Source organism: Pongo abelii, chromosome 6 (genome assembly GCF_028885655.2).
Source record: "Pongo abelii isolate AG06213 chromosome 6, NHGRI_mPonAbe1-v2.0_pri, whole genome shotgun sequence".
NCBI classification, from domain to species: domain Eukaryota; kingdom Metazoa; phylum Chordata; class Mammalia; order Primates; family Hominidae; genus Pongo; species Pongo abelii.
In genome coordinates this window covers 68,369,312-68,441,400 of record NC_071991.2, presented here as the reverse complement: position 1 = coordinate 68,441,400, position 72,089 = coordinate 68,369,312, and the positions used below count along the sequence as shown (strand labels likewise).

The window sequence follows — 72,089 nt, the reverse complement described above, 5'->3', positions numbered from 1 at the left end:
ATTTTGCACGTGGGAGGAATAAACTTTCTATTACAGCATAGTCTACCATATCTGACTAATACAGAGCCTAACCCAGACCTAGGAGTTAGAACGACCGAGAGTGAAAAGAATATCAGAGAATTAAAAATAGTTTAGTGTGACTGGATCAAAGAGTGCTTGAAGGTCAGTAAGAAGAATTAGGTTGAAAGATAGATAAGGTCCAGGCTTTGAAAAACTTTGTAAACTATGTTAAGGAATCTTTAAAATGGCAAAGAGCCGTTAACGATTTTAAGCTAGAGTGACAATCAGGTCAAATTTGTTTTTTAGAATGATTTCTTTTGTTGAAGGGTAGAGAATAGATGGAAGCAACTAAAGTCTGAGATAAGAAGACTACTTATAGACGCTATAGTAGCATGTCAGAAGAAAGCGATCCTGAAATAGTCAGGAACTGAGGGTGGAGAACAGGAAAGAATTAAAAGATTATAAATAGATCTCTTCCAAGGCCTTGGGAGGGATTCTGGGAATGTGTTCACATAGTCCTATCTTTTTGTAAAATTTGCAAACTTAAGATATTTAAATTTCAAACCATTAAGGCTGTTGACTCTGTCTACCACGACTTCACCTCTGCCAGGTGGCTTTATAGAGGCCATCAACATATTGAGATTTAGTTAGGGGTAAGTTGAGTTAGGGATATATTTAGATTGGACTTAGTACAATGTAGTTATATAGCCTGCAGTCACTTCCATATATAGTTAAGTTATTGCTGGTTCCATGTATGAAGTTACTTCCACTGTGTCAGTTCATGCAGTGAAACACAATGGTGCAGTGCCAGAGATGGAAAAGAGATTTGTTAGGGTGTGGTAACTAGCCTCAAAGATGGCCCCCAATGCTTCCTGGTATTAATGTTGTCGTGTAGTCTTCTCCTCTTGAATCTTGGCTGGCCGTATTACTTTATTTTGACCCAAAAACTGTGGTAGAAGGATTGGGTGACTTCTGAGACTAAGCCCTAAAAAAGTCTTAGAGCTTCTGCCTGGATCTCTTGAAATATGTAGGGGAGGCAAGACATCATGTAAGAAGTTCAACTACCCTGAGATTGTCATGCTATGAGGAAGCTTAAGCCAATTATGTAGAGAAGGCCAGTATACCCCAGCTATTTCAGCCATCCCAGCTGAGTCTCCAGAGAAGTGGTGAGGAGGCCATCTTCTATGTCCAGCCCACTAGAGCCTTCAGAGGACTCTAACCCCAGCCTCCAACTAACTGAGCAGAATGAGGAACCTCAAGTGAGAAACACTGAGCTGAGTCTAGGCAATCTACAAACTTGTGAAAGATGTTAATAAATTGTAGTTTTAAGATTCTGTGCTTTGAGGGTAGTTTGCTAGGTAGCAGTAGATAACCGCAACTGAATCACTGGCCACAAAACCTTTGCTACAACTCCTACCAAGAGGTTGAGTCTGTTTCCTCTCTCCTTGGACCTGTGCTGGCCTGTGATTGCTTTGCCCAAAAGAGTACATCAGAAGTGACCCAATGCCAGTGCTGAGGCCTGTCTTTAAGAGTACTGGCAGCTTCCACTTTGTCTCAGCACAGAGAGCCACTGTGTAAGAAGTCCAACAACCTTGCTGGAGAAACCACATGGAGAGGTCCTGAGGCTGTAAGGAGGGGGAGAACATCCCTGTTGAACCCCAGCATGTGAGGCTGGACCCTCCAGACCAGACTGAGTGTCACCTGAATAGCACAGAGTGACCCTGTTGACACCATAGGGGGATAATTGGCCCCCCAAGCCCTGCTCAAATTCCTTACCTACAAAATTGCAAGGTATAATAATGTGGTTAGCATTTTAAGCTGCTAAATTTGGGGGTAATGTATTATGTAATAATAAATAATTGAGACAAGGAATTTCCCCAAATTTATATAGTATCACTAATAATGAATTGTGACTATAAGTTGTGAAGAAGAAAATAGTTAACATAAATTATTGATAATGAATAGCTTTAATTAACCATGCTAGAGGAAAGTCTTAATTATTTTTCTATTCTCTCTGGAAAATATTACAAAACTATTGTCATATGAAGAAGATATGAAAAAGTAAGCAGCCAAAAAAGTAGGAAATGCTGGGTGTGGTGGCTCATGCATGTAATCCCAGCACTTTGGGGGCTGAGGAAGGTGGGTTGCTTAAGCCCAGGAGTTCGAGACCAACCTGGGCAACGTGGTGAGCAGCCTGGGCAAAATTTCTGCAAAAAAATAAAAAAATTACCTGGCATTGTGGAACATACCTGTAGTTCCACTACTCAAGAGGCTGAGCTGGGAGGGTCACCTAAGTCCAGGAGGTTGAGGTTGCAGTGAGCCGTGACCATGATCTTGTCACTCCAGCCTGGGAGACAGAGTTAGACCCTGTCTCAGAAAGAAAAAAAAGAAAAAAAAAAGGTAGGAAAAAATGTATTATAGAGCTATTTGCATGTTATAAGGCAGTTAATTAGTACAAACTATATAATATTTTTCAGGATTTTGTGAAGGAGGCTTGTGGTATATATCACCATATCATTTGTTTTGAAAATTTATAATTTGTATAATTTGCTGTTTTTTAAATGTAAATATTCACCTTTGTACCAAATTTTGTATTTTGTACTTTGTATTCTTTTTCTGAAAGAGCTTGAGCAAATTTTCAGAGCTCTGCAATCGAAGTCAAGATTCTACAAACTTCCAAAGGGAAAGAAAAAATAAAATAAAACCAAATCCGAATCACTACAAACAAAGAATCAAAATGGCTTTGGACCTTTCTATACCACTGGAAGATAAAATTTAATAGCCAACAGCCCTCAAACTTCTAGCAAGAAATAATTTCCAACAGTGTAGAATTTAATACACTGTGAAACCCTTTATCAAAAGAGAGAGAATAAAAGTATTTTCTGACTGGTGTATAGGGCTTTAAACATTTCTACCATTCACCTTATTTTGGGAAAGTACTAAACAATGTGTTCCAGTGTATTTGCACTTGTGTAAACAGGATATGACTTAACTCTGACACACTTTTATTTCCAAAAACTCTGTGTCTTTGCCGTAGGTTGTATCTAGTAGACTTTGTCAGAAATATCACGAACACACAATTGGTAAATTTTGGCAGTAACAGCCAATATGCAAAGTCCTCTGAAGTGAAATGAGAAAGGTGACTTCACCATCTGCATTCTCTAATAAACAGCTATGGTTCTAAAGAAAATGTGTGTAAGAAATTAAGTTTGAAAAAATACACAGATGGTTTTACCATTTTTTTCTATGATAACATTGTTTATATAATCTAAAACTCAGATTACTGGCACATTAGGCTATAAGTATTTATCTTACCTCCACTGGTCTCTTTTATAGCTTAATCATAAAGTATCATCTGGGTATGTTATCAACATGCAGGGGTTCAGACCCTGTGGTCCTTTCCAATCACTATTTTCCCACCCCTGAACCCCCAAAATGCATGACTCCCCTGACTTCTATGATTATCAAGCCCTCACTTTTATTCATAATTTCACTCTTTAACATTCATCCCTAAACACTGTAAGTTTATATGTTTTTGTTCTATAAAGAGAATCATACAATATATATTTTTGTATTTCTGGTTTCTTTTACTCAACTCTGTCTCTGTAAGACACATTCATATTGTTGCCGTAGCTGTATTTTTTTGTTTGTTTGTTTCTAGTATTGGATAGGTTTCTGTTATGTGAATGCACCATGATTTAGATATCCATTTCTATTGTTGAATATTTGAGTTGTTTCCAGTTTGGAGGATTACCAGTACACCAGGAGCTGCATTAGACTGATCAATCTGACTTTTAGGACTCACAAATTCTTCATAGATAAGAGACAGAAAGATGTTTTTATAAAATTTAAGAACATTTAATCACCCTTATAAATGCCAGGGTTACTTCCATTTTCTTAAACACAATGACAGCTTATTTAAATAAACTCAGCTGGCCACTTTAATTGCACTTTCCCCTGTTCATTCTTACCTATTACTCTCTGATTTATGTGTATTAATTGAGGCAGTATTGATGCAGGATTTTTCTCAGCCACTTTGCCAACCAGGGACCTCCACAACTTTTGATACCCCTCTCCCCTCACCTGGGCCTTGCTCAGGCCCAGGCCTGCCACTGGAGGCACTCCACCCACTTGGCCCACCTGTGCTATAGCTTGTACCCATTTTCAGTGGCTCCCGAGCACTTGCCTCACGTCCAAGAAGAATGAGGATACACTGACAATTGAAGGGTGAGGGTGAGCAGAGAAGAATTTTATTGAGCAATGGAACATCTCTCAGTGGAGAGGGGAAGTGGTGGGGGAGGTGGTCCCCCACCCCCACAGTCGGGTGGTTTCTCTCCCAGTGTGGCTGAGGCCAGGACTTCTATGGCCTCAGAATAAGGGAGTGTGTACTGATTGGTTTGTGAGTGAGTATGTAGAGAAAGCCTAAAGCAAAGGCACTACTCAAAGGTGGGCACAGCAGGGGAGAAGACCAATTCGGAAAGGGTAGGTATATGTAAAATAGGTGAAGGGTGGAGATCAATCAGAGGAAAGCATGCCAAATAGGAAGATAGGTTCTCGATCTGGACTGTGGATTTACCCTGCACTTGTAGCTGGGCTTTAAACTGTCTTTGGCTTGAAGGTTGGGTTTCACCCGGGACCCTCCCCTATCTGCCTAGGCATTTGCTTGCCTCCTGTCACTATCAGCATTATTAGCTTTCAGAGACAAACATGCATCTATTGAAGTGGCCTTTGGACAAATAAACACAACACATTGGCCTCCAATATTCAAAATGGAAACAGATTCATGCCTCAGAATCCAAAAGTGAGTAAAAGACCAGTGGAAAAGGAGGATGCGGAGAATAAAGAGGCAAAGAGTAGGTGGATTATTCAGTCATTAAAGCTGATTGTCTCCCTCACTGAAGGCAGGTTGTCAGTGGCCAGGCTGGATTTGTCTGGTTGTCGAGCTGGATTTGCTCTTTAGGCTCTGGAATTATATGTAATACCGTAGTAGCTAAATATACCACTCAAAATATTCACTTCTAGAAATTTAGAATTGGGATGTTAGTGCTAATATAATCTAACCAGATAGTCAAATAGATAGGTATGTTTTATTCTTGCTGGCATCATATGAAGGAAAAAGAAAAAAAGAATTTACATCCAATATCTGGCTGGTAAAAGCCAGAAAAAAACTTCATGTTTAATTTGTGGTTGGAAGAAAAACATTTTCTGAAATTGAATTCTGGTTTGAAGTCCTCTGGTGTGAACAGTGACACATCCTGCATAGCAAAAGAGAGACTTAATATTATTGTAGGAGCAATGAATGTGTTGCATTTAATTGCTAATGTTTGGCAATACATTAAAAAGAGTAGGACAACACAGAGAAAATAGAGCAAGGGGTAGACTTAGAAGGAGAGAGACTTCTGTTGTTGATCAGCTTCTTTGTCTCATTGTCAGCCAAGAAGCTCCCTGCCTATGCTTCATTCAATCCCAAAGATTGCAAACCATTACAAAGGAAAGTTTTCAGTTCTTTTCTTTGTTTGCTTAGGAAGCAGAAGAATCAGAGGAAAAATGGAAAAAAGTGTAATAAAAAATCTATTTGTCATTAGAAAAGATTTAACCAAATCAATCCACTTAAAATCATTGACAGATATTTTTTAAATTGTCAATTTATTTAATAATAATATTTGATTGGCTAAGGAAATATTACACTGAAGTTTACAGCAATGTGGACTATAGTTGAAGCAATTTAAAATTAACTATACCACTGATATTTTATGTGGCTATAACTTATCTATGGTAAACAATTAGATAAGCAATTATAAGTTTACCTGATTTCATGTTTATATTTCAGAGAAGTCAAAAAAGTGTTTTGGTAGGGTTGGTAACAGTGCTGTATAACAGTTTAGGAGTAATTTTGCTTAGGATTTGTTGAGGACCATCAGATCCTAGTGTTCAATTATTATTATTTTTTTCCTCCTATGGTCTTGTCTGAAAAGGATTGAATAATGTTTGGGATTTTTTTTTGTTTGTGTGTGTTTGTTTTTTAGAGAAAAGGTCTCCCTATGTTGCCCAGGCTGGACTCTAACTTCTGGTCTCAAGTGATCCTCCCACCTCAGCCCTCTGATTAACCGGGACTACAGGCATGTAGCACTGCACTTGACTGCCATGTTGAATTATTTAAAAATAAATGTTGACCTTAAGTTTGAATAATAAGAATTTCACAAATTCGAGTTAATGTCAAGCTAAACCTTAACCATGAAAAGAGTTTTACAATAAGAATTGTTACAATCTGGCCAGGTGCGATGGCTCATGCCTGTAATCCCAGCACTCTGGGAGGCTGAGGAGGGCCGATCACCTGAGGTCAGGAGTTCGAGACCAGCCTGGCCAAAGTGGTGAAATCTCGTCTCTACTAAAAATACAAAAATTAGCTGAGCGTGGTGGTGCGTGCCTGTAATCCCAACTAGGCAGGAAGATCGCTTGAACCTGGGAGGTGGAAGATGCAGTGAGCCGAGATCGCACCACTGCATTCCAGCCTGGGCGACAAGGCGAGACCCTGTCTCAAAAAAAAAAAAAAGAAGAATTATTAAAATCTGAAATTGATTACCCAGTGAAGTGAGAGAATTTTCTTCCCTGATAAAATGATGAAGACTGCAAAACTGAAAAATGGTTTGAAATGTGACTAGAGAAATCTTTGTAGAATACAGGGAAAAAATGTAATCAGAATTATTTTTCAAGAAAATGTACTTCTCAGATCTATTGTGGGGAGCATAAATGAAGCCAGTCCCATGTTATGCTCTGAAATCCATCACAGCATTTGTGCTGATATTTCCAGCCTGTGACAGCGTGGCAGGAACACTAAGACAGGGTCATTCCAGGAGAGCATGTGGGATTTCTCTAACATCTGGCTTGGACTCCCTGTTGGCCTTGCCAAATCTCCTTAAAACTGCACTGCAGTCATAGACCCTTCCTTCCTTCTTCTCTCTCCCCTTCCTTTCTTCTCTTCCCCTCTTCTCTCTCTCCTTCACAGAAGTCAAACCTGCATTGTGGTCTTTTAGCTCTCCCAGCCTCCAAGAGCTCCCTCCCTATTTTCCCTCATGGACATTTCTCCTAATTAATTGCTTGTACATCTAACCCCGTTTTGGCATCTGCTTCTCAGAAGATCTAGACTAATGCACAAGAATTCTGTTATTGCCCTGACTCAAAAACATGTATACATATTTTTAAAAAGTATATATATATATATATATATATATATATGTATACACACAATTTTTTTTTTTTTTGAGAAGAGTTTTGCTCTTGTCACCCAGGCTGGAGCACAGTGGCACTATCTTGGCTCACTGCAACCTCCACCTCCCGGTTTCAAGTGATTCTCCTGTCTCAGCCTCCCGAGTAGCTGGGATTACAGGTGCCCACCACCACACTCTGCTAATTTTTTGTATTCTTAGTAGAGATGGGGTTTCGCCATGTTGGCCAGGCTGGTCTGGAACCCCTGACCTCAGGTGATCCACCCACCTTGGCCTCCCAAAGTGCAGGGATTACAGGCGTGAATCACCGTGCCCGGCCTCAAAAACATATTAAACAAACAGGAAGAAGAAGGAGAAGGAGGAGGAAGAGGAGGAGGAAGAGGAGGAGGAGGGGAAGAAGAGGAGGAGAAGGGGGAAAGGAGGAAGAGTGGGAAAAGAGGAGGAAGAGGAGGAGAAGGAGGAGGAGGAAGGAAGCGTACTGATCTCTTAAATTGTTAGCAGGTCATTTCACATTAAAGATTTATTCAGAGACTAAGAAAGTATATGTAAAATTGATGTTTGTCTTTGTTATTCCTAGTTGAAAACTGTTAAAAATAGTTTGCTTATGTAGTATATTCTCTATTTTTTTAATTTTCTCTTTTAGACAGAGTCTCACTCTGTCACCAGGCTGTAGTGCAGTGGTGCAATCTTGGCTCACTGCAACCTCCACCTCCCAGGTTCAAGTGATTCTCCTGCCTCAGCCCCTTGAGTAGCTGGGACTATGGGTGCCCGCCACAACACCCGGCTAATTTTTTGTATTTTTAGTAGAGACGGGGTTTCACCAGGTTGGCCAGGATGGTCTTGATCTCTTGACCTGGTGATCCACCCACCTCGGTCTCCCAAAGTGCTGGGATTACAGGCGTGAGCCACTGCACCTGGCTGTAGTATATTCTCATAATTTTATGCTGCCACGGCATACATTTTGAAGTTGGACTCATATCAGAAGCAGGGCTCAGTTTCCAGTTCTACACCTTCCCAGTTCCTCAATGTGGCCAATCCAGACATCTGCCTTATACAACTTCCTCCTGGTGACCACCTCCCAGTGGGATGGCTATTAATCAGTGCAGCCTGCCTGACTGGCCCGCTGAGCCTCACACCCTGCATGGACTGTGCAGACATGCCACAATGACCACCTGTCAGTCACTGTGTGACCTCCTGGAAGTCGTGCCTGCTTGTTATGAACTCACTAATTAAAACTCCCCACGGGAAACCCCCGGAACCAATAAGGGCACTTGCCCACAGACCCGCCTCTCTCCCCCTGCGTAGACCTCTGGATATCTCTGTGTGTGGCCTCCAGGCATGCCAGGTACCCAATAAGTAATAAAACCTTTATTTCCATCTTGTATCTCTTCTAATCATTGGAGGGGTACTCTACATCTTAAAGATCTTAAATTAAAACAGTTTAGAAGACCCAGTTTTTAAGAAATACAATTCAATTATCCATTCTATTGATTTTGTGGATAAAGACAACTTTATTGTATAAAAATAAAACCTTGGCCAGGCCCGGCGTCTCACGCCTATAATCCCAGCACTTTGGGAGGCTGAGGTGGGTGGATCACCTGAGGTCAGGAGTTCCAGACCAGCCTGGCTAACATGGTGAAACCCCGTCTCTACTAAAAATACAAAAAATTAGCAGGGTTTGGTGGCACGCACCTGTAATCCCAGCTACTTGGGAGGCTGAGGCAGGAGAATCGCTTGAACTCGGGAGGTGGAGATTGCAGTGAGCCAAGATAGTGCCATTGCACTCCAGCCTGGGCAACAAGGGTGAAACTCCATCTAAAAATAAATAAAATAAAATAAAATAAATAAAATAAAATAAAATAAATAAAATAAAATAAAATAAATAAAATAAAATAAAATAAAATAAGATAAAATAAAATAAAAGCTCTCCTTCCACTCAGAAATATACGTAATCTCATAGCTTAGTCTCCAATATAACTCTGTGAGAAGAACTGCAGTCCAGTGTCCCATTCTTTTTTTCACTTAAAAAAGGCAGTTTTTCATCAAAGGAACAATATGGAGGCATAATATGAAAGAAGGACATTGCCTATGGCAGATTTTACTTTCTAAAGACAGCACAGTATGTCTCATCACATATGCTCTTCCAAAATGTGGCCTTGCAACCTTGAAGAAAAATAGAGCCTGAAGTAAATAATATTTACCCCCAGAAAATGGCACATCCCTTATTCTGTCAGGCTGCTGGCGTGGGTGCCTAAGTTGGTCTAAACTGTAGTTAAGCTGAATTAGGGTTTGTTATAGGTTTAATAGATTCAGTTCATTATTGGCTTCAAATATTCTTGAAGGCATGATCAAGACTTTCCTTTTACAGAAAGGAGGTCTGCATAGAGATTTCTTTGTGCTTTGTAGCCTAGCCACCAGCAATCTGAGCCTTGGGAGATCTCTGTGCTTTACAGCCTGCTACCTTTTTGTTTGCTGGGAAATAGTCTTTGCTCTCCACTCACATCCTTGGCTTTCTGTATCTTGTGAGATCTCTTGCTATCCTGTGGTTCTGTTCCAGCTATTGGAGGGCTCTTTCTGTATACCATAGAGAGATTTTTCTTTTCTGCTGCTATGTTAGTCCTGGAGTTAAAGAACCAGATTGCTTTGTTGGAATTTTTCTCATTTTTCCTCACTTTACCCCAGCTTTTAGCCACTATCTTGCATTTGGGGAAGGCTTATGCACCTTGAAATAGTTGGAGATGAAGAATATCTATTAGCACTTGACATGGTTTGGCTGTGTCCTCACCCAAATCTCAGCTTGAATTTTATCTTCCAGAATTGCCAGATGTTGTGGGAGGGACCCAGGGGAGGTAATTGAATCACGGGGGCCGGTCTTTCCCCTGCTATTCTCGTGATAGTGAACAAGTCTCATGAGATCTGATGAGTTTATCAAGGGTTTCTGCTTTTACTTCTTCCTCATTTTTCTCTTGCCACCACTATGTAAGAAGTGCCTTTCGTCTCCCACCATGATTCTGAGGCCTCCCCAGCCGTGTGGAAATATCAGTCCAATTAAACCTCTTTTTCGTCCCAGTTTCAGGTATGTCTTTATCAGCAGCATGAAAACGAACTAATGCAGCACTCTTGCCTGACCACAGCCTTTGTAGCTTATATTTCTTGTTTTAAAAGAAGGCCCATGGGTTAGAGCTGGCAAATAGTTGCAGAGTCATTCTGTAGCTGGGGCTCTGGATTATAAACTCTCACATAGTCCAGGTAGGGGCATTAGAAGATGGTTAAATAGTCATTTAGTTTCTCCTCATCCCTCTCAAAGGTAGTGTCTCCCTTCCACAGCCAGTCTATAAGAGATGAAAGTGATTATGAGTTTTTTTCCCCCCTCTAATAATGTCTCATCACTTCTTGGATTTTAGTTCCTTTAGATGCCTTTAGCCCCTCAGTTCTTCGATAGTTTTTTGTTGTAAGTATGATTTTGTAGCTTATCTAGTTTGTTTTTACTTACTTTGGGACAGGGTCTTGGTCTGCACCCAGGCTGGAGTGCTGTGGCGCCATCATAGCTCACTGCAGCCTTGATCTCCTGGGCTTGAGCAATCCTTCCCCCTCAGGCTCCTGAGTAGCTGGGATAGCTGGGACTACAGGTATGCACTACCACACCCAGCTAATATTTTCAATTTTTAGTAGAAATGGGGTCTCACTGTGTTGTCCAGGCTGCTTGTTCTTATTAGGGTGGGAGCAAATGGTCTTTTGAAAATTTCTATGTCCAAATCAGGAGAAATCGCAACATATCCATTTGTTTTCCTATTTTCAGACGTTGTTTTGTTTCCTCTATCAAAAGCCGTATCTCCTATCAGACAACTCTCCTACAACTATAGCTCTTGCCTGGCTTCTGTAACTGTTCCCTTAAATCACCCCCTTAGTCTTAGGGGCAATTAGAACTTCTGCTCTTACTATCTCTGAGCTGCCTCATCATGCTTTGTTGGTTTCCTTTTTTTTTTTGAGACAGAATTTCACTCTGTCACCCAGGCTGGAGAGCAGTGGCGTGATCTTGGCTCACTGCAACCTCCACCTCCGGGGTTCAAGTGATTCTTCTGCCTCAGCCTCCCAAGTAGCTGGGATTACAGGTGCCCGCTACCACGCCCGGCTAATTTTTGTATTTTTAGTAGAGATGGGGTTTCACCATGTTGGTCAGTCTGATCTCGAACTCCTGACCTCAGGTGATCCACTACCCTCGGCCTCCCAAAGTGCTGGGATTACAGGTGTGAGCCACCACACCCGGCCGGTTTCCTTTAACTTTGTCCACACTTTTGAAAATAGTCCCTTTATGAAATTCTTCTCAATTATGCTATTTGAACGAGTCATCTCCTTTTTGCTGGGATCCTGACTGATAGGTGGTACTTCTCTGGGAAAAGAAAGTGATTCAGCCTATAGGGAGATAGTGAAGAGTATTATGCAGAAGCCAAAGAGAGAGTTGCAATAGTTGGTTGACTAACAGTTGAAGTGGTACTAATGTTGGCGACACCCAGGAATGGGAAGAGAATGAATAGATTTCCCTGCCAATGCCTCATCTTTTGTAAACCTCTGGCTATTAAAAAGGAAAGTTGAACATCATCAAAGCATTGTTTGTGTTTGAGGATCATTTTCCAGGTTAGTTTTTGGAATATTTCTAGCTGTATATAAAAGGTTAATGTGGAATACAAAACCTAACAAATTAATGAGGTCTTGTTGGTATGGTGGGGTCAGGAGAGGGAAGGAGAAGCTGGAAGAGGGAGCAGAGAATTCTAAGAAGACAAATTATTTTAATCAGCTGCAATGTTTAATTTAATTTAATACAATTTAGCATTTGCAATTACATAATTTACTCTGTATGAACCTTTAGGTTAGATATAGTATTGTAAACTTGCAAATCTCTTTATAAAATCTTTTTCTTTGGTAGAAGCTACTATGAAATAAATAAACCTTTATTGCCTTAGCTTAGTGCCTGGAACACAGTAGGCCTTTACAAAATGTTAGATCTATGAATACTAGCTGACATTTATTGAGGCCTTCCCCTGTGCAGCCACTATGCAAAAAGTGCTTGACATACTTCTAAAATCTCAATTTATAGGTGAGGAATTAAGGATACAAGATGCATTTCTATAGTAGAGAAGCAGTAAATGATAATGAATTAATTGAGGTGAAGTCTGAGTTATTTGAAGATTTTCACAGTTATTTTTGTGAAAAAATAAGTTTATTGAAATTCACGACCAGAACACAAAAATAATCTCTCTTGATTCTCTTTTTAAAAAATTTTTAAAAACTTTTGTTGACACATAGTAGATGTATATATTTATGGCGTATATGAGATGTTTTGATACAGGCATGCAATGTGAAATAAGCACATCACGGAGAATAGGGTATCCATCCTCTCAAACATTTATCCTTTGAGTTACAAACAATCCAATTACATTCTTTATTTTAAAATATACAATTAATTTCTTATTAACGATTGTCACTTTATTGTGCTATCAAATAGTAGGTCTTATTCATTCTTTCTATTTTTTTGTACCCATTAACCATCCCTACCTTCTCCCTCTCTTGATTTTCCTTTGCATGCATGTATTCATAAAGTTTATTAGTATTTTGCAAATCTTTGTAGGATAAGTCTGACCTGTCCAGGTCACAATTATAAGGCACATATCTTACTTATTTTCTGAGAGAAGCAGGGATTTTATTTTATTTTTTTTATTGTTTCACTTATTTTCTCCCTTTCATTTCCCTCTACTTCGTTCTCTTTTAAATCTTTCACATGTTTTCATTCATTACTTCCTTCCTGCCTTCCTTCCCTCAAACAAGGCCAGGTGCTTAGTTTTGAAATCTCATTCAAAATGGTGCCACGTCATCTGCCAGGGCCAAGAATCCAGAGGTGCTGTCATATTTCTCCTTGCCAGCGTGGATCTCCTCCGAGCCCCGCCCTCCCTCCTCACCTGCTCCTGGGGAAACTACACCAAAGCCGCCGACACCAGCTCTGGCCTGGGGCTCCCTCCCACAAGGCCTTGGCCCCCTACCACTCGCCCCGGGACCGCTCCGCCCCTCCCGGATTCCGGCCGGCGGAGCGCATTTATTTGCATATTTCTACCTTTGTTCCCTGCCAGCGGCCAATCAGCGCGCGGGGCGAGACGAAGGGGCTGGGCGGGGCTCGGGCTCCAGCTCCGGCTCAGCTGCGGCGGCCGCAGGTTCCAAAGCGGGTCTGAGCCGCCGCGCGCGCGCCGCGCACTGCAGCCCCAGGCCCCGGCCCCCCACCCACGTCCGCGTTGCTGCCCCGCCTGGGCCAGGCCCCAAAGGCAAGGACAAAGCAGCTGTCCGGGAACCTCCGCCGGAGTCGAATTTACGTGCAGCTGCCGGCAACCACAGGTTCCAAGATGGTTTGCGGGGGCTTCGCGTGTTCCAAGAACTGCCTGTGCGCCCTCAACCTGCTTTACACCGTGAGTATCCCTAGTCCGTTCCTGCCCGCTTGGGGGCTTTGCACCTGCTTGGGTGCTCTTTGGCTTCCCTGCCTGGTCAGCGACTCACTCGTTGCATCCCGCGCCCCCTTCCCGGCTTCCCACGCTCTGCGCGCCCCCGGCCTCACCATCCGTCCCCGCCGGGGACCGGGCGCCGGCGCTTGTCGCAGTCTCTTCCTTTCGTTCATTGTGAAGCCGCGGTCTCTCAGGCTCGCTGGCCGCGTCTCTGCCACATTGCTCCACCCTGCCCCCTCACCCACCGCCTTGTTTTTCAAACATTTAACCGGACCTCCCCGCTTTCCCGCCCCGTACCCTTCTGCCGCTCGCTCCTGGCATCCAGACGCATCTGGGCCAGGCGTGGAGGCGCGAGAGCCGTCCAGACTTGCGGACAGTTTTGCGGAATGGTGTGGCCTGAAACTGACGAGGCGGCATATGGCTGGTGTGCCTCTGGGTTAGCTCTACGTACCCTCGGGATTTTAATTGAGGCCGCTGAGTAGGTTCACAGGATGTCCGCTGCTTCCGAAGTTTGTTTCGTGCTCACAGTAAAGGGATGTCTTTTTGTTTTTGTTGTTGTCAGTTTTGCTCGTACTTGGTGCTTTTTCTGTGTGTCTTGCCCATGATCAATACCTAACTCCATTTTAAACCAAGTCCTCCAGGAAATAAGCGAGCCCCCACCCAAATCGTTTCTTTCCCTGCCAACCAGCTTGGGCCTCTTAGTTTTAACGCTGCAGGCTCTCTGTGATTTTTTGAGGCGCAATTCTGGGTGAACAGGAGCATGGGCAGGACAGATCGACGTTTATTGAATGCCTATCACGTCCCAGATTTTCCATACACAGTGTTCGTTCATCATTCTGACAACCTTCTGAGGGAATGGGGCATTATCTACATTTTATACGTAAGGTAACAGACCAAAAAGGTTTTAATAAGTTTACATAGCTGGTAGTTGACGAGTCAGGAGTGGAACCTAGGCTGTGGAATCCAGATCTTTCCATAGGCTGCCTCTACCGGGCGGAAGAAACTTCCTCTTCTGTCATCATCCCTCCATAGTAGTCTTGCTCCCTTCTATAAATATACCTGGCGCTTTGCAGCACCCACCCTGAAAACAAACCCAGCACCCCTGCATTAGTAGAGAGTTAGGCCATCTGTGCAAGCTTAGATTACATCCTTGGAACAGAGAGGCTGCCTTGTGGTCACCAACAGGAGAAGAAGGTTGGGTCATTTTACTATTACTGTTCCTTTGTATGTGAACATGATTGCAAGCTTTGAAGGCAAGACAGAAACAGGCATTGAGTACGCTTTTATGTCTAGTTAGTAAGAATCTAGTCAACATGGTCATTAATAGAAGCCTTGGCGAAAAACATTTTAGAACACCTGGTGATACAGTTCCTTGGAGATACATTTCAAATTTCAGATGAAAATTCATCTGTATCACCCTGAGGCATGCTTATCACCCTGGCTGTTTATTAAGTAAATGCTGACCAGTTCTCTAGGGTTTTTTTTTTTTAAATCAGTGTGAGTGGCCTGCTTAGAACTTTAAATTCCTTATTTTGTGCCCTGAGTTCTGTTTTTTTTTCTGCCAATGATTTAGTCATCTGTTTGCTAGACACTTAGTCTTACAGTGTCTGCTTACACAGAGTGGAATGTCTACTTTGCATACTTACTTGACTGAAGGGTCTATATAAATTAATGTATAATATTTTTTAAAAAGGCAAGTTATTTTAAAATGAAGTTCCTTGCTTTCTAGACATCATTTTTAGTTGTATTTAGAGTATATCAGGAAAGTGAGGCGAAAGAAAGGTGATTCTAAAGGGACATATTAAGACTATTTAGTATCTATTCTAAATTATTGACCTTCAAAGTGTGTATTCTATTGATTTTAATAGCTATGCAGTAAAACTTAATGAATTGGAAATTCACAGGACAATAAAAATGGCTAGCCCTTTTAAATCATAGACTTTTTAGACAAAGGGACATTTCTTAAAATGAATTAGTGGCTACTTGCTTCTTTTACATTGTAAATAGGCTTAAATAAATGTAGCAGTTTAAAGTGGAGGCAAGTGACAGGTAAAAGTTGGATCAAGTCTTAGATAGATGCTGAAAATGTGCCATGGCCATTATTTAGCTTCTATTTCCCCCCTGATCTCTTTCTCAACATTTTAAGATGAAAAAAATATGAGGCAGTTGGGGGTGGGATTGAGCATGAAGACTTGGGAGACATTTCTGTATAAGTCATGAATAGAAACATTCTTTGTAGGTTCTAATCCCGCCCTGGTCACTGCCTCTAAAATGTGCTCAACGCTACAGGATTACATTTGAGGTCATTTCTAAAAGTGTTGGTTAAACCAGGATTGCATATGAGAACGGCAGGTGCAAAAGCCATGGCTGCCTGAAACGTCATCATTGCTGTGTTGAAGCATTTTACCGAGGAACTTAGGACTGTATCAGCTGAACTGTCCACATGCTCTGGTGGCTTGCTCATGAGCCTGAGATTCGTGCCACATTCGTGATCAGCTCAGAAAGCCTGTCACTAAAAACAAGTTGCAAGTCCCAAACAAGGAAATGTGATCACTAGGCAAAATGTTAACAATTGATTTTTATTGTTGTTTATGGCTTGATTATTTTAGTTAATAGGATCGCCAGTACTGGACAAGCTTAAATTAGTGTAGTATGTGTTAACAATTCATAAATATAGAAGAAAAGGGAGAAGCTACATTCCTGAATTCACCTTCACAGTATTCTAAGAGAATGACTTGCCTCAGAACTTCCTGCATTTAAAGAAACTTTCCGTTTCTTCATTCAACAATTATTTGAGTGCCTACTGTGTGCCAGGCTCTGTTCTCAGTTTGGAAATACAGCAGCAAACCAAACAGGGCTTAAAAATCAATGTGCTTTTATGAAGGCTCATTTTTATTTACTACCTTTTATACATATGTTTTCAGGAATTGTATTCAGTCAATAAACTTTTGTCTACTGTGTGCACTCTTTTGAGAACTGTGGGAAATAATAAATACCTATAAAGGCAAATGCATTGTGAAGACAGGATCTAGATGAGAGACATGGAGTGGGAAAATTAAATGGCGTATAAGGAATATACTGACTTTAGGCACCATAAAATTTAGGACTGTGGGAGATATTTGTGGGTTAGAGAAGTTGGGGGAATAAAGGAGGTGTAATTGAATCAAGGAAATGTAGAAATAGTGTGTGGGTCTTTTTGATACCATTTAGGATATACATAAAAATGAAAACGATTTGGGAAAATGACTTATTTTTAATAGTTTATAGGAATATTTCAGGCTGAAAAGATTTTGACAAGTAGTGAAAAAAACTTTTGAAAATTATGCTTAGTGATTTGTGGGAAATTTTAGAAAATATGAAATAAAATTTGTATTAAAATATGTAATATTTTGAAGCTTTATAATGTGTCTCCTTGTGCTTCGTAACCAGAGAAGAAAGCTCTGTTAAAAACAAACAACCAAAAAAAAGGTAGCTGACTTTGTTAAATAGAACCAAACTGAAAAATATGACCAAACGTATATTTACTGGGACTTTTTGAGTTGCCCTGCCAGTTTTAAAATCAGGAGGGAAATTTCAGAAGTTGCAGTTTTGTTTCTCCTGTGTGTGTTCATTCTTATAACATCTTTCCATGTTTGTTTCTTTCTCTTTTTCGTGATTCTTTTTCCTTATACTTTTGGTTGTTTTGAGAAAAATTCTCATGCAGCATAAAAATTATACTGAATTACTTCATAAACACCTTAATTTATAGTTTTATCACCTCTGAAATTGGGATGCATTTTATTGTTTTTATTTGTATTTTTGAGATAGAGTTTCGCTCTTGTTGCTGAGGCTGGAGTACAATGGCCTGATCTTGGCTCACTGCAACCTCCGCCTCCTGGGTTCAAGTAATTTTCCTGCCTCAGCCTCCCGAGTAGCTGGGATTACAGGTGCCCGCCACCACGTCCAGCTTATTTTTTATATTTTTAGTAGAGATGGGGTTTCGCCATGTTGGCCAGGCTGGGCTCGAACTCCTGACCTCAGGCGATCCACCCGCCTCGGCCTCGCAAAGTGCTGGGATTACAGGCATGAGCACTTTATCTACTATAAAATGCTCCCGACCTGGGATGTATTTTATAGTAGATAAACTGTGCCATATCTGTTAGATAAAAGAAATAACAACCATACAATTTATGGGAAGGAAATTCTGTTTTTACTCTGTTAGATAAAAAACATATGTCCATACAAATTATGGGAAGAAAGATCACTGGATTTATGAAGAAAACTGAAACTTTTCCAACTCTGTTACTACACAAACAGCTTACTTTGAGTTTCAGTTTCTTCATATATAAATTGGTGATGATATTTTTCAGTCGTCCCCTCATGAAGCTGTGTAAGGATAAAATCAGATAGTATATAAATGCTTTAGATGTATAATAGAAATAAAATTAAGTTGTTACAGCTTCAGGTGGAAAAAGTTGAATTGTGCTGAATTTATAGACTTGGCTTCTTCTTTCCAGCTATTCTTCACAGGTAAAACTTGCATAAAGAAAACTCGTATAAAACAATATTTTGTTTCTTTTAGTCTGCAGTGATCAAGGTTAAGTGCAGAAGCACATCTAAATATTTTAAAGCACGAAAGTTGGCATTAGATTAAAAAGTAGTAATATTAAGTAGGAATTACTTTTATTTATCCACTGTAGAATCGAATATTTCTTGTAAAACCCTTTTTTTTTTTTTTCCATTCTTGGCCAACCTTTCCAACATGTCTGTGGGTTTCTTCTACCCTTTCTCTTGAATGAATCTACTTCCTGTAAAATTGTATTATAATTGTAACTGTTTGGGGTTATTTGTGAGTCTAATGTAAGTTTAAGCTGTGCCCAAGTTATTTTCTTTCTGTTTTTTATTCTAATAATGAATATTAATTGAGCATCAATAGCAGTGAACAAAACCCCAGTGGCTTGCCTTCATGGAGTTTACATTTATGGGGGTGGACAGATGATAAATAAGTAAGTAAATTATATATCATATTAGAAGGTAAACAAGTGCTATGGAGAAAAATAAAGCGGAGTAAAAGGAAAGATGGGTGGGGCAGTGGAGTGGATGGGGGAGGATGGGTACACAGCTTCACATATGGTGGTCACGCTTGGCCTGCATAGAAAGAAAACAATATAAGAAAGGTGTTAGACTGTTCTTGCATTGCTATAAAGAAATACCTGAGACTGGATAAAGAAAAGAGGTTTAATTGGCTCATGGTTCTGCAGGAAGCATAGTGCTGGCATCTACTTCTGGTGAGGGCCCCAGGAAGCTTACAATCGTGGCAGAAGGGGAAAGGAAGTTCCTGTGTCACATAGGGAGAGTGAGGGGGAGGTGCCAAACACTTATAAACAACCAGATCTCACATGAACTCAGAGGGAGAACTCACTTATCACTGAGGGGATGGTGCCAAACCATTCATGGGGGATCCACCCCTACGAATCACCTCCCACCAGGCCCTACCTCCAACATTGGGGATTACATTTCAACATGAGATTTGGAGGAGACAAATATCCAAACTGTATCAAAAGGCCTAAAGGAGATGAAGAACAATTATCTAAGAAAAGTGTTTCAGGTAGAGGGAATGGTCTTTGAAAAGACCCTGATGGAAGAGTATTTCTGCTTTTTTTTTCTTTTCTTTCTTTTTTTTTTGATATAGGGTATTGCTCTGTCATGCAGTGGCGTGATCTCAGCTCACTGCTGGAGAGCCGTCTCCTGGGCTCAAGTGATCCTCCCACATCAGCCTACCTAGTAGCTGGGACTACAGGCATGTGCCACCATACCTGGCTAATTTTAAAAAATATTTTGTAGTGACAGGGTCTGTGTTGTCTGGGCTAGCCTTGAATACCTGGCCTCAAGCAATCCTCTCACCTTGGCCTCCCAGATTGCTTGGATTACAGGTGTGAGCAACTGTGCCTGGCCAGGAGGAGTACTGCTGGTTTATGCAATGGACAGATGAGTCAGATATGAGTGGGACAGAGCAAGCAAGCAGTACAATGTAGGCAATGAGGTCAGAGAAGTTATGGGTGGACCCAGGAGAGCACTATAGGGCCATGAGCTTTTATACCAAGTGAAATAGGGAGCCAATGGTGTGTTTAGGTTTGAGGACTGATATAGTCTGATTTTTATGTAAAAGGCTATATGGCTCTTGAGTTAAGAATAGATTATAGATGGCACAGGTGGGAGCATTGAGACTAGTTACAAGGCTGTTGCTATAATTTGCACATGAGATGTTGGAGGCTTAGATTAGTATGGTGGCAACAGAATCGAAAGAAATAGATTCTGAGACTGTTTTGGAGGTAGGGCGACCTGATCTACTGAAAGAGACAAATCACAGATTACTTACGATTTGTGGCTCAGGCTCAAGGAACTGGCAGGATAGATTTACCATTAACTAGGATGGAGAAGATGGTAGGTGGAGCAGACTTTGGGATGATTTAGAGGATTCAGTATTAGATGTGATGCTAAAGAAACCCAAGTGGAAATGTCAGGTAGCACTTATAGTAACCACACTGTCATTCAGAGGAGAGGACTTTCTGGAGATTTAAATTTAGGGAGCCATTTAAAGAGTTGGGATTGGATGAAATCAACAAGTTAGTGAGGGTAGATAGAGAAGGGCAGTGGTCCATGGATTGAAGCAGTGCCATTCATACATTAAGAGATGCAGGAGATGAGGAACATGCAGCAAGGGAGCCTGAAAAGGAATGGACAGTCAGGTAGGCGGAAAATTGCAGAGAGGTTGGTGTCTCAGAAGTCAAGTGCAAACCATTTCAAGGAGATGGGGACCAAGAGTTGGTTCTCGAATTTGTCACTGAAGAAGTCATTGAAAAGAGCAGTTACCCTTTTATTTTTCTTATAATCCTCTGACAATAAAGGCCATGTCCCAGTCATTCTGGCTTTCCTGCGTGCCCGGCACAGCCCTGGCATGTGGTTGGCATTTAGTTAATTGAATGCAGGAATCAGTACAGGGTTCTTCTGCCCATACGTCATTTCTTGCCTCCCAGAAATGCTCCAAAGAAGGAAGTGGTAGAATGGGGTTAGAACTTTGTTGGCAGCTGTGGATGTCACCTCAAACTAGTTACCCTTGGAAAATGACGAGTGGAGGTCCCTTACTTTCAAACACCTTTATATAATTTCCATATACTTTGTGTTTTTTGCTTAGTAAATATAAAAGCAATGGCATCATAGAGAACCATAATGAAGAAAAATATTTGCAAGAGCACTTCAGGCTTTCTGTGTCATTCGAAGAACGATCATAAAGCAATAAAAGAACTGAGGTTTTGGCTTCAACACTCGATGTCTGGCTATTTAGCAAAATCTAGATTATTTATAGAGTTTTCACATTTCCATCCAGATGTTTGGCATAGTAGAAACACATGCTTGATCTTTTCTGAATTGCTCTTCAGTTTTCCACATTAAGCAGAAGTTCAGAAGAGAGTCCAGCGTTCACGTGTAATTCCTCATTATGAATGTTGAGGCATATTGAGGAAGATAGTCTGGGGCTTTGTTTTCTTTTTTTTAGGGGTAGGGTCTCACTCTGTCACCAAGGCTGGAGTGCAGTGTGTGATGATAGCTTACTGCAGCCTTGAACCCCTGGGCCCGAGCAATCCTCTCACCTTCTCTCCTTCTGAATAGCTAGAACTACAAGCATACTCCACCCCACCCAGCTAATTAAATTTTTTTTTTTTGTAGAGACAGGGGTCTTGCTATGTTGCCGAGGTTGGTCTCGAACTCTTGGCTTCAAGCTATCCTCTTGCATTGGCTTCCCAGAGTACTGAGATTACAGATGAGAGCCACTGAACCTGGCTACCTTTGTTTTCTTTACATGTCTATGGATGCTGTATTACATTTTGTTGGTATAGTCCTTCTGTATCTTACTACTGTTTTAAATTTGCTTGCCTTCCACTACCATCATAACTTCTGTGTTGCGTTAGTGCTAACAAAACATTTTTGAATAATTTACAACATCTAATCTGTCTTTCTGAAATGTCTTAAATTCTTTCATCCTCAAAGCAATTCACTTACCTTGGAAGAATTTTGATACTAAAAAAAAGGTAGTTGTTTTCACAATATTAAAATCTGTCTTTTCATCTTGTTCTTGAAATGTGGTAAATATTTGATGAAAGATTGAAGGTTATGTAGACAGAGAATAATATGGAATATCATTAGGCTGACTTTCTTCCCCTCCAAATATTGTATAGATTGGAGAATTAGTGTTTCCTTGTCCTGAAAGGGTAATGAGCAATATCATATGCTCTTTCTTTGAACAGTATGTTTTGAGCACCTCTTATGTGTCACACTCTTAGCCAGGTGCTAGGAATGTAAGATAACATGGGCCTTGATTGTCTGGCACTTAAAGTGTAGAAGGCCCATCAGACGAATTCTAAGTATAGCTGGGAGGAGGAATGGTGGCTAATGAATAACCTTGGGCGATAATCCAGGCCCTTCACATCTTGGGATTTGTCAGCCTTGGAGCATGGACTTTATCTCGAGATCGGAAACAAAGGACGGCCAGCATAGAAATGACCTGATCTGATTGGCTTTAAACAGGGACCACAGTGTTAGGAATAGAGTTTAGTCCAAAGTAATAGAAACCCAGCTATCACTGCTTAAAATGGTAAGTTCTATTATTTTCACGGAAAAAGAAGTCAAGACCCAGGTAACCCAGGGCATGTGCACAATTCAAGCATATTGTCATGGGCCCAGTCTCCATCTGCTTTCCTGCCCAAGTATCCTTGGCATGCCACCAAATTACATATAAAACTCTAGGTACCATGAATTGTTCCAGGCCAGGCAGAAGATGGTCTAAAATGTCTTTCCTTGTAAAGCCTTGTCTTTTGGGGGGAAACAGATCTATTGAAATATTATTGACACGGTAAGGTGAATATACTTTAAAGTATAGCATTTGATAAGTTTGGGCCTGTATGTACACCTGTGAACCCATGACCACATTCAAGACCCCTGAAAATCTCCTCATCCTTCTTTGAAATCCCTTTCCCATCCCTAAACCCCCCTCCTAGTCTGCAGGCAACCACGGACCTGCTCAGGGTAAAACTTCATTGGTGTTAAATTTAGTAAGGCTAAGGAGGGTGTTTATAGAAAAAAGATGGGACATTCCTCTGGCTCATTGATTCCCTTCTTCTTTTGACGGCAGAGTAAGAAGCTTTAGGGACGTCTTTTCAGCTAAAAGGAGTGCTCATGTTTTTAAAAGTTTACTGACAAGGCGAGAATTTAGATTTGGTGTTGGTAGGGAAGGTGGTCACAATGGTGAAGGTAAATAGGGTCAGTGCAAATTTGCAGGTATTAAAAAATTATGATAAACACAAGGTGAAGCTTGTATTAATCAGGATACTTCATGGGTTATAGATGTTCTTGAAACAATGTGTTGGCTTATGTAAGTGGGACATCCAGTAGTTGGGTCATAAGGCTTTGCTGGATCAAGGGGCTCAGAAGTCACTCTCCCCTTTCATCTGCTTTTCAGCTTAGCTTGCCTCTGCTTAGTTTCTTTTGGGGGCTAGATCTTTCCCTGCTACTGGCAGAATCAATGTTGTCCTCATACCTTGCTAGGTCAGATGAACCTATTGTTTTTTTCTTTCAATATTCCTTATCGATCTTGCAGGACACACTTATTGACCCTGTTGGCTTATGGACCCATCCCTTGGATCAATCACTAAGGATGGGCAACCATGATTGGTAGGCCAGAATTTTGTTTGTCTACTGCTGCTGATGGTCAGAGGGGCCAGTCATTAAGGGTCATACTGGAAATATATGTGTTGGGTTGCAAAAACAACACATGTCTAAGACAGAGGTCATTCTTATTCTGGGCAGCAACTTCCCCAGTTCTTCTGTTCTTAATTCTAGCATATCCTAGCAATTTCTTCATCATCTGCAAGGCTTAGTGTAGTGGTTTAATATTTCAACACCCGCTTATGCTCGATTATAAAGAACATTATGCATATATCTTTCTTTGTTTTTTATTTTTATTTTTATTTGAGATGGAGTCTTGCTCTGTTGCCAGGCTGGAGTACAGTGGCGCAATCTCGGCTCACTGCAACCTCTGCCTGCCGAGTTCAAGCGATTCTCCGGCCTTAGTCTCCTGAGTAGCTGGGATTACAGGCACATGCCACCATGCCCAGCTAATTTTTTTTTTTTTTTTTTTGTATTCTTAGTAGAGACGGGGTTTCACCGTGCTGGCCAGGCTGGTCTCGAACTCCTGACCTCGTGATCTGCCCGCCTCGGCCTCCCAGAGTGCTGGGGTTAAAGGTGTGAGCCACCGCGCCTGGCTCTCTTTGTTCTTTAATACCATTATTGTATATATCAATCCAAAAGATACATAAACACACGGTGCTTAATGTTAAAACAATTCTGTTTGCTAGAGTGATCTCAAATATATTAAGTTTCTTAATTCCAAGTAGAATTTCTTGTTCCCCTACTCTAGGCAACACACAGTGTGCTCTTCTGCTTGTATGTGAATGTACGTGTATGTGACAAAATTTCTGAATTAGGTAAAAGTAAAAAAGCACAAAATGAATAAGCTTAACATTTGGTAGTTAACTAACGGAAAGGTCATATGAGTGGAGGGCATTACTGGTCCTTAACACATCACTGTGTGACCAAGTCTCATAGGAAGTAAATTAAAGAGATGCTATTCACATACCTGTTGATATGCCTATAAAGCAAGAACTACAATTTCTTATGCATTGTAATAGTGTCTTTAATATTACATCTCAGTGTTAAAAATTTCTTAAATATATTCCTAGGCACTATGATGCAGTTCTATAGGGAGAAAAAAAAGTCACATTACTCCTCACCTATAAAATGAAAGGAACAGATTAGGATCCCTGGCCAGGTACTTTAGTGCCATGGTGTTCTCTCTCTGTCTCTGTTTTGTTTTTGTTTTTGTTTGTGTTTTTTTTTTTTTTTTGAGACAAGGTCTTGCTGTGTTGCTCAGGCTGGTCTCCAAACTCCTGGGCTCAAGTGATCCTGCCTCGGCCTCCCAAAGTGCCAGGATTATAGATGTGAACAACTACGCCCCACCTGTGCTGTAGTGTTCTGTGTTTGTGCTGTGAGCCCTGGCTAAGAATTTCTTTCTTTCTTTTTGAGACAGGGTCTTGCCCTGTTGCCCAGGCTGGAGTGCAGTGGCATGAACACAGCTCCCTGCAACCTTGACCTCCTGGGCTGAAGCTATCCTGAGTCAGTCTCCCAAGTAGCTGGGACCACAGCTGGTTGCCACTGCACCTGGCTAATTTTTTAGTTTTTTTGGTAGAGACAAGGCCTCCCCATGTTGCCCAGGCTGGTTTCGAACTACCTGGGTTCAAGCAATCCTCCTTCCCCGGCATCTCAACAGTGCTAGGATTACAGGCATGAGCCACTGCGCCTGGCCTGGCTGAGACTTTCTATGTTCCTTGCAGTAGCACCTTCCTGTTTATTCCCCCTTCATTAGACTCTACTCATGTGTACACTTGCAGTTTTGCCATTGCCACTTTCTCTTGGCGTTTACTCGGGGAAGAAATGCCAGTTTTAGACACTTTTTATGACCAGTTTTATGGTCTTGCTTTGGTGTACCTTTTCCATTACAGCTCCTTTAGTTCTCTTTTTAAAACTCTTTTTATATGATTCACCTTTCTTTGTCTTAAAGAGATAACAGGAAAGGTTGGTGCTTCCTGCTTATAAAAACATTACCAGCAATGAATTAACAGATGCATAATTCCTTTTTTATCAGCATTCTGTCTCCCAAAGGGAAGGAAACTGTCATAGGTGTACATTTACTTTCTATTACAGTTGATTTCATAAGAAAACTGTTATTATAATAGAACAAAAGATTCTTTGGAGTTCCTTTGTCTAGCAAGTTCTAGTGACAAACCTAAGCTTTTTAATTATGCAGTTAGAGTTAACTGTTTGAATCAACAATTTTTAGATCACTGGTTTGGAAGACCTCATATAATCTTGTTCTCTTCACAATTACAAACCAACCATAACACATAATTATCACTACTGAGAAATAAATTGTTTTACTATTATCTTTAAAAGTCTCCTTTTTAGTAAAGTTAAAGATACACTGATAATCAGATCTTATTAGAGGCATATTATAAATCTTTAGGTGTTATAATTTTAAAAGTTAACTCAGGTATTTGGGGGATTTTTAAAATAATATGTTAGAAACACCAGTCATACACAAGAAAACACATTGTTTTTAGCTTTTTAAATGAAAAAATCCAACATATTTTTGGGTGTTTATTAGAAAATTGATTAGCACAAACAAGTTTATGATGTACAGTTTCGCTGTTACTGTAATAAGTGCAAAACTGGTTTTGGATTGGACAGTTGAATCTATGTTTTCTTTCACCCTTGGGAATGGCCCTTACAAATGAGAATGTGTATTTGCGTGTGCATGTGTATGCATATGTGCATCTAGGAGTTGGGCATGAAAATGGGATAGGGCAGTGTCTTGGTTCACTTTTGAAACCATCTGAGTGTGATGGACCTAGAGCATTGCCTTTTGTTACAGACATGTAGAGAATCAGCAACTTACTGCCTGTTGCCTTCAGTTGGATACCATCTTCATTCCCAAGCCTCCTCTTTCCTAAATAGGAACAAATTATAGGAGGGAATGTGGACTGCTCTTGAATATGCATAGATGGGAATTGAGGTGAAATATTTGAGAGACAAGTGAGAATGTCTAGATTTAAGTAGCTGGGTTTGGGAGATAGTGGGAGCTAAGGCTGAATAAGGAAAGTTAGACCAATTTACAGAGGAAAGCAAAGCAGAAGAATTTAGAATTGGTGACTTAGTAAGAAGGGAGTGTTACATTTTTCAAGGCTAGTTTTAATTAGGAAATTTCATATGCTCAGGAAATAATATGGTAGACCCCTGCGAACTCACTGGCTTTATACATTTCACATATGCCAGTGTTTTTTTTCTCTCTTTTGAGATGAGGGTTCTCTTCGTTGCCCAGGCTGGAGTGCAGTGGCTATTCCCAGGTGCAATCACAATGCACTGCAGCCCAGGACTCCTGGGCTCAAGCAGTCTGTCTCACCCTCCCGAGTCCCAGCTACTGTTGAGACTATAGGCACATCACTGAACCCAGCTAATCTCTCTTTTAAGAAGTTAAATGTTACTCTGTAGCTAAAGGCCCACTCTCCAGTCCCTTTCCCATTTTCCCCTCTCAAAGGTAGTCACTGTTCTGAAATCAAGATCTGTCGCTTTCATGAATATGTATGACAGTGTCATATATTATATACATTAATCATCTACAAATAACATGTAGTATTGTTTTTGTGTTTGAAAATTTATATAAATGGTATGTTTTATCTGTATTTATGCAACTTGTTTGATTTCCTTTACTTTTTTTGAAATTTGTCAATTTAACAGAAATAGATAAAAATCATTTGTATTCTATTGTGTGATCACACCAGAGTCTGTGAATTCCGTAGTCATGATGTTTGAAAATGTTTTTAATTTTTTACTGTAACAAACAAGGTTGTGGCAGAATCCTGGTATATATCTAGCTGGGGACATAGGTGTTCTCTTGGGGAATAACCTAGAAACAGAATTGCTGGGGTAGTAAGGGATACATATAATTTTCCTAGGTGTTGTTAATTTGTTATATAAAGTGGCTACAACAATTTATATTTCTACTGGTACACAAGTTCTAGGTTCTTTACATTCTTGGTGTCATCAGGCTTAGTTTTTGCCAGTCTAGTGCATGTGAGATGGTATTTCCTTGTTTTAATTTTTGTTTCTCTGATTTTTGATGCGATTTAACATTTTTCATGTGTTGATTGGCCTTTCAAATTCTTCTTTAGTGAATTGCCTCTTACTACCTTTCACCACTTTTCAGTTTGCTTTTTGTCTTAAGTTCATTTGTATTCATTTTTATTTCTTATTTATTTTTATTTTTATTTTTGAGATGGAGTATCGCTCGTTGCCCAAGCTGAAGTGCAGTGGCACCATCTCGGCCCACTGCAACCTCCTCCTCCCGGGTTCAAACGATTCTCCTGCCTCAGCCTCCCAAGTAGCTGGGATTACAGGCGGGTGCCACCACGCCCAGCTAATTTTTTGTATTTTTAGTAGAAATGGGGTTTCACCATGTTAGCCAGGCTAGTCTTGAACTCCTGACCTCAGGTGATCCGCTCGCCTTGGCCTTCCAAAGTGCTGGGATTACAGGCATGAGCCACCACGCCTGGCCTGTAGGCATTTTTAAATATACATGTGTGCTGGAAATATATTCTCCTAGTCCTAGGCTTCTCTCACATTTGTCTCATATTTTTCACTGTACAGTACAGAAGTTTAAATTTGTAACAGGTCGGATGGTACGGCAGGTAAAAACACAGATCTACAGCCAGGTAGCCTGGGTTCATATCCCAGCTCTATCCCTTCTTTGCTGTCTAACCTTGGGCAAGTTACTTAACATCTCACTCTGTGCACAGCTTTTCCCATCTGGAAAATGGAAGCAATAGTACCTACCTCTTAAGATTTTTGTGAAGATTAAATTAGTTAATAAATGTAAAACCCTTATAATACTTTCTTAACCAGAGTAAATGCCATGTCAGTGTTATATGCGCATTTTTTGAAACTTGTTTCAAAGAAATTTTTCCTTACCCACAAAGTCATTAAAATATTTTCTATACTTTTAAGTTGTTCTTAAAGTAGAGTTTATGGTTTGAGGTAGGGATTAATAATATCAGTTTTCAAAATGAGAAGGTCGTTGTCACAAGGCTACTTATTAAAGTCCGCTCTTTCTTTACTGACTTAGAATTTTGCCTCTCTCAAAGACTATGCTGCTGGCTTATTTAGATCTGTATCAGTTACCTGCTTTAATGACTGAACCATTAAAATGAGGTATTTGTCATATCTCTTATTTTATTTTATTTTTTTTTTTGAGACAGAGTCTCGCTCTGTCACCCAGTGTGGAGTGCAGTGGCATGATCTTGGCTCACTGCAAACTCTGCCTCCTGGGTTCAAGCTATTTCTGGCTAATTTTTGTATTTCTAGTAGAGACGGAGTTTCACTATGTTGGCCAGGCTGGTCTCGAACTCCTGACCTCAAGTGATCATCCCGCCTTGGCTTCCCAAAGTGCTAGGATTACAAGCATGAGCCACTGTGCCTGGCCATTATAATAAGTTCTGATATTTGTTAGATGGTTTTTAACTTATTTAGTTTTTAAATTTTTAAAATCTATTTAATTTTACTTAAAAAAAAAAGAAATATATCCAAAATATGTAGAGTCAGGCTCAAGTTTTGCAGACATGGGTGAAAACAACAACAAGGGTGACATTCAAGACAGTTAGATTGAACCACTGACAGGACTGATTTGCTACCCCAGGAGCATTTCTTCTTCATGGTTCTGGTGACAGTGCAGCTGGGCTAAGAAAAAGTGCGGCAGATACAACCTTTTCTCCTTAATCTTCTTTATCTCTTTGTTTGTTTTAGGTCTTCTTTCATGTTTTTCAAATACATTTCACAATTTTCTTCATGAAGATCTTGGACTACTTTTGTTGGATTTCTTCATATATATCTTATATTTTGGGGGTATATTACAAATTATATCCTGAAAAGTACATGAAAAAAATTTTTTTGGTGCATCAACATGTTGTTGATTTTTGTGTATTGATTCTGTTTCTAGCAACTTTGCTGGTTCTTACCAATTTTGATTTTTTTTGATTTTTTGGATTTCCTTTGTAGATACTCCTAATAATTTGTGAATAATGTAAGCTGTGTTTCTCTCCTCCCATTGTTCTTTTGTATTTACACTTAGTTGTCGAAAACCCCACCACAATGCTGAATAGATGTGGTGAAAGCCCACACCCTGTCTTATTCCTGAATTTTGGAGAAAATGTTTATGATTTATTTTTATCCTACCATTAGCTGGAGTAATCTTTCCTATTTTTGTCACTGAGTGTGATTTTTGCTTTGGCTTTTTGATAGGTATTTATCAGTTTAAAAATTTGGAAGGATTTATTATTAACCTTTCTCTTAAATAATTTTGCCAAGGGCTGTTACTTTTCTCTCCTTTAATGAAGCTTTATGTATTCTTTCTGTTGTAAGTTTCTCTTCTTTCTCCTACCATTGGGTTTGTTTTATGTGACTCTTTTAAGTTTACATTTTAAAAAATATGAGTTTTTTAAATAGTTTTTATTCCTCCTTTATCTTTTTATTTTCCTTTTTAATATTTTTTATTTTTTTATTTTATTATTATTATTATTATTTTTGAAATGGAGTCTCACTCTGTTTCCCAGGCTGGAGTGCAGTGGCATGATCTCGGCTCACTGCAACCTCTGTCTCTCGGGTTCAAGTGGTTCTCCTGCTTCAGCCTCCCAAGTAGCTGGGATTACAGGTGCCCACCATCACACCCGGCTATTTTTTAAAAATATTTTGGTAGAGACAGAGTTTCACCATGTTGACCAGACTTGTCTTGAACAACTGACCTCAAGGATCCACCCGCTTCGGCCTCCCAGAGTGTTGGGATTACAGGCGTGAGCCACCGTGCCCAGCCCCCTTTTATCTTTTTAGTCAGTTTAAAATATTTTGTTTTAGTCTCCTAAAGTTAGCTCTGTCATCTCAAGTTCTTGGGAGCTTTTATCCTTCTTTTGTTATATTTGTCATATCTCTCTCATGCTAAATTCTTTTCTTAGTCATTTTGTGATTTTTTGATTGGCAGCAATGTTTTTATTTTTTTCTTTGGGAATCCTGTAAGGGCTGGGATTTGGAAGGGTCCCTCCTGAGCAAATTTTGGATATGCATTTATGAGCTTTTCTCCCCTAAATGCTGTCACCTCTTGTAATCAGCTTTTATTTGAATTGTTTGTCTTGAGGATTCCTGCATGCCTGAGGCAGTGTACTCTTAGACTGCAAGCATGGGCATGATAGGCTCTTGTTTGATACGCTCGTGTTTCTCTTTCTTCAAAACTTTTTGAAGAGACTGAGAAGTCTTTGCTGTCTTTCTGGATGGGTTGTTGTGGTTTTTCTCTAACCCCTGACACTAAAAATACAGCTTTTTGGAGATCCCAGTTATGCAAGGGTCTCAGTTCCACTTCCTAGCTCTGCTACGAAACCTAAATCCTTCCCCGTTAGAGACTGTTCTGATCCAGGAACTCCTTCCCCACCTGCGTATGGGACCCCACAGCACCAGCTGTAGCTTACAGTTCTAGTTTTCAGTTCTCCTTTCATTTCTGGCCTGTAGGAATTTCCCATAGTTTTTCTGTGCTCTCTTACATATTTAAATAAAATGTTACAATCTTTTCAGTGTTTTAAAATATTTGTAGCTGAAAGGATTCTATGGTAGCTCAGTTGCCCATGTTCCAAGAACCCTCTGTGGTGGGCTAAATAACCACACACTCCAAAAAGTCGTTCATATCCTAATCCTTGAAACCTACAAACACGTTACTTTACATAACTAAAAGGACTTTGAAGATGTGATTAAATGAAGAATATTGACATGGGGAGATTATTCTGGATTATCTGGGTGAGCTTTATGGAATCACACAGGTCCTTGGAAGAGGGAGGAAAGAGGGTCAGAGTCAAAAAAGGATGTGCATATTTGAGGGGTTTGAACATGATACGCTGCTGGCTTTGAAGACAGAGGAAGGGGTTATATGCCAAGGAATGCAGAAAACCCCCAGAAACTAGACAAAGCAAGGAAATGGATTCTCCCTCTGGAGCTTTCAGGAGTACAACCTGACCAACACAGCCTCCAGAACTGTAAGGCAATACATTTGTGTTATTTTAAGCCACTACACTTGTGTTAATTTGCAAAAGCAGCGATAGGAAACCCTCTTTGATGGTTTTAGAGGACTGCCTGGTAGTGGTAATTAGGGTAGATTGAAAACTATATTGGAGACACAGCAGAATCAACTTGGTGAGGAATGCCCTTGACAGAGGGTTATGTAGAAGGAAGCAGCCTCTTTTTTTCCCCTATCTGCAGGAAAAGAAAAAAACCAGAACAGAAGTACTTGTGAATATTCTGGATAACATTCTCAATAATAGCATAAAGCCTAATCTGAGAACTAAACTAGTGTTTTCTCCCCTCTTTTTGGTTGTAGAGATCTTTTCTTTACATTTACATTAATAGATTCTCATTATTAATGAGCCTATTAGTTGGCAACTGAGTGAACATTGAAGAGTTTCCTCATTTTGCCGAAATGATGATGCAAATAATGTATTTGCTTTGCTGGGAGGATGCTGATGAGGGTACCAGAACACTTCACCCCAGCTACGTGGTAAGGATTCCACTGATGGTAAAATTCCAGGCAGGTTCTGTAACAGTGAGAGGTTCCTGATTTGTCAAACTCCAAATAGGTGAATTGTTCTGTATTTCTTTTCTAGGACTGCTGTAGCAAATTACCACAAATATGGTGACTCAAAACAACAGAAATTTATCCCCTCACAGTCCTGGAGACCAGAAGTCCAAAATCAAGGTGTCCACAGAGTCAGGCTCTCTCAGGGACCTGGGGGAGAATCTGTTCTTGCATCTTGCGTTTTCTGGTGGCTGTTGGCATTCCTTGTGGCTGCATTAGTCTCTGCCTCTTTTTTTTTATGTCACTTTCTACGTTGTGTGTGTCTCTCTCTAATTTCCCTGTGCCTCTCTCTTAAGGATACCTGTTATGACATTTAGGGCCCACCTTATAATCTAGGATACAACAGTTAGGGCCCACCTCATAATCTAGGATAAGCACCTCCTTTAAAGATCCTTAATTTAGTTCCATCTTTTACCATATAAGATAATATTTATCCTTGGCCGGGCGTGGTGGCTCATGCCTGTAATCCCAGCACTCTGGGAGGCCGAGGCAGGTAGATCACCTGAGGTCAGGAGTTCGAGACCAGCCTGGCCAACATGGTGAAACCCCGTCTCTACTAAAAATACAAAAATTAGCAGGACGTGGTGGCATATGCCTGTAATCCCAGCTACTGGGAAGGCTGAGGTGGGAGAATCACTTGAACACGGGAGGTGGAGGTGGCAGTGAGCCGAAATTGCGCCATTGCACTCCAGCCCGGGTGAAAGAGCAAAACTCTGTCTCCAAAAAATAAAATAAAATAAAAAATAAATAAATAATAAATACTTATGCTTTTACTACTTAAGGTTATATTCACAGAGGGGTCAGCTGGCCTATTCTATTTATCTGAATTTTTTTGTGTGTTGGGGGGAGATTATTGTTCTATACTCTGACTCGCCTTATAAAAAATCTCTGGTATAGCAATTATTTGATTATTTGTCCTATTGTAATTTTTCATTCTCTTCTATACTGACTTCTAGAGCAAGGGTCCGAAAACTACAGCCCACAGCCAGACCCATCTCATTGACTATTTTTGTACAGCCTGCTAGCTTAGAATGGTTTCACATTTTTGAATGTTAAAAAAAAAAAAGGAGGAATGATATTTTGTGATACATTAAAATTATGTGAATTCAAATTTTGGTATGTATAAATAGTTATTGGAACACAGCCCTGCCTGCTCATTTGTTTACATATTGTCTGTCACTGCTTTTGTGTACAGTGGCAGAGTTGAATAGTTGTGGCAGAGACCATGTGATCTGCAAAGCCTGATAATAAATATCTGGCCCTTTGCAGAGAAAGTTTGCCAAGCCCTGTTCTAATAGGGATGTCTTGTCTCTGGCTTTTAACACATAGTCAGCGTCAAGTACTTGTCGATTAATAATTAACTTTTAATTTAATATTTAAGCATGTGTAACTTTTAATATTCTCATATTTAAGAATTTCAGTAATATAGTAAGGATGTAGTATAATTCCCAAAAGGATTTGAAGAATCTTTTAAAGATCTTAAAGAACTATGGGGTTAGAAGAATTTTATTAGTAATACCAGGGTATTCATGCTTCTGATCTTTTTTGGCTCTAGGACTTAAAAGGTACAATGTAGTTCTTCCTGTGAATTTAACTGAATTAGGATATCTGCATCACACCCAAGACTTGGATGTTGGCAAATGTGATGGTTAATTTTATATGTGAACTTGGCTAGGCTATGGTGCCCAGTTGTTTGGTCAAGCACTAGTCTAGATGTTGCTGCAAAAATATTTGTAGATATGACTAACATTTACAATCAGTTGACTTTAAATCATATTACCTTCCATCATGTGAGTGGGCCTTATCCCATCAGTTGAAGACCTTAAGAACAAAGATTAAGGTTTTCTGAGGAAGAAGGAATTCTGCTTGAGTTTCCAGCCTGCTGGCCAGCCCTACAAATTTCTGACTTGCCAGTCACGACAATCATGTGAGCCAATTCTTTAAAATCTCTCTGTCTCTGTTTCACTGTTGGATTTTCACTCAATAGATAGATAGATATAGATATAGATATATTTCCTATTGGTTCTGTTTCTCTCGAAACAGAAATACAGCAAGCTGCTGTGATGTCTTGCACATGTGGACCATCTTCAGCGTTTGGTACCATGATGCAGCAAGGATGCTAAGCATAGCCCTCCTGCCGCGATCATCCAGCCCTCCTTCTTCCTTCGCACCTCCTTCAGGCTTCTGTCTTTTACAGCTCCTGAAAGGAAATGTGTTAAATTTGAATACCACAGAGTCAGAAATAAGCTCACTTGTGAAGGGGCAGAGGACTTTTTCTCAGTCCAAGACTGTTTGAAGTTGTGAGAAGACTGTCAGTGAGTATGATAAAATGAAACAGAGGCAAATGGGCCTGCTGATAAGGAGCAGTTGGGAAAATGAGAAGGACTAGACGAATTTCTGAGTGGCAAAATTTGTGAAAATTTTTGCCTCTCCTTGTCCCTCTGAAAAGAAAAGCTTGCTGGGTGTACCAACCGCGGTGGAGCCCACCAAGTCCATATAACTCTCTAATTTGATTATATTATGCTATAGATGGTTCCTTTTATTCTCAAGTTTTGTCTCTTTGGCAAAAAAATACAAAAAATATTTTCTATAAGAGTACAAATAGACACTCATGTAGCAGTTTTGCTTGTATCTCTACATATGTAAGGTTTACTGTACCAGTAGATGTAAAATTTGCCTGATAAACTATTACATTACATATGAAAATTTACACATTTGAGCAGAAGAAGATCCATTTGAGTAAGTGGTAATTTATTTTTATATTTCTAAGCAAAGTTTATCAGGCTTTTAAATGGTGCTAGAAAATATATTTTTTATGTTTTGATTTTTCCTAATTGGGTATTATGCTGTCAGATTGCTCCAGGAAATGGTTGACTCACGATTGAAGTGAAGATACTGTTTCCTTCCTGTTCAACAACCTGTCCCCCATTCCTCCCCTAATACCTATGTAAGCTTCATCTTCTATAAGTGAATTACCATCTTTATGTGGCATACTATTTTTAAGTGGGATTTTAAAGAAGTAATATTTTGACTTTTACACGTCATAACCACTAGGCATGTGTTCTTCAGCCAGTGTTGTTTTATAAATATATGAGTAAAACAATTGGAATATCAAAGAATTTCTTTTTGCTCAGAATACTAGTTCACTTTAAATAGCTAAAGCCTCTTACATTCTTTTTATTCTGCTAAGAGTTTTAATGATCTCTCTATATATGATTTTTAATAAAATAGATGATAACATTTAAATCAATTAATTTCAGCAGCAATTCTATGAGCAGTTTTTGAGTATTCCCCAGGGACCTGGTCTTGTGATAGATTCTGGGGCTGTATAGCCAGATGAAAAGATGTGGGTCCTTACTCTCAAGTTACTGCCGGTCTTCTGGAGAGACAAGCTTGGAAACACAACGTGTGATGAAGGGAACGAGAGAACCATGTTCCAGGAACAGAGATCGGCCAGAGAATGGAGGGATTTCTTTAGTCAGTTGGGGACTAGGAGGGCTTCCCAGAGAAAATTACAGTGCATTTGGACTTTGAAGGAAAGATAGGTGATGTCCGTTTGAAGAGATCAATATGTTGGACTGAGCTTGGCATCTAGAAGTTTTTGCGTATGTGATTTCTTCAAAATCTTAAGTAGCATGCATTTAGGCTCTTAGTAAACAGATGACTTCTGAGGCTCTGTGAGAATTTTGGGTATTATTATATTAGTCTTTTTTTTCTTTTGCAAGAATAAAGCACACTGGGGGATTAATGTAATTTGTTAGAACAATACTGCCTATTGAGATCTTGTGTGTATTCTTGTATTAAGTTTTAGTGCTTATTTGTAAGAGACTGAAGTCTCTTATTTGTAAGGTGCCTGAAGGATATTGTTGGTATTGAATTAACTGGCATTTTCCCCATTCTCTCTCCTCTCCCTTGTCCTCTACCCCTGCCCCCTGGGTGTTTCTGCAGTTGGTTAGTCTGCTGCTTATTGGAATTGCTGCGTGGGGCATTGGCTTCGGGCTGATTTCCAGTCTCCGAGTGGTTGGCGTGGTCATTGCAGTGGGCATCTTCTTGTTCCTGATTGCTTTAGTGGGGCTCATTGGAGCTGTAAAACATCATCAGGTGTTGCTATTTTTTGTATCCTTTTTAAAAATGAAGATTTTACCCTTGATGACTATTTTGATGGTTACAACTAATTTAATATTATCACTAGGAAATTTATTGCCAGAAAGCAACTCCAAGCAAGCCTTATGCATATTTGTTCAAGAACTATTAGAAACATTTCTTAGGGTAATGTTATTGTATGTTTTCATATTCTCACCCTGTCCTTGTGACATCCTGAAGAATATATTCTGCAAGTTCAGTGTAGTCCTATTTATGTATTGTAAATTCAGAGTTAAATTGAATTGGTTTGGTGACTTCTAGGCCCTTTTTTACACATTAATGTTTGGTTGAGAATTTCAGTGTTTTTTTAAGACTTAATATTAAAAAAGCTTACATGTATTTATCTATACCTATTTCTGTTTTGTATATGTAAGAATTTTTATTTTATTCTGAATGAAATTCTAATCTATTTTTAGTTATGTAATTATCATTACTAGTATTTTTCTATATAAATTTGATGCAACTGTGTATTACCAAAATAATAATATGTGTATCCTTTTTGAACTTTCTCTAAGTGCCATCTGTTCTGTATTCTGGGTTAATTACTTCTCGTGCATTCTAAAGTTGTCAGTACCTCTGTACCTCTGTTTTATGCCATTCTAAGAATATTTAGAAGTATCCTTAACTTCTAACTCTCAGTATATGATTATTCTGTTACTTGTATTTATTGTTCAGTTTTCTGTATCTTGTGCTTGTTTAGCCCTGAACCAGGAGCAACAGGTAAGCTAAGACTTTTTTCTTCTACTTTATTATACCACATAGCATGAGTATGAAAAAAAGGAGAGAAATGGTTAGAATATAAAATAATTTCATCTTGCACAGAATGCCACCTTCACTCTGGATAGCAAAAATCTCTTGTTCCCTTTGCATTAGTGCAGCAGGTTGGAGCCAGACACCATCAGGTGTTGCCATTTTCGGTATTTTTTAAATCGGATTTTGCTTTCACTGGGTTAAAAAGTGCTATGGCTAAAAGATGTTCCCCCAATCTTTTCCCACTGTTATGCAATGAAACATTTGCTCCAGAATGCTTGCCGTTCCATTCTAGCAATGACTGTTTTCAAGCTCTAATTTGTAGACAAATCCAGGTTTCTGTCATGGAGCAACAGAACTTTTGCCTTGTTAACACTCTGAGAATTATGCCTTTGAACCAAGTGCTTCTTTTAAATTGCATGTAAATTCTTTTAAATGCATGTAAAAATTAGGAGTTTTTCAATCTTGGGATAGAAATAGTGCCTTAATTTTTGCTGCAAACTGAGGAATAAGCCTTTGAAAAGTTTTAAGGATTTTTAAAATAAAAATTATTTTAGGTACACTTAGTACTAAAAGTTACAGGCTCCAGCTTTATACATTTTCTGCAGAGATGACACATTTTATATATTAAATACATTTACTAGGGTCAGCTTCTGGAGGTTGGTTGGAACAATACGGCAAGTGCTCGAAATGACATCCAGAGAAATCTAAACTGCTGTGGGTTCCGAAATTTTAACCCAAATGACACCTGTCTGGCTGTAAGTACATTGTATAATATATGTTTTTGGAAATGTATTACAGATAAATAATGACTAACGTGGAAGAAATGGACTTTCTGATGCTGAATTGTATTTCAGAATTATTATATATATATTTATATTATATTTCCATGTCCTCTGTTGTATCATTTGCCTGTTCTCAAATACCCACTCCAGAGAGTGTTGAGAATTTCAAGGCCCTATTGGACACAGACGCTAATGGTTTATTGTCCCTAATTTCTTCCCATCCTTCTCTTCCTAGAACAAGTTGTGAAAGAAATAACAGTACGTCAGTTCATGTGTTCATATTTTGTGGAAACTCCTGTTATCACATCTCTGAGCCCTAAGCTGAATATTTCCTCAGTGAGGCTTCTTTTGTGAGATTATCTCCTTGTAGGGGGTCTGTGTTATGTTTCTGTTGCTGCGTAACACATTATTACACAGCAATAGAAACACACTGGCTTTACAATTTAGTGGCTTTAGATATCCATTTAGTGGCTTTAAATACCCATTTATTATCTCACAGTTTCCCTGGGTCAGGCTTGGCTGGGTCCTCTGCTCACCTGGCTGAAATGAAGGTGTCATCTGAGGCTGCAGCCTCATCTGAAGCTTGGGGTCCTCTCCCCACGCTCAGTGGTTGTTGGGAGAATTCAGTCTTTGTGGCTGTGGGGCCACCCCTGTTTTTTTGCTGCCTGTTGGCTGGAGGTCTCTCTCTGCAACTAGAAGCTGCTCTCAGGTCCTATGTTACTCTTTCACAATGTGGCAGCATCAAAGTCACGGTGAGAATCTCTCCATTCTGTTAAGATGGAGTCTTTTGTAATGCATAATAGAGTCTTATCTAATGTAATGTAACATGGAAGTGACTGTCCAATCACATTCACAAGTTCCACACATACTGAAGAGCAGTGATTGTATAGGGTGTGTACACCGTTGAGGGGCGAGGGCGGGAGTCTGGGGGGCCGTCTTAGAGATTTGCACACTAAAAAACCAAGGCCTCAAACTGGATATAATACTCTTAGACACTAATTTTGTGTGTATGCCGTTTTTATGGGCTTTTTATAAATGTATTTTGAAATAAAGGTTTTTTTTACTTTAATTGGTGCAGAGCTGTGTTAAAAGTAACCACCCATGCTTGTCATGTGCTCCAATCATAGAAGAATATGCTGGAGAGGTTTTGAGATTTGTTGGTGGCATTGGCCTGTTCTTCAGTTTTACAGAGGTATGTGCAAATAACAATATTTTTCCTCCTTTGTCACAGAGATTCCTGTTTTGTATGGCAAAGGGCCTTGATTCTTGTAATGTTATCAGTGAGCATTTTCATTGAGAACTAGCACTGTAAAAAGAGGAACCTTGGTTTAGAATCAGAAGATCTTACAAGTCGATTAATAGCACCAACTTTAGGAATGGGTGAAATGCTTGATCTGTCTCCTCTTATGTAAAATTTAATGAACTAATGAGTGAGATTAGATTGAATTATCTCTAGGGTCTCTTCTATTTCTACAGTTGTATGATGAATTATAATTTTAAATTTAATTTGGAAAAGGTAGGACATTCATATTGTTTAATATGTATGTTAATGTCTATTATACACAGACATACATATATAAAAAGATACACTTTGAAAAATTGCCTTCCTACACCATTTTTCATTCCCCTGTTCCTAGCCTTCTAAAACCTATGCATAATGTCTGTATGTGTATAATATATTGTGTATAATATGCGATTAATATATAGTACAATATTTATGTATGTGTATTTATCATATATTTTATTCAAGTTTAGTTTCTTTTTTTCCTCATCGAGAATGAAATATGTACATTTGGCTGTCATTAACAGCATAGGAAAAAAAAGACCAAGATTAATATTCATTTTTTTTTGAGATGGAGTCTTGCTCTGTCACCCAGGCTGGAGTGCAGTGGCACAATCTTGGCTCACTGCAAGCTCCGCCTCCCGGGTTCACGCCATTCTCCTGTCTCAGCCTCCTGAGTAGCTGGGACTACAGGCGCCCGCCACCATGCCTGGCTAATTTTTTGTATTTTTAGTAGAGACGGGGTTTCACCGTGTTAGCCAGGATGGTCTCGATCTCCTGACCTCGTGATCTGCCCACCTCGGCCTCCCAAGGTGCTGCGATTGATTACAGGCATGAGCCACCGTGCCTGGCCTAGTATTCATTTTTAATTTTTATTTATTTATTTTGAGACAGAGTCTTGATCTGTTGCTTAGGCTGGAGTGTAATGGTGCAATCTCGGCTTACTGCAAGCTCCACCTCTTGGGTTCAAGCGATTCTCCCACCTCAGCCTCCCGAGTAGCTGGGGTTACAGGCATGTGCCACTACACCCAGCTAATTTTTGTATTTTTAGTAGAGACAGGGTTTCACCATGTCAGCCAGGCTGGTCTGGAACCCCTGGCCTCAAGTGATCTGCCGACCTCAACCTCACAAAGTGCTGGGGTTAAGCCATTGCACCCGGCCCAATATTCATTTTTTTAAAGTTCCCTCTGACTTCCCTTTTTAGTCTGACCATTTTTTCATTTCACTTTTTCTCAGAAAACAGCTATCTGACTTGTGAGTTGGTTGTGACATTAATTCTAGAAAAATGATATACAGCTTGACAAGAATTCTGTGCATTTCTGTCTTTTTTTGTTTAAAAACCATAGATTTTTGTTATGAAAACTTAAAAATACAGATAGAGAAAAACTGGAGTAATTTCTCTCTACACATCAGCTAGAGTCAGCAGTTATCAGAATTTTGCCACGTGGCTTCTTTTTTATATCTGGAATTTATTTTGAGAATTTAGTTCTTTTGAGCAGCCCAGTTTTCTTGTCATCAGATCACACTGCCTTCAGTTATGCTATTTTTTAAGTAGGAGTTCTTTAAAAATAGAACTCATGAGTCTTAGATTTCTAAAGTGTTCTTTCATGGAATCCTGCTTTGTATCTTACATACTGTCTCCTTTGGAAATCTGGCTAGAGATTTTTATAACTTATGCAACCTGGTTTTTTGGATAGTGATAGTGGTAGGCTCTCTCACTTTTTAAGTTTATATTTTGCTCAATATTTCACAGAATCACAGATTCTCAGAATTTGAAGGGATGCAGTTACTTAGCTGACAACTTCTTCTCATAGGTGAAATAGAAAGATTTGATTTGAACTATTTATTATACTTTTAAACAAACCTAAACCATGAGAGAAACATTGATTTAGAATCTGAAAAAAGCTATGATGATTAATATATGTTCTTTGTAGTAACTTGGGAAAATACAAAAAATTATGAAGATGAAAAATTAGACGTAGCTACTAAAATTACCTACTGAGAAACAATCATTTATATTTTGGCATATTTCCTTCTGCCTGTTCTATATTTAGTAAAATGAGTACCAGTTTATTGGATATTCTACATATACTTTATTTTTCTACATACATTTTCATATTATGAGCAATATATTTTGGTGACCTATTGCACACTGAGTGTAGGTTCTAGAGACCGCAGAGTTGATGATGTCTAATCAACGTTACCTTTGAAAAGTGCCCACTTAATCATGAGCACTTTTGTAAGCTTGAAGTTCAATAATTATCCAGTTTTGATCTTTTTGCATTTTGGATGTAGCCTTCCTTTCTATCCCTCTCTGAACAGTCGGGCAAGGAAGGGGAGAGATTTTCCCCTTTTGTCACTTATAGCCAAGTTGGAGGAATACAATTCTGGTAAAATGTGGCTCCGGATTATGAGTATTTAGTTTGTTTGATTGCTTTCTTCCCCCAAGGACTGTGATTTACACTCTCAGCATATATCCAGGGGTGATAGTCAAAATATTAACATCCTCAAAAATTCTGACCAGAAGCTCCCTGTGCTGAAAATTTCCAAGGTGGGGAGCTTTGGCAAATGATATTTGGGCAGGTTGAGGTGGGGGCAGGGGGTCTCAAAGAAATAGTTGTTTAACTACAGATATGTAAGTATTTCCGTGTCGTAACAGCTAGTGTGGCTGAGAACAGCCAGTGACATGTCAGATTACCGAATAAAACCACAAAAGTGGGGTAGTTTATGGGCTCCAGGTTTGAACAAGGGCTCTACCACTGAGGACCTGTGTGATTATTCTATTTAACCTCTTGTTGCCTCAGTTTCCTCACTGGTAAAATGACGATATTGATAGTATCTATTTTGTAAAAGCTGTTTGGAGGATTATATGAATTTGTAGTTTGTAGAATGGTACCTTTCATAAAGAACTCTTTGTTATGTTTGTTAAATAAATTTCTTTTCCCCCATTAGATGGATTCCAAAACAGATGACTTTCCACATCTTCAAATCAGGCTTACCTTTCTTTGATTCAACCTGCAGACCTCAGTCCACCAGCTATAAACACTGCCAGTTATTAATCTTACAGTAATTTGTGGATTCTTATTGTGGTCAATGGAGAGAATCTGGGACTTACCTAATTCTCTAGAAGTAGTTTAAAAGGGCTAATGGTGGCTACAGTCACATAAACAAAATTTAGGTTAAAAGTTGGCACACGTGTAAAGTGGGAGATACAGTTTAAAACTCATTTTATTCTATTAAAATTTTGTATCCTTTTTACTCTAAAAAGTTAGAATTTTCATTTATTTAAAATAAACCAACTTTGAAATAGAAACAGAGCACACATTTCTTAATTTAAAAAACTATACTGGCTAACAATTTAGTGAACTTGGTGTGGGAAATGGCACAGTAACAGCTTAATCTCTTCCTACCAAGAGAGGTAGGAATTATTTTAAATTTCTGTGTTGGAAAATTTATTCATTTTAAGATTTTTGCTGTTGCTTAAATTTTACTGAACCTAGTTTATTCCTGAATTATCAAAATATATGCTATTTTAGCTATTTAGACTACTTTGACTTTGTATTAGTTTTCCATATTTCTGCTGTAACAAGTTACCACACACATAGTTGCTTAAAACAACACAAACTTATTGTCTTACAGTTTTGGAGATCAAAAGTTTAAAATAAAGGTACCTTCTGGAGGCCAGGCTCACCAGCCCCCCTTTTACATCTTCAAAGCCAGGAGAGTTGCAGCTTCTCTATTTCCTTTTACTTCTGCCATCACGTCTTCTCTCTATGTTTCTGACTCTGTCCTTCCTGCCTCCGTCATATGTGTCCCCCTGTGATTATATCATTGAGCCCACCTGGGTAATAATCTCTTTCTCTTGAGAGCCTTAACCACACCCGCAAAGTCCCTGTTACTGTGTAAGGTAACATATTTGCAGGTCGTAGGGGTTAGGACATGGACATCCTTCAGGGCCAGTCATTCAGTTTCCCACAGTGTTCGTTTTAATTTTTTCTCAGCGCCCGTCATTTGGTTTACTTCATTTCAAAAAGAAAAAAAATCTCTCCCCGTTGAACAAAAGATGCAAAGCGATTCAGGGGTTCCAGAGTTATTTTATTGATAAACTGAATAAATATACATAAATGTTAACTTTCTTTTTCTTTATTTTTTTTTCCCCATTCCAGATCCTGGGTGTTTGGCTGACCTACAGATACAGGAACCAGAAAGATCCCCGCGCGAATCCTAGTGCATTCCTTTGATGAGAAAACAAGGAAGATTTCCTTTCGTATTATGATCTTGTTCACTTTCTGTAATTTTCTGTTAAGCTCGATTTGCCAGTTTAAGGAAGGAAACACTATCTGGAAAATTACCTTATTGATAGTGGAATTATATATTTTTACTCTATGTTTCTCTAAATGTTTTTTTCTTTTTCCGTTGCTGAAAAGTATTTGAAACTTGTGGTCTCTGAAGCTCAGTGGCACCTGGAATTTACTGTATTCAGTGTCGGGCACTGTCCACTGTGGCCTTTCTTAGCATTTTTACCTGCAGAAAAACTTTGTATGGCACCACTGTGTTGGTCATATGGTGAATCTAAACGTACATCTCACTGGTATAATTATATGTAGCACTGTGCTGTGTAGATAGTTCCTACTGGAAAAAGAGTTGAAGTTTATTAAAATCAGAAAGTATGAGATTCTATTATGTTAAGGGAAATCCAAATTCCCAATTTTTTTTTGTCTTTTTGGGAAAGATGTGTTGTGGTAAAATGTGTTAGTATAAAAATGATAATTTACTTGTAGTCTTTTATGATTACACCAATGTATTCTAGAAATAGTTATGTCTTAGGAAATTGTGGTTTAGTTTTTGACTTTTACAGGTAAGTGCAAAAGAGAAGTGGTTTCATGAAATGTTCTAATGTATAATAACATTTAACTTCAGCCTCCATCAGAATGGAACGAGTTTTGAGTAATCAGGAAGTATATCTATATAATCTTGATATTGTTTTATAATAATTTGAAGTCTAAAAGACTGCATTTTTAAACAAGTTACTATTAATGCGTTGGCCCACGTAGCAAAAAGGTATTTGATTATCTTAAAAATTGTTAAATACAGTTTTCATGAAATTTCTCAGTATTGTAACAGCAACTTGTCAAACCTAAGCATATTTCAATGTGATCTCCCATAATTTGAAATTGAAATCGTATTGTGTGGCTCTGTATATTCTGTTAAAAAATTAAAGGACAGAAACCTTTCTTTGTGTATGCATGTTTGAATTAAAAGAAAGTAATGGAAGAATTGATCGATGAATTAAGTGAGGTGGAATTCTTTTCTTTCTGCTTTAGGTTCTCTCTGTTGGACTTAGAGCTGGGTATTGCTATTTTAGTGTATAATCAAGCTGTGGAAATAAATTTCCAGCATTAATGTCTATTAGTAGTCATCCTCAAATCCTTTCTTGAAATGTTTCAGTGGCTAATATTATCCATGGTGAGAAAAAGTTTTTCTAAAAAGAGAAGCCATTAATATTTATTTGGGAAAAATATATAAGTTCTTTCCCATTATGAAAAATTATTAATTTCTTGTTTTACATTCTAGGTAGCATGTAGTATTTTATTGTCTTACTAGGTTTTTAGACCGAGAGAGGGTAAATGGTTGATCTGTAGAGTTTTAGAGCATTTTGTAGGTTTGTCACTTCCATGACTTTGCAACATTAGCTGATCTTCCAAGGTAACAAAATTGTGCCATTTTCACAATGTCCTATGAGCTCTGGGGTAGCCCTAACAGTGTCCCCACTTATACCATAAGATGAGATTATAAGTGACACATGAAGGAGATTTTATTATTATTTTTTATTATTATACTTTAAGTTCTGGGATACATATGCAGAATGTGCAGGTTGTTGTTACACAGGTATATATGTGCCAAGGGGGTTTGCTGCACCTATTAACCTGCCGTCGAGGTGGGAGATTTTAAAATTCTGTCTTCCTTTAAGGCATTTGGCATTTTCCATGTTTGTTTTGTTACATTTTGAAATTCTTATAAGGCTCTGGAATCTCCTAATGTAATACTTTCCTTGGTACAAATGATTATGTGTGGAAAGGCTATTCCATAGAGAATCAGCCCTTACCTTGGTTTGTGCTCTAATTGCAGTGCCCTTATTTGGGTCAACACAGTATGCTTCACACTGAAGTTAAATGATGCATCCTAGAAATTCTAACAAAGGAAGGTCTCTGCTTCTGTTCAAATATAGATTGACTGATGTCAGCCTTCCTCAAGTGTGTTACTTAAAAAGCAAAGTGCAAAGAGAACAGCTGTCAGGGTGAGAAGTCTAAACACATTTTTGAAAGTAGCCTGGTGCTGACAAAATGCATTTAATCATGCTCAAGGCTTCATGAAATTGAGTTCATTAAATTAGGATTTTAAATCATTATGGCTAAGAAAAACATGTATATCTAAATATTAAATAAAACAAAATGTAAAGATATCTAAGATGTTAAGATTTTAGTAAAATAAGTTAATGAAAAAGAACGTCAGGGTCTGGGAAGTATGAATATTTAGTACTACTAAACTATGGGATTATAAGAGTGGGTAATGACGGTTAGCCACTCAAGAAATACACATTTTCAAGCACCAAGGTTGTCCCTGTCAAATGAGTCTGGGCTTTCTGTTTTCTCAGGAAGATCTGAAGGTGATAGATTACCTAACACCTTCTGTGATGCTTCCTGTGATCTTTGTGTCGGGGTGCATATTTACTGGAAAAAACCTCTGAATAAGTCAGTCCTGAATCCCAGATGGCCCTGCTATGATCCTGCAAAGGTCATCCTGATCCCAGGATTAGAGAGGGCCACTGTCCACGTGCACAGAAATGCTGCCACAAACACGTAGTGTCAGAGGAGGATGAGTTTCAGATCAGGGTAGACCCTAGATGTCCTTTCTTCCCAAACCTAGCATTTCTTTAGAAAGGAACTGTACTGTTTAAAAAAATCTCTTCTTCTCTATTTGCACATTCCATTTATAGGAATGTTTTTTGGCACATTTGCCCAGTCAGCCTTGATGTTAAGGGTTAAATTTTATATAGAGAATATAATACTAATACAAGGGAAAAAAGAGTTCAGCTATAATTTCTAAAATCTGAGCTTGTTGTAGCTTAAATTCATCTCACATACTCTGTTATCTAAGCAACAATGTGTTTGGTATGAAAACCAGTTTCGCATGTTCAACCTAAGTTACATGCTGCTGAATGGAACCTTTCATAGAAGGAAAGGAAACCAGAAGTGTGGCTTTTAGTTCTTTGTTTCCTTGAGCCAAAACCTCGTCCTACAATTTTTCTAAATATTTGTTTAACTCTGTTAAAGTTTATTCATTATTTTGCAAATACAATAAATACGTCAAACTGTTTCAATTTTTAGCTGGTACTAAAAAAGTTAGAATCAAAATTTTCCATAGTATTTCATAGAAGAAAAACACTTTTAGTCACTGTGATTGTACAGACATGATCATTCACGTGTGAATTGTTTTATTAGAGATGACAATAAAGTTAAAACCCAGCTTTTCCAGGGTTCTGGATAAGTGAGGGGATTGGTGTAAAGTTTTGTTCTGTATTTGGTACGTTTGGGACTAAAATAATTTTTAGACCAGGCTTTCTGTGCCAAATGAAATTACAATATGTGTTAGTGAATGTGTTCTAAATAAATTTAAGAGCGCAATCCACCCTTTCCCCAACACCTCCACTCCACGAGAAGAGGAGAGGGAGAGAAGGGAACGGGGCTTGTCATGTGGATGTTTTTCTTAAATGTCATAACTGAGCAATTGTAGTCATTGAAATACCTCTTGAAAATATGAGAAAGGGGAAAATCAAACTCTGCCATGTGGCAGGCCAATTCTCATCACTCTCCTTAGGAAAACCAGATTTTGGAATTCATTTTCAAATGAGGATTTGAGGCCTGTGAGTTAAAATATATGTCAAAGAATGGACTTTGACGTCACTTGGAGGGTGAAACCATTTTGCCTACTTTTAGGATCTTGCTTTTCATAGATCGTGGAGTCATAACTTGACAAGTAGCCTTTTAATAGGTTAAGCTGACTTGACTTGGACTTTGAAGTCAAGGTCCTTGAACTGAAGGAAGTTCTATTCTTGCCTTAGATCTTTTAATGATTTTTCTCCTGACTGGTATTCTTACCAGTGATTGCTAGTTAGAGGGTTCTTAGTAGACTACTTAGAATTACTGAATTCAAGAAAGAAAGAAAACAGATTTAGACAGTCATAGAAGATCATTTGAAGAAGATTGTTGCTCCGAAATCGGTAAAAAAGGTTTAATTAGGCATGTTGACCGTCTGTGTAAATGACGTTTACAGATGATTTATGTTAGCTACATTTTTTTAACAGTTATTTCCTGTTTTTTTCTCCCTAAGCTGTTGGATCTCACATAAAACTGAAATTTTTGTTATTGTGGTAAATACATATAGCATAAAAGCTATCATTTTAACCATTCGTAAGCTTGTAGTTCAGTGGCAGTAAGTACATTCGTATTGTTATGCAACCATCGCCACCATGCATTTCCATAACGTTTAATCTTCTGTACCCATTAAGCAATAACTCCTCATTCCCCTCTTCCCCTGGCAACCTCCACTCCACTTTCTATATGAAAACGATTCTGGGTACCCCATATGGGTGAAATTGTATAGTAGCTGTCCTTTTGTGACTGGCTTATTTACTGAGCATAATGTCTCAAGGTTCATCCACGTTGTTACATATGCCAGAACTTTCTTCTTTTTTTTCATTGAGATGGGGTCTTGCTATGTTGGACAGGCTGGTCTTGAACTCCCGGGCTCAAGCAGTTCTCCCACCTCCACCTCCCAAAATGCTGGGATTACAGGCATGAGCCACTGTGCCCAGCCATGAATTTTCTTCAAGATTGGATAATATTTCATTGTATGTATGTGTCACATTTTGTTTGTCCATTCATCCATTGATGGACACTTAAGTTGCTTCCACCTTTTAGCTATTGTGGGTAATGCTATGAGCGTGGGTGTATAAATATCTGTTCCCTGCTTTTAGTTCATAAGCATATACCCAAGAGTGGAATTACTGGGTTGGATGGTAGTTCTATATTTAATTTTTTGAGGGACCACCATATTGTTTTCCACAAAACAAAAATGGCTGCACCATTTTATATTCCCACTATGTTATTAACATTTTTATTTGGCTGTTTGAAATAGCACTCTTCAGTCTTCTTGTACTCTTCTACTTCTCTGTAGTCAGAGAAATAGTCAAGATATACTTTCACTTGAAATTTATTTAAATGCAAATGATAGATTGTGAGATGACAGAAGAGGGATTTGGTAGAAAGAACAGGCATTGCTAATATTTCAATGAGTTTAGAACAACCATTTCTGTCTTTTTATCTTCTATTTTTTTTTTGGAGACAGAGCCTCTCTTTGTCACCCAGGGTGGAGTGCAGTGGTATGATCTCAGCTCACCGCAACTTCCGCCTCCCTTGGTTTCTCATGCCTCAGCCTCCCGAGTAGCTGGGATTACAGGCATGGGCCACTGTGCCTGGCTAATTTTTTTGTATTTCAAGTAGAGTTGGGGTTTCTCCATGTTGGCCAGGCTGGTCTCGAACTTCTGGGCTCAAGCGATACGCCTCCCAAAGTGCTGGGATTACAGGCATGAGCCACCACGACTGACCTCAATTCTGTTTTTAACCTTGTATGTACACATTTCCTGTAGTTGCAATTATAGCATAGAAAGTCTTAAATTCTTTTTTACTTAGGCCTTTTCTGTTTCACCATTATGTTTATTATTTTTATAGATGACAACATAGTGCATTTTGTCTTAATATACCATGTAGCCATTATATTTTTGGGAGATTGCTTTTCTTTGGTACATTTAAATAATGTTACCATTGGCATCTTGACAGAACTGTTTCTGTTGAATGATTTCCTTAGGATAAATTCTCAGTGATAGAGGAGACTGATGGGACAAAGTCAATTAATGACTCATGCTTTGTGTTTCTTCAATGCTTTTAAAAGGGGGACTTATTTTCCTTACAGCTGTAACATTTGATTTCCTAAATATTTATTTATATTTAAAAAGTATTTGTATATGTTAAGATATTTTGCCATTCAATACATTTTAAGAAGTTAACCTTAATTCACGTCTGCACAGTGAAAAAATATTTTGCTATACTATAGGAGAAACTTGAATCACTTAGAAGTTGTCATTTAAAATATTTGTTTATGGAAGGGAAACCTCTTTTTCCTCTTGTTATCCCTCAGAGAGCTTTTTAAATGGAATGTTTTACCTTTTTCAGCACATGTAAGTTATCTACTTGTGAGAAGGGAGCTGATTAACCTGTGATATTTTTGCTGAAGATTTGTATGTCATTAAATCAGCAGTATATGCTCAACACCTACTAATGATAGTAGTCACTATGAGAGAGAGAAAAGATTGAAAATATATCCCTGGAAAAATTAATAATGCCAAAAGATCTGTTCAAAAAAGGTTTTATCCAAAAAAGTTAATCAAGACAAGCAACAGATACTGCAAAGCATTATATACAGCACCATAGTCCAGGGGCCAAAGAAATCAGTAGGGGCTGGGCAATAGAGGAATTCCATATATTAATGAATGTGAGATTAAGTATAGAGTGAAGAAATTAACACATAATTCTAATTTCTGTTAGGCAGAATGCTCCCCTACCCTGATGCCACAGCCTTTCACGTTTCCTAAACCCTAGTAACCTCTGATCTCCATCTGCCTCATCAACACGTCACCACCCTTTGCTCTTCTTCCAATTAGTCACACGTTGGCTGAATTCATTTCACTCCAGTACTTTAGGATCTTGACAGACAAATTGATTACAAGGCCAATTCCCAGGATTTCTTTAGGGTGTGTTCAGGGGTGCAGATGTTCTTTGGATGACCTTTGTACTAAATTAGACTTCTGAAGGAGAAAGCTACCTGCCAGAGGCTTTCCCTGAGAGCATTAGGTTGGGCAAAATCTGACTAAAATTTAATTACTAAATGAAAGTGTCTACATTAGAGTTCCTGGCCAGAGTTGACTCTAGGTAGTAACGTGATTTTCTTGGGATGTTTTTCTAAATATTATTTTATGCTAAAGCACATGGCTTGATACTTCTGTTGATTAAGCTTATGTCTACTTATGGTCATCTAGTGAGAACCTGTGGTGTGGTGAGATGATAACTTGGTCTTTGGTCTTCATCATTTGAACTAGTTTTGGTTTTGTCTTGTCCCTTCCTTGAGCATTTTGTGTGTGTTTAATCCTATTTGGTACGCGAACCACTGTGAAAGACCAAGTTGGAGAAAACAGAACACCCCCAAAAGGATTTATTTTTTTTTAGAAAATCATGGCTCAATATAGTAGTATACAATATTGTTTTCACACATGTACACTTGAAACCAAATTTCTAAAACTTGTTTTTCTTAAAAAATAGTTGTTGTAACATTAAACCATAACCTAATCAGTGTGTTCACTATGCTTCCACACTAGCCAGTCTTCTCACACTTCTTCTCGTTTCAAGTCTCAAGGCCTGACGTAGACAGAAGGGCTTGGAGATTTTTTTTCTTTACAATTCGGTCTTCAGCAACTTGAGAGCTTTCTTCATGTTGTCAAGCACTAATGGGGGATAAAAGCAGGAGAGTCAAGACACCATCATACGTTATATCGATATAATAAACCCCAAACTTGGATGCTGGATTCATTATTTAATGGGATGCTTTTTTTTTTGAGACAATGTCTCACTCCCACTCAGGCTGGCATGCAGTGGCTCAATCTCTGCTCAGTGCAACCTCTGCCTCCTGGGTTCAAGTGATTCTTCAGCCTTAGCCTCCTGAGTAGCTGGGATTAGAGATGTGCTCCACCATGCCCAGCTAATTTTTGTATTTTTGGGAGAGATGAGGTTTTGGTATGTTGGCCAGGCTGGTCTTGAACTCCTGAGCTCAAGTGATCCACACACCTCGGCCTCCCAAAGTGTTGGGATTATAGGCGTGAGCCACTGTGCCCAGCCTGATAGGATGCTTTTTAATCATAAGGTGAATAGTTGGTAATCTTACTGTAATTTAAAACAATTATATGAAATGGCTTTTGTGACAATCTAGTTTTCTAGTGTATTCATTCCTTCCCAGATCCTTCATCTCCAACCCTCACTTCCAAAAGAATCCTTTTATAAGCTGTAGCAGCAGAAGATAATTTTGGCTCATTTAGAAGAAAATGTAAATAATGTTTAAAAGAAATGTCTATTAGTAGGTGTGTGCGGCTACTGTAAGTTGGTTTAGAAGTAGGGGAAATATAAATAATAGCAAACCAAGTGCTTTATGCACATGAATTCTTTAATCCTCATACAAACACAATTAGAACTTTATATATACATAATGAAACAGGCAGAGAGAGGCTGAGTAGCTTGCTCAAGGTCACACAGCTAACAAGTAATGCAGCTACTGTTCCAGAGCCCAAACTCTGGGTCACTGTTTCTTCAACAGCAATTCATCAAAATGAGGTATGTGATCTACTAAAAATAAGATGTCCACTCGATAGGCATTGAACAGCCACTTATTCACTCTTCCTACAAATCTTTATTAAGTGCCTGTTCTACAAGGGATTGTGATATTACTTGTGTAGAACACCTGCCTTTTAAGAGCTTAGTATTATTAAAATGTATGGTATTATCTCAAGAATGGCTGACACTACTTGGAATGTGCTTCCCCTGGTCCAGCACACACTGGAAACATTGCTAATGGACCATGATCATCTCTCCTGCTTCCTAGACACGGCCTCACTTCTCTTCCCAACATGACGTTCTAAGTCAGCACTGGCCAATAGAAATTTCTGTCATGATGGAAATGTTCAGTGTCTCGGCATTGAGCACTTGAGATGTGGCTAGTGTGACTGAAGGAATGAATTTCTAACTTTAACTTAAGTAGCAACATATGGCAAATGGTTAACATATTGGACAGTGCAGTTCTAGGCAGCCACTACTAATTGATCAGAGTTGGTTCCTAGGATAAAACCCACTTTTCTTCCCAGAGGACTAATCAGATGTCACAGCTAGCTACAGCCTTGCATTGAGGTACCTCATCTGCCTTAAGTCAGTGTCTCTCTCTCTCTTCCATTGATGGCAACCATAGGGAAGGTGATTTTCTTGGCAATCATTTGGATCATCTTCAAACTGATCTTTAAATTGAACCTGCATTTAATTTTAAGCTGGACTGCACATTCTTTCACTTTTGTTATTTAAAAAATTAAGACATGCAGATTATTACAATTATTACACTCAGTTCTTTGATAGAAGGAGTGTGTGCTAGTATACCTAACAGAAAGCCTGAAAATCAGGTAATGTGGTCATATAATCCTCCTAGAGAAAAAGATACCTAATCTAAATAATTCATCTTCAATTGAGATTAAAAACAAACAAACCTGAGATGGAAAGAGTGTGATTTGCCTGAGGATGCAAGGCTGGTTAGGGTCAAACTGAGTCTGAGGCGTCCCTAAGCCTAGCTCTCTCTCACCTCACCTTGCAGCCTCTAGTCCCATCACTACAGCAATAGAGGTGTTCAACTCTTGGGCAACATCCAAATTGAAGGTAACACTTACACAGAGCTGTATCTGTAGGTTCGTAAGCATAGAGACGATTTGAATATCTTCCAGTGATATCGGCTCTAACTGTCAGAGATGGGTCTGCAAAGATAAACGAGGCAAAAGGGAATGGAATGGTTTGTTTTCAAATAACCTGTATTTATTGCCCCGGGGAGCTGAAGTTCATGTATTCATGTCCCGTGAAGGAATGGAGTGTGTCTGCACTCACGAGAGCTCTGATCCATCCGCTCTACTACCCAGCCCCTGGCAGTTAGTAGCAAATGCAGGGCTGGAAACATCAACAGCTGTGCAGTGCTATTTGTGGAAAAGGTTATGAACCCTTCTGTCCTATCTACAGCAACCTGAAAACAGAATAATATATATTTAGGGGTGACATGGTGTTTAGTTTTTTGGTGAAAACATTAACATTCTCTACTGCAAAATTATTTTAAATTCTTGAAATGATTATGTTGTAGTTTACATGTTTCTAGATCACTGGAAACCCACATCCAATGCTAGTTTTCAAAACGAGTTGTTTTTTTTTTAAATTAATAGAGGAATGCAAGTCCTTAACAACAGCAAAGTTCAAATAAGCATATAGTACCTTCACTATATTTTACTTTATTGTTAATTAACTGCACTTTTAAAAGTAGAGATTGGTCTTCTTTTATGTATACTTATATCCCTCTAAATTTAAATCCATCTTGCCATGTTTTATATTTAACTTGAAGTGATCTAATTAATGAGAAAAAGGGGTATTTTAAAATTAAGGTGCATCCAAAAGGGAAGCGTGAGGATACAGAGAGATCTGGAAACCTTGCCTTGAGAGACGTAGTCGAAAGAACCTAGGACACGTGCTCTGAAAACGAGACAAGGAGGCCATGTGAGAACCATCTGCATGTTTGCAAAGTCTGTCGCTGGTACTGGAGTGGGCAATCTGTCATTTCAGAATGTTGGACTAAGGCCAGACACATAAATTACAAGAAGCAGATGTACATTTATTCACCAGATTTAAGACCAACTATACTTCTGTTTGGTGCAGAGGATACAAAGACACGGTCTAATCTTTGTAAGAAATTAACCTAAGAAGGGCCTTTTAAATACCCAACTAGCAGCTTACCTGGCTGCACATTGGAATCATCTGGAGAGCTGTATGCCTGCGTCCCACCCCCAGAGATTCTGATTTAATTGGTTTGAGGTGTGGCCTGGGCAACTTGATCTTTAAAATCCTCCAGGTGATTCAAACATGTAGTCAGGGTGGCTGCTACGGAGCTAGAAGAGCAAGCTGCCTTGGAGCTGGTTCTTAGGACTGAAGGGATTGAATGTGGGTTAAAATGCCCTTCCTCGGGGATGCTGTAAAAAGAATTCCTGTACAAGGTATGACCAGACAATCTATAAATTCCCTTTCAATGTTAGGATTCCAAATGTACTAAATTCTGACAAAACTAAACCTATAAAATTAGTGCTTTAGTTCAGCCTTCCTCCTTTTTTTCTACCTCTTGTTTTTCTTTTCCCTGCTTTGTACATTCAATGTAAACTTTAATGAATTACACAGGTGAATCATATGATTAGCATGAATTCTTGTAAGTGATGGATTTCATTATGGATTGTCCTTAAATCAGTATGACTTTGAACAAAGCCAAACTCAGTACATTCATTCAATAATTCAACACATAATTGATGGAGAGCCTACTGCAGGGTCATGTTGGGAATATCATGGTGACCTGAAATAGGTACAGTCCCTGCCATAGGGGCTTATAGTCCAATGTGGGAAATATTTATTACATAACCACCCCCAAAATGCAAAATTATACCTGAGGAAAGTATTACTAAAAAGAGAGACATGGTGCCACAAGAGCACATAGGGATTTGACTGGGTCAATGAATGATGATTGGGGAGTTAATGATGTGAAACTGGGGGACAGGGAAGGAAGTGGGAAAAGCACAGGAAAAGTACCAGTGGCAGGAAGGAGCATGTGGCTCCTTTCATGTCTTTTTCCCACCTCATGTTCCTTTTTTTTTTTTTTTTTTTGAGACAGAATCTCGCCCTGTCGCCCAGGCTGGAGTGCAGTGGTGCCATCTCTGCTCACTGCAACCTCCGCCTCTAGGGTTCAAGCAATTCTTGTGCCTCAGCCTCCCAGGTAGCTGGGATTACAGGCTCCTGCAACCACGCCTGGCTAATTTTTTTGTGTTTTTTAGTAGAGATGGGGTTTCACCATGTTGGCCAGGCTGGTTTCGAACTCCTGACCTCAAGTGATCTGCCGGCCTTGGCCTCCCAAAGTGCTAAGATTACAGGTGTGAGCCACCCAGTCTTATTCCTAACTTTCTTAAAAATAATGATAAAAAATGTCAGAAAAATCTAATACACAAAGTGAAAGTTTGCTAGATTAAAAAATAAATATTTGCAGGCCTCTTGTATTCAGGAAATTTATCAATATGTTTAAATAGTGAATAGGGTGCTTTGTTCTCAGAAGTAAAGCAGAAGATGAAAAGTTACAATTAGCACGTGAGAAAAAGTGTTGTGTGGAAATAGGTAAAAGCTCACATTTTCTAAAGAAAATATGTTGCGGAACTTAAAGGAATGTCATACTCCTTGCTAGAGCTTAGTGATGGCATGGGCCATGGCAAAGTGGCAAGGGACAGTGGGGAGGAGAGAAGGAAGATGGCAGCACTAGTATGTGTTTCTGAGTTATCTCATTGTCACTTCCACTTACCAACAAACATAATCCTGGGGACATACTGGCCATCAGGAGAAAGGTGTTTGTCAGTTGTTTCATACTAAGATAAAAAGAAAAGCATCTTTTAGTTTACTTTTACTTTTCAGTCGTTTTCAAACTTGTTAATACAAGAATCTGTCCATTTCTGGCCAGGCATCTCAAGATATCATAAGGCACCTCCCTTCCACAAACAGTTTATTGTGTAGATGAGACAAGTTACAAGCATGAAATAATAAATAAGATAGAGCAGAACATGAGATAAAGTGCTGAATGGATGTGATAAAGAGCAAAAAATTAAGGGAAAATTTGGAAGGAGTTACTGTGTTTGGGGAAGACATCTTGGATGAAATAAGAGGCTATTAAGGAAAAAAGCAGATGTCATTTCTAGAGAAATTACAGACAAATATGGGATTTTCTTGAGTATTCATTTATCCTTTTATCAATTTTTATTTAGAACTGTATTTAGCAAGGCACAGTGCTTATCTTTAATGAATGCACACTCTATTGAGAGATACAGGTAGGAAAATGAATATTGAGGATTCAGTGGGTGAAATGTTACAGTGTAGGATGTGCAGGTTTGGTGATTGCCTTGAGCAAGACATTTAGCCCAGAATGCAGATTCCACTCCGACTAGGACTTTCTAAAGTGGATAAGGAGGAATCTTTCAAAATGAACAGGAGTCAGTTACGTGGAAAAGAAAGACACTTCGTGCAGGGGCAAGAGTATGGAAAGGACAGGCGGAGCATTTTCTTCTATGGCCAAGTGCTGGGGAAGGACTGAGTTGGGGGAATGCACGAGGGCAGTGGTGAGAGAAGGTGCTAGAGCTGCTTCAGGGGCCAGCTTAGGAATGACTTTGCACACCATGCCATAGTGTTTTCCTTTGTTCAGAAATAATTAAGAACCACTGGAGGGATGTTAGAAGAGGCACTGTGACCCCAGTTTGGTCTGTAAAGCAACTACTCTGACAGCCATGTGGGATTAGACAGAGTTTATCTTGTAGACCGGGAGCCATTTAGCAGTATTACAGTAAGCTAGGGAAAGTGAAAAAGGCTTACTAAAATAGTGGTCCTGAGTTTATAGAGAAGTGACTAATAGCAGGAATACTTGGAATTTAGAAGCACAGGGCTTATTGAATGCTGTAGGTGAGTAGGAGAGTCCAATCTAGCACAGTACCACTTTCAATAAAATAGGGAATAGAGAAAGAAGAGCTATTGGAAAAGCGCAAACCAAGATGATTAATGTGTGAGATATCTGGAATATGGTTGGATAGACAAGTTGGAAGTTGTTTCATGTTTAGGTAAGATGTAGGAATTATTAGTGTGTTGGAATTGATTAAAGGCAGTTGTGGATGAAGTTGTTCACTGAATACAAAATACGGAAAGAGAAAAGGGTCAAGCAGAGATTCATCACGTCACTCACATTAAGGAGGAGGAAGAGGAAGAGGAAGAGCCCATGGAAGAGAGGCAAGGAAGAACTACTGGTGCGAAGTGGTCTTTAAGGAAGACAACCTGTGAAGAGGAAGGGCAGGGGGCTCAAAAGGACATATGATTATGTAGAGTCATTTTTTTGTTGGCTTGCTTTTAGAAGGAAAATGAAACATTTGTATACAGTAAAAAGAACTTGCCGAGACAGAAAGCTTGAGCACCATCAGGGGTGGTGATGGCGAAGTAAGGTGGGAATGCATGAAGCTAAACACAAGAGGCATGATTAGAGTTGGAAAGCCACAGAGCTGTCTCTTCCTGAGAGATGACCAGGATTAAGAATGGGTGTAGAGAAGCCGGGACTGTAGAGGGATGGGTACAGCAAGTAACAAAAACCTTCCAGCAACAGAAAAAATTCTGACTACGGGAGAGAATTTTTCAGACAAACTAAGATGATTAATTACTAAATAAAAACAGACACGCCAAATGGATTATTAATAAAATGAAATATCTTCTTTCCCTCTAATTTATGAGATGGGATATTTGGAAGCAATCCCAGTTAATGCAATATAGCTAAGATGTATAGGAAAAATGAATCATCCATTTCAAGTAATGAGCCATAGAGAAATGTTAGTTAATGATGAAAAGGAAACTTACAACCAGATTGAGGAGGACAAACTGCTCTGCCAATTTCTGGATTTCTTTATTTTCAGCAAACACTTTCTTTAAAGCTATAATATAAAGAAAAATCATTAAGCATCCATCTTAGCATTGGTTAAAAGCTTTGTTCTATTTTAAGTTAAATTGCATTTTATTTATTTATTGAATTGCATTTTAAATACAGTATTCTACTTTGGCCTTTTAGCAAATGATTAGTGAAGTAATATCTATGGCATTGACTACCTCTGCTTTCTATTCACTCATTCATGCATTCATTCATCAATTCATGTTTTCTCCAGTTCATATTTATTGAATGGCTGCCATGTGTTAAGCACTGTGTTATGCACTAGGGATAGTGCAGTGAAAAAAAAAGCATGTGTTTTTTTTCATAGAGCTCAAATACTTGTGTGGGAGACAAACCATAAACAAAGAAGTAAATAGATGATAATTTCAGGTAGAGATATGTGCTTTGAAGAAAAATAAAGCAAAGCAAATGGTTTAAAAACTGTGACTGGTCAGGGCAGATCTTCCTGAGGAGCTAACGTTGAAGTGAAGGAGTGGTCCATTTTGAGGTAGGCCGCTGTGGGCAGGGGGAACTGCAAAAGCAATAGCTGTGAGGTGGGAATGAGCTCAGATGTGGGAGGAACAGCATGAAGGCCAGGCTGGAGAGAGTGAAGAAAGCAAGAGGAGAGTGGTAGGAAGGGAGAGATAGCTATTGGCTTGATCATGTCGGCCTCATAGTTTGTGATCAGGAATTTGGATTTAATTATGTGATAAGAAGCCACTTGAGCACATGAGTGATGGGATCTGATTTATGTCTACCAGCCTCACTCTGGCTTCTGTGTGGACTGGCTGTAGGGTGGCCAGTTAGGTGACTGTTAACGGTAGTCTAGACAAGATCTGATCTGGGCTTGGACCAGGGCAGTAGCATGGAGGCAATAGGAAGTGGTTGGATTTGGGCCCAGTGCAAAATGAAAGGGTAGAGCCCCTTGTTGAAGAATTACTAAGACTTTTAAGACAATGACAGCCAAGTTTAAACCAAGTGTGGAAACCTTCTAAGCTTGGGGCCCTGTGAGATGGCACAGGCTTCATGCCTGTGAAGCTGGTGCTGGTTTAAGGATATATTTTGAAGATAAAGCCAGTATTTGCTGGTGTATTGAACGTGGACTGTAAGAGAAATCAAGAAGTTGAAGATGAATCCTAAAACTAGTTTTTCAACATATGTACCAATGGTTATCACAAAATGTGGAGATATTTGAAGTCACTTTTAAATATGTTTTTACTATATAAAATATTCTTTTTTTAATGCAACTCTGGTTCTAAAGATACAAACGTGAGTGATCTGAACCCTGGCCCTAAGGCTAAAAGCCTATAAAGGAAATCATATTTAGAAGAATAAATTACCTTGACTGTGTGGGCACTCATCCAAGTGATGAATAATCATCAAGGGTTTGTTGCTTTAAAAGACAGAGAGATTAGACAAATTTTAATGAGTAAGATTTCACATATATCTACATGTCACTAGGTGGTGCTCTTGAGAGCTTTGAGGGAGCTCTGAGTAATCCTGATCTTTACCTTGTCTTGGATTTATATAGAGCTTCTTCATATGTCTGAGTCCAGATGAGTTGGTCACCCCAACCTAGAATGAAATGAATCATTATATTTGAAGCTTGTATAAATTCAGACCCAAAGCTGTTGAAAAGCAATGGTAAAGACTGGGTTAATAGACGTGATACTAAAGAAGAAAAACCCTTGGAGAAAGTAGAAATAATTATAAACAATGATAAATCTAGAAGGAACACAACCAAAAATAACCTGGCGCCAGGTTAGAACCAGGTTTAAGCACCAAGAGAGAGGAAATCTTTTCCAATTAAGTAGCAGTTGGAAGCCAACAAGAAGCTGACTCCTACCTCTGGAGAGGGTCTGGGGCAGTTTGGGTCGAGAGTCCTTTGTGTCCTTTTTGGCTGCAGGTTTGACTGTGGTATCTCTGGCCAGAGTGTAGGAGAGGGCCACAAGGAGCAAGAATGCTGACACTGAAATTTTCTCCATGGCAACTCTAGTATGGAAAACCAACCAAAATCAGTAAACAAAATTGAACTAGCAGTCTTCAGGGTCTGCAGGTTGCCCCACAACGGTGGAATATACCAGAAACTAAGGCTCTGCTGAGACTGGACATAGGAGATTGGCGTAAACAACTCTGTTCCATGGGGTTTTCCTAAGAATACAGGTGGTCTTTGACTTACAATTGAATAATGTTCCAATAAACCCATTGTAAACTGAAAATATTGTAAGTCAAAATGCATCCAGAGTAGTCTCTCCTTTCCCAGGGTTTTACTTTCTGCGGTTTCAGCTATCCACGGTCAACTGCGTCCAAAATAGGTGAGCACAGTGCAATAAGATATTTTGAGAGAGAGACCAAATTCACCTAACTTTTATTATAAGATACTGTTGTAATTGTTCTGTTTTATTATTAGCTCTTGTTAATCTCTTATTGTGCTTAATTTATAATTTCAACTTTATCATAGATATGTATGCATAGGAAAAAACATAGCATATGTAGTGTTTGGTACTAATCTGCGGTTTCAGGCATCCACTGAGGGTCATGGACCATAACCCCCACAGATAATGGGGGAACTACCGTAATACACCTAACCTACTGAACACCACAGCTGAACCTACCTTAAATGTGCTCAGAACACTCACATTAGCCTACAGTTGGGAAAAGCCATCCAACACAAAGCCCATTTTATAGTAAAGTGTTGAATATCTCAAGTAATTTTTATGAATACTGTATTGGAAGTAAAAACCAGAATGGTTATATGGATACTTGAAATACAGTTTCTACTGAATGTGTATTGCTTTTGCACCATCATAAAGTGAAAAAATTAGGTCAAACTTCTGTAAGTTGGGACTGTTTGTGTATAGTATGGATAGCTGTCTATTGATCCACATAGATACAGACAAAAAGATATAGATCTCTATAGATATAGAGTTATCTATATCGATATATCTGTATAGAAATAGATAGAGATATATTTTAAGAAAATAGATGTACATACTCTAGTAGCTAAGGAAATTTACATTTACTTTTTTTGGAGACAAGGTCTCATTGTGTTGCCCAGACTGGAGTACAGTGGCACAATCTTGGCTCACTGCAACCTCCACCTCCTGGGTTAAAGTGATCCTCCCTCTTCAGCCTCCCAAGGAGCTGGGGCTACAGGCATGTGCCAGCATACTTGGCTACGTTTTTGTATTTTTTAGTAGAGATGGAGTTTTGTCATGCTGCCCATGCTGGTCTCAAACTCCTGACCTCAAGTGATCCTCCTGCCTTGGCCTCCCAAAGTGCTGGGATTACAGGAGTGAGCCACCATGCCTAGCCAATATCTTAGTTAAATTACTTTTTCTTTCTGGCATTCCACAGTTGATTCCCAGGAAAAGCTAAAGCCTATGAACAGGAAAGTAAATGGCAAGATAAGTTTTGTGAGTGAGGAGGGAGGGAGGAGCAAAGTGAGTTGCTCTAGCAAGTCACTAAGGTTGTCCACAGGGCCATAACACGGAAGGCTGGAGATTTGGGATTCTGATAAAACCAAACACTAAAAGTGCTAAAAAGGAAATATGAAACCACAGCACCTAACTCTAGTATTGGTGAATGGTTTTGAATGAAGTCAAATAAACTCTGCAAGGAATTACTATTGTTAAGCAGGAAGTTTTTCATAATCTAATATCTTGAGTGGAAACCTTTGCTAAGCATTAGCTGATTTTTTTTAAAGTGTTGCTAAGTTACCAGATCAAAATGATGTTTTGTATTTAACTGACCAATTATTAACTAATTCATAGAATGTAAGCACAAAATGTCTTACTCAGAAGAGATGTAAGCAAAAATCAGGGATATACTTTTTTCATTTTCTATACCTATAAAGATGTGGAAATACCAATAACTTTTGTCTTCTGGAGTTTTGCAAAAACAACCTTAGTGTACACTGTAAGTCAACAATTCTCAGCCCTCTTTGTATAAAGACTTCTTTTTAATGTTAAAAAAAATCAAGAACTTTTACATGAGAATAATTATACTTTTGGAATACTGGTTGGTTCAGAAACATATGGCAAATAATTCCTTTGAATCTATCAACAAACATTTGATTTTGTCTTTTATTTATAACAGCATCTATGTATATTCTAAAAAACAGTAAATTGATGGTAAAGCATTTTTATTTACTTAGTCCATTTACAGTTCTTGTTTTATAAGTAGCTATTAGGACCTTGCAATATCTCCAAAGATCACAGGTTGGAACTATTGATATATTGCTTGTGTTTTACGGCAGGATGACTCAAGGAAGGCTAATATAACTCCTGCTGTACAAACATCCTGCTCTGCGGTGACTTTCTGAGATTCACTCCACTGAGTTTTCGTAATATGAATAGATTCTGCCCTGCAAATTTCCTGCATAAACCACCTCACAACACAATTCCATGGAACATATTGATAATTTGGAGACACACAGACACACACACACATAGGTACACACACACACACTGTGTGAAGTCAGCACTTTTTACTCGTCACCGTATCCCTGTCTTCTTGTCTTTAGCAAAGAATGAACTTGCAAGACATTTTAGTGTCCCTGTTTGTAAATGCTTCAGGAAAGCAACCAGCTCTCTCCTCTAACAGCCTATCCCATGAATTTAAAGATTGCAGAGGCAACAAGAATGTCTTTGCACCAAAAAGAGAAAGAAAACTGTTTTCTGATTTGCAATAATATATTCCAAGTGGGCAATCTGAGCTGAGGTGTCATAGTGGAGAAGCCTATGTATGGGGCTTTGCTTTAGCCCGTGGGAAAGAAAGCTTTAGATGGTGACTGAGACGAAAATCCCTGGACCCTGTCCCAGGCTTGAAAAGTCCTAGGATTCACCTACTCTTGGAAATTTTGTTTCCCAAAGGAGAAAGCATTTCTCTGAACTAACTCGGGAACATCACACTGTGCCAGCTCTAGCCAAAGAAAGGCCCCAGTAAGCCTTTGCTGGAAATTCCATGATTTCCCTTCCGAATCCTACTTCATTGCCCTTGGAAACTTGCAGTTCTTTGTTGCTTGATTGCCTACAACTTTATATAGCAATCAGAGGCCAGAATTTGCTCCAGCAAGTACCCTTCTAAAGCTGCTGTCAGGAGCCTTACCTGGATTTCCTCACCCACCTGCCTTGTGTGAGTCGGCGGCTAGGATGCGGTCCAAGCTTCTGAGTGTGCCAGCACAGCTGAGTCTCTATTTATGCACCAGGGCACACCTCAATCCCACCCACTAGTGCTGCATTTACTTGTTGCTAACTCAGAAACGAACCTTCCTTTCCCCAAGTGATTATCTTCCCTGGGTTAAAGAGTTCCTTGTTTTTAAAAATAACATTGCAAAAGTATGCTTTTCAGTATGCATGTTTTTAACTATTTGTGAAGTGTATTGTTAAGAGGTTTTGAAACGATGGGCAGAGTGCCAAATCCAGGTAGACTTTGAATGAAGACATTTGATTTGCCTGAAGGCTGATTTGTCTTTACATGATTGGACGGAGTTTGTAGTTTGTAGATTTTTTTTCTGCCCCGTGGGCAGATTGCCTTTATTTACTTGAAAACACACAAGAGATGATTCACAATTCTGATCCTCACAGTCATATATCCTGCCATACTCCATTATGATAAAAATTATTTTCTACAATACTTCCCTGCTCCTGTTAAAAAAATGCATCCTAACTTCTACAGGTATGAAAAAAATACAAATCAAGTAACCCATATAATTTTTCAAAATTGAGGAAGTGTCGGCAAAAAAAAAAACAACAACAGCCTAATATCGTGAGCTTGTAATAACTGCCTTGCCATTGAATGTATGCAGCAACTTCCCTCCACAGAGTTCAAAGGTATTTCACAGATAATCTCTTATTTAAAGGCAAACTTTCCTGCCACGCAAGCAGGAAGCAATTTACATTTTCTCAGACCTAAAAACTAAGGTCTGCAACTAAGTTTTTTTTTTCCACTCAAGATTATTTAATTACTCCCTGAAGATTTTAAAACTGGAATTTAAATTTTCTGTCAGAAAATTTTAATCCTGTATTTTGTTCATGAAGTTGTGTGCAGTCTTTAAAAGCTCAGAATGAAGAAAATTTTAACAACAGAAAGTTAACGAATGGGATGCAAGCCCTATATAAATGACTTTTTAAAATGAGTTAAGGGCATAATATTTCAAAAACATTTGCAAGTATGTATATTTTTCCAATAAATCCTTGAATTCTGTGGGCAAAATCGTGATTCTCCAAATACTGAATTTCCTTTTAATTCTAAATGAATTTACAGAAATAATTTCTTCAGGAGTTTGAAAATGATGATTTGAGCAAAATTCTTAAAACTAGCAGGCCCTTGTATAGACCCTTGGAATATACAATTCCAGTCTTTCATTTTACAGATGAATAAATGAAGATAGCAAAAAATTCATAACTTTTTGAAGGTCTCACAACTAGTTTAGGGCAGAGTTGGGACCAAAGTCCTTCAGTCCCTTATCCGCTGAAAGTAACAAGTGGATGGGATTTGGAGTCACGACATTCCCATCTGAATCCTGCATCCTGGTGCGTGCTCTTAGGATGACCTGAGATCTCATTTAACATCCCCAAAACTTCAGTTTCTCTATCTATAATATGGGGATAATATTAACATATGGGACCGTTTTGAATATTAAATGACTTTTCCCTGTATTGCCACATGGTTTTTCCCTCTGTACCTGTCTGTGTTGTTTTTTTCCTTTTCTTATAAGGATATCAGTCATATTGTATTTGGGTCCTGCCTAATGACCTACTTTAACTTAATTACCTCTTTAAAGACCCTATTCTGAAGTACTGGGGATTAAGACTTCAACATATGAATTTTTTTTGGCGGGGGACACAATTCAGCCCATAACATTTGATAAAAATAGCTAATGCATGCTGGCTTAAAACCTAGGTGTTGGGTTGATCTGTGCAGCAAACCACCATGGCACACGTTTACTGATGTAACAAACCTGTACATCCTACACACGTACTTCGGAACTTAAAAAAAAGTCTCTGATTTGTTATAGTTAATTATAGTGATATAATTATTCTATACTCATGTGCCTAATCTCATGTCAGGAAAAACCCACAGTTTGTCATAGTGGCTGAGGGATGGCAAGGAGGAGGTAATTATTAGAACATATCCTATACATGCTATTGTGGCTGTGGAATCTTTGGCATATCTGTCTTGGTGTGAGGTAACTAGGGTTCTGTAGATGGTACATATAGTATGCTTTGAGACAAGCAAAGGAGGGGTTTTTGTTTTATGCTATTAAACTTCATCACTTTTAACAGTGATGCCATGTGATCAGTCCTTCAGGTTTGCCTGATCTGTAAAAATATGTTGTTATCAGGTAGATATTTTGGATAATACCTGAGTAGGACTTCCTGAAGTAGGATTTTGATAATTTGATATACCGGTCTAATAGTAAGTAAAACTAAGCTTGGTACCAGGGACCCTAACAATGGTTGTAATTAAGTGGATATTATACCTTTGTGTTTTAAATGTTTATGTCATTATAATTTTAGAGGCATTTATTCAAGCATATTTTATTTTATTTTTTAAAATTCAACTTTTAAATTTAGGGGGTACATGTGCAGGTTTGTTACATGGGTATATTGCGTGATGCTAAGGTTTGGGGTACGATTGATCCCATCACCCAGGTAGTGAGCATAGCACCCAATGGGTAGTTTTTCAGTCCTTTCTCCCTTCTTTCCCTCTACCCTTTTGGGGTCCCCAGTGTCTACGGTTCCCATCTTTGTGCCCATGTGTACCTAATGTTTAGCTACTACTAAGTGAGAACATGTGGTATTTGGTTTTCCATTTCTGCATTAATTTGATTAGGATAATGACCTCCAGCTGCATCCATATTCGAGCATATTTTAAAGTGGATTATATCTTATTTTTGAGTTAAAACAGGAGACTTATAACTGGCAATTATTGTGTAATCTAGTATGCATGAGTAGCTAACTCTTGTGTTTCATTTACTCATTCATATATTTTCTTCACCAAGTATTCATCAACTCTGTTTATGCAGCAAATATTGTGCCAGGCATTAAAAATATAAAAATGAAAAAATGATGGTCAGTTATTGAGTTAGCCAGACACATACATAGATAATTGCAATTCGGAGTGATGGGCCATGCTATGGCAAAAACATGTAGCAGTTTACAACACTGTTTCTACTCTAAGGTTACTTACGATGTGATTGAAGAATTAAGATGGAACAACACTAAAAATTAGCCATTCACATGATAATGGCATGCAACAAGAAACAAGTAAGTGGGATAGACATCAGGTGTGATTATTTTTCAGAGAGAGTAGAGATTGCTACCTACTAGAGTGCTCAACTTGACGGCAGAAAGCAAGATTTCCAAATAGAGACAATGATATTGAATTTGCAAAATATATTTGTGGGGTATTTAGGGACAAGCCTAGCTGAAGTGAGAGCCATCTGGGTAGCTCATAGACAATAGGGTTGGAGAGGTGTTTGGGGGCTATTTGCCTGGGCCTTTAATGCCATTCTGAGTTTAGACTTTACCCTCAAGAGGAAGAATGTGAGGGTTAAGAGGGCAAGCTGTAGATTCAGATAGGTTCGAGTTTGAATCAAGTTTCCTGACTATTACATACTTTACTAATCCAGGCAACTTACTTAACTTCTCTGTGCTTTAGTCATCTCACTTGTAGGTCTTCCTATCCCCACTTTTTTACTATATAGGATCTGTGGAAGATTACATAAGATAATAGATATAAAGTGCTTAGAATGGTACATAGCACATAGTAAGCACTCAAAAATATTAGTTATTAATACAGAATGTATTACTTCTCTGTATTATGATCATTTAGGTCTCAGTCTATGACAGCAGAATCTTTGTTGGATTACCCTTTGATTATAACCTATCACAAGGCTTAAACTTTTAACACATATTCATTGGAAAAATTAATTTGTCATTATAACAATCTCACCAGACTTCATTATTTTCTTTTAAAAAAGTAAAAAGGCTCAGGTGAGTGGACGTAATTAACCCAAAGCCACGAAGCTGATGAACAGAGAGAAGATCTAAAATTTTCCATAGTTGGTGATAATTAATCCAGTATTTCTTTCAGTCCATCAGGCTGCCTTCTGATGTCAGGAAATAATGAGATAAGCCTGTAGATGCATATAATTCCACATTACTGAATTATTATGAGCCTTATGCAGAGGGATGTGCAAACGACTTCTTGTACTCAAAGGGTTTGCCTCAAAGAAGACTTGTCAAAAACATATCTAACTGCTGACCAAGTAGCTGAATAAATTCTCCCTAAACTCTAGCTTAGAGAAATAGATAGCATAAAAATTCGTGTTTTGACAGAGGAAAACTTGGTTACCATTTGAATTTATTTTAATTTCTGGATTGGGCTTTTGTGCACAGAAATAATGGTTTATAGTTTCTGGAGTTTTAATTGATATTCAGTAATGAAATTGTTAAAAATAGTTTAAACTGTACTTATATATCTAATTCTCTTAAATTTTCTAAATGCCCAACAGAGCAGATTTGCAAACATAATTAGCAAAACCTTTCTAAGCATTTTAGCAACTCTTATAAATATTATAAATAAAAATTACTGAATAATCAAGTTCTATTAGTTATTTTAATCTTGCTTCACAAATAATTATTTTGTACTTTTAAAATTAAAATCCAAATTCTAAGCACAAGACTCATATTTGCATTGTTAAAATATAAGCTTCTTTTACATCTTACAAACACTGAAATGACAAACACATAAAGTTTATTGCAATATTTTCAAAACTTAAACATAACATAAAAGTCTTAATACTATAGAGTACTGAGGGTTAGGTTTGAGTAAGCTTACCGGCTTTACTCTTCTTTGTATTCTTTCCTGAGACTAGTGATGGAGGAGCAGATTTACTGCTTGGGTGGATGAAGGTTCCTGGGTCTAAAGTTTGGGACCATGATATGGGTCAAAGGCTGAGAACCAGTCACTGATACGTTAAACTTAATGTCATACAATTAGATGTGTTTCTTGCGGGAAAGTACAGAGCAAAAGGACCAGCATACAACTTTGGTGATAATTGTCCATTTAGGAGTGAGGAAAAGAAATACTTGCAGAGCACATAAAGTATAAAGTGTGAGGACAGGCAGGACGGTGTCATAGCCCTGTATCCAAGTCCAGTAGGAACTACAAATCTCAAGGCAACAACCAGTGCCAAACGCAGTGAGACTTGTAACTAGACACTAGGAGAATACACTGACTGTATAAAAATCAGTGGCTTTAAATGAAAATTCATGAAGGGTTCTTGGGTTGAAATAATGAAAAGCTAAGTGCTCTGGTGCAGTGGTGTATTATCTTTTGGGGTCATGAATGAGATGATTATACTTCTCAGTTTGCCCAGGAGAGCCTCAGTTTAAGCCTGTTGCTGGGTATAATAATTGAGAACGTCTTCTTTCATTCTCAAAAGTACCATGATTTGGACAATAAGTTACATGATCTGGATGATGAAATCTATTGAATTTATCTGCAGGTAAGATAACATATATATGCATATGCATAATTTTACAGTTACTTCAGAGGGTTCACTTGTATACTGAATCCAATCCTAGGATCTCTTTGAGGGATTTATAAACCCTCAAACATTTGCTCTTGTGTTCAAGTTTCTATGCTTAGCGTGCAGGTAAAACCCTGCAGGTTAAAAACTTTTGCTCTTGTGTTCAAGTTTCTATGCTTAGCCATTCTCAAGGAGCCCACAGCTTGAGATTTGGCATGTAACTCTCCACACTTGTTTTACAGCATAATCTAATATTTCTTCCTGGTGAGCAGAAATTTTATACCCTGTACTAAGCTGGAAGGAATCCTAGTCTCACAGCCATTCAAATCCCTTGTTTGCTCTGAATAAAGTCCCACAGCCTGAAATCCTTTTAGATCATGGTGGAGGTGTGCTTTGTAGAGAAGGAGGAATAAAAACTAACTTAAAATGTAATAACACCCAAAGTTATTAAGTGATTTCCCCACGAACTCTGATCTTTTAGAAGATGGGTATTTATAAAGCAGACATTAAGATCTTTCTTTTAGAGTTTGCAGTGAATAATCTCAGTCAATACTTAGAATTTTCCATCGAAATGATGTGCTTCTAATGAGGTTGAATAGGCTACAAACAGAGTGCATTAAAAAACAAATTGGGTTCAGTAACTACTTTTGCCATATATGAAAGGCAGATTTTGTACAGATTAAGACGACGTGTCCTTAGCAGTTCGAGTCTGACCCTAGAGTCAATATTTTTAGATGACAAATATGCTCCTTCGGGTGGAGCACTGAATAAACAGAGATGCTGTCAGAAGATGTCATTCTTCCTTAAGCATGGAAGTGACTTAAAAAAAAGGCCTAATTCTACCTTGTAAGACAGCTTTACGTTGACTAAGTTCCACGAAATTTCTTCTGATTCTTTTTTTTAAAACCTTATTCCTTTGAAAACTATTATATAGTTATTATCCAATGTAAACAGTTATCTTGTGGTCATGACTAGACCTAGAGTTTTCTATCTCATTATCTAGTCATCAGTATACTGAAAAGGCAGTTGTTTCATAAGGAGCATTAGTAAATAAAAACCAACATATTATGGAAATAATAAGTGTATTACATATCAATATTAACTTGGTAAATATAACACGTGGTATACTACATCATGTAATATAATACTTCAGTTTATGAAGTTTTTTCTAACAGGCAAAACCCCCCAAATTGTAATATTTTAAATCCGCAACAGAATACACACTTTATTATTAAATAGGCTCGAAAGAAAATACTATTATGCTTATATTTTTCTCATCTTTCAAATAGTAATAAGTAACTTTCCAAGACCTCACATTTTGTGTGCATGTAATTGAATATATTTCTAGGAAGGCCTAACTACTTTTTCTGTGATCTATGATTTCCAAATTTGCCTCTAGTGAGTGGGCTTGTGCTTGTCTTTTATACCAATTGGTTTTATTGTATTGTTTCTCCAAATAAAAGAATTGGTTTCAAAGGTCAGAGTTTGGGTAACCTTGGGTTTTCAAAAAAAACCTGCCATATTGTTACTTAAAGAAGCAGAATCACTTATTGCTTTCACAAATTATTTTGGGATGCTTTACCCTGCTTTTTATGTTTTATCCTTAATGTTAAGTACCAATGAGAGAATAACACGTACTGTGTTCTCAGTATTCTTCTGTTTGCAAGTGTTTTCCATATGACTCATTCTGTAATAACTTTTTTCTCATAGTCCTCAGCAGTAGGTCAGCCTAGAAAGCAAACAGATAAGAAACTTGTCACATTTACTTTCTTCCTGATTTCTTTAAGTCCTCGTCATCATTTCAAGACTAAGCTTTGCTATATTCACTGCATTCCATTTTTTTTTTCTAACCTGTGATTTTAGGGAAAGATCACACTTGTTCATTATTTATGGTCTTTTAGACTCTGTATAGTGGGGGAAAATGGGTTTCAATTCAGTGAATACTTATGATGTAACTTTATACGTGTCTCTTAGTTACAGTTAAACTAGTTTTCTATTATTCCCAGTTTATATTGGCTTGCCGAATGAAAGGTTCTCTTAGTCCAAGCAATTCAACCAACTAATTAGTATAAATGGTAAATTATTTGATGAATTTGGTGAATTTTCTGAGGCTGCCAATATGGTTTGAGGGATATCTGAAAGTATCCAAGGCATGAAATGTAGATATTCTATAAGGAGATTTCCATATGACATGATTAAGATCACTTTGTTTAAAAAACCAGAATTAGCACTAAGACAATCTTTGTTTTTTAAGCGCCAAACTACAGATAGGAAAGTAACTTAAAAAAATTTCAAACGAATATATGGACATTTTGTTTGTGACTTAAAAATTGATCTCATTAGATTCATTTTTACTGGCCTGGCTCAGGATGATTTTATACTGCTCTTAAATGAAAATCTTTTTTCTCAGGATGCTTTCAAATTACTTTTATATGACATGTCCAAAGTGTATCATTTACAACTCAGATTAGTTTAGAAAACTGAGATTAAGGACTTCCTGAAGACAGAGGAAGGAAATAAAGCAGAAAAGCTGTGAAAATTGTGATAAAAATTTCTGAAAACACACCTTCGTATATGTCTTAAATTGTTATTAATATCTATAGCTATGATTTCTGAAGTTTTATTAGGGTACTCATTTGTTAACCATGATACTCTCAAAATGTAATTGGTCACTTATATTCTGTATTTTCTTTATTATTTGTAGTGAATTGGTTGCCATAGTTACTGCACTTTCAGCACTATTTGTCAACTTTTTATCATAAGGTTTTTCTGCATAATTTTGCCTATTAGGGTCATTTAGATAACTTAGTATTACTGCACTGTGGAACAGTTGATTAAAGGACCTAAAATGATTGCTTTGAGATTACTAAGATATTAATTTGGAAGACATTTTTCTATAAAATGACTCTTATGAGTAAAAATGAAATTTATATGTTTACGGGTTATGAGTATTACTTTTATAACTATTTTGAACAGTATACACTACTGAATTTTGGCAAAACTGCCTTCCTTTGTTGACTAACTACATGTTCTGAGCCAGAGTAAACCAGAGACCATGTATAAAGTAATATAATATTTATTCTGGCATATGTGATCCAAGAGAAATTAAACTTTAAAAACTAATCTCCGAAAGACATTATAGCAGAAACAATAGTACATCCTGTGGCATCTTGTCACCTGAAAACACCACAGGTTTCAGTGAAACTAAAGATTGAGACTGGCACACAATTTTTTTTAAATGACATCTTTTACATGGCAGTTTTGCACATATTTATTCTGAGGTTCAGATTTTTGTGGCCATTTTCACTTTGGTAAGGCACTCTGGAGGAACATTTCAGGTTAGGCAATAACCCAACACAGATGTATTAAGCTCAGAAGAAGGAAGTTACCAATGCAAAAATAGTGCCCAGGGGGCCAGTTTATGCTAATAGCTAATTGCCAGAATTCTAGGGTGCTGGGTACACACACAGAGTTTTATATTTTATTTCCAACCACAGGTCAGCATCAAAGATATGACCACAGAAATGCATTGTGTAGTCTGTCTTACCTAAAGTCGGAGAAAGAAGTAGTTCCAGAGTCATATCTGGACTCAGTGCTTATTTCAAAAGGAGGATAAATAAGATAGTGCTTCCTCCACCTCACAAGACCTGGAAGACCCCTTGGTCCTCTACACACCCTCGGCATCTGTCCCAGCAGCTAGACTGGCTATCCTCAAAGCTTCCTTTTCAAGGATGCCTGTGTATTCAGTAGGCAAAGAGCTATGTTATGACCAAAAAAAAAAAATCGTTGGGAGGCCGAGGAGGGCGGATCACAGGGTCAGGAGTTCGAGACCAGCCTGGCCAAAATGGTAAAACCCTGTCTCTACTAAAAATACAAAAATTAGCCAGGTGTGGTGGTGGGTGCCTGTAGTCCCAGCTACTCGGGAGGCTGAGGCAGAAGAATCGCTTGAACCTGGTAGGCGGAGGTTGCAGTAAGCCAAGATCGTGCCACTGCACTCCAGCCTGGGCGACAGAGGGAGACTCCATCTCAAAAAAAAAAAAAAAAAAAAAATGTGTAAACCAGAGCTGAGTTTGTTAGCATAATGCCACTGGGGCTCTAGAGAGAAGTATTGTGCTATCTCATTGCTAGAATTG

The 72,089-nt window shown here is 38.6% G+C and overlaps 2 protein-coding genes across 2 annotated transcripts; one reads left to right on the top strand and one right to left on the bottom strand.

Annotated features, from left to right (window-relative positions):
- Nucleotides 1-13,127: 13,127 nt before the first annotated feature.
- TSPAN13 (tetraspanin 13) lies at nucleotides 13,128-44,212 on the top strand. Its single transcript, XM_002818181.5, has 6 exons — nucleotides 13,128-13,678; nucleotides 35,967-36,134; nucleotides 36,801-36,881; nucleotides 37,556-37,669; nucleotides 38,775-38,888; nucleotides 43,145-44,212. The coding sequence occupies exons 1-6, from the start codon at nucleotides 13,616-13,618 to the stop codon at nucleotides 43,217-43,219; spliced, it is 615 nt and encodes a 204-aa protein (XP_002818227.1). The 5' UTR covers nucleotides 13,128-13,615; the 3' UTR covers nucleotides 43,220-44,212.
- Nucleotides 44,213-49,449: 5,237 nt separating this feature from the next.
- On the bottom strand, nucleotides 49,450-62,586 carry AGR2 (anterior gradient 2, protein disulphide isomerase family member). The gene is given in 8 exon segments (NM_001134053.1): nucleotides 49,450-50,595; nucleotides 52,570-52,653; nucleotides 55,266-55,329; nucleotides 57,347-57,420; nucleotides 58,754-58,806; nucleotides 58,925-58,988; nucleotides 59,260-59,405; nucleotides 62,523-62,586. Coding segments are annotated over 7 exon segments (528 nt in total). The 5' UTR covers nucleotides 59,399-59,405; nucleotides 62,523-62,586; the 3' UTR covers nucleotides 49,450-50,545.
- Between the last annotated feature and the right edge of the window lie 9,503 nt (nucleotides 62,587-72,089).

Excerpts from the sequence above, each read along its gene's own strand:
- TSPAN13 (XM_002818181.5), top strand. The coding sequence starts at position 13,616 with ATGGTTTGCGGGGGCTTCGCGTGTTCCAAGAACTGCCTGTGCGCCCTC. Across the intron at positions 37,670-38,774 it reads CAAATGACACCTGTCTGGCT|AGCTGTGTTAAAAGTAACCA; the intron begins GTAAGTACATTG and ends TAATTGGTGCAG. Across the intron at positions 38,889-43,144 it reads TGTTCTTCAGTTTTACAGAG|ATCCTGGGTGTTTGGCTGAC; the intron begins GTATGTGCAAAT and ends TCCCCATTCCAG.